The 72,089-nt window shown below is 42.7% G+C and overlaps 1 protein-coding gene and 1 long non-coding RNA gene across 3 annotated transcripts in view; both read right to left on the reverse strand.

Annotated features, from left to right (window-relative positions):
* Nucleotides 1-6,610: 6,610 nt before the first annotated feature.
* On the reverse strand, nt 6,611-46,732 carry DENND2C (DENN domain containing 2C). 2 transcript variants are annotated; one of them, XM_073587085.1, is made up of 19 exons: nt 46,477-46,732; nt 27,018-28,126; nt 26,368-26,516; nt 25,585-25,697; nt 25,212-25,382; nt 23,505-23,598; nt 23,275-23,319; nt 22,319-22,506; nt 21,374-21,483; nt 21,212-21,281; nt 19,069-19,146; nt 18,477-18,617; nt 17,311-17,459; nt 16,839-17,016; nt 16,589-16,630; nt 14,051-14,156; nt 12,800-13,036; nt 11,029-11,115; nt 6,611-9,030 (listed from the first exon to the last, which is right to left on the reverse strand). In XM_073587085.1, exons 2-19 carry the CDS (start codon nt 27,857-27,859, stop codon nt 8,999-9,001), a joined length of 2,832 nt encoding a protein of 943 aa, XP_073443186.1. In that variant the 5' UTR covers nt 27,860-28,126; nt 46,477-46,732; the 3' UTR covers nt 6,611-8,998. The 2 variants fall into 2 exon arrangements, with proteins under 2 accessions (XP_073443186.1, XP_073443185.1); XM_073587084.1 differs by having other exon boundaries at nt 12,800-13,039.
* A 24,611-nt stretch (nt 46,733-71,343) lies between these two features.
* LOC141099175 (uncharacterized) overlaps nt 71,344-72,089 on the reverse strand; it is a 1,126-nt gene continuing 380 nt past the window's right edge. The window contains exon 2 of the long non-coding RNA XR_012234426.1: nt 71,344-72,085. This is a non-coding gene — a long non-coding RNA (uncharacterized lncRNA). The remainder of the gene's footprint in view (nt 72,086-72,089) is intronic.

Here is a 72,089-nt window from a genome sequence, read left to right on the forward strand (position 1 = left end):
CTTTTTTTTAAACAAATTTTGGAATTTTTTTTCACCACTTAGATAAAAAAGAACCTAGACATGTTTGGTGTCTATGAACTCGTAATGACCTGGAGAATCATAACGGCAGGTCAGTTATAGCAGTTAATGAAAATGGTAAAAACTCAAAAAACAACTGTGGGATTGCACTTTTTTCACCACTCTTGGTTTTTTTTCCCATTTTCCAGTACACGATATGTTAAAACCAATGTTATCGTTCAGAAGTACAACTCGTCCTGCAAAAATCAAGCCTTCACATGGCCATATTTACCAAAAAATAAAAAAGATATGGCTCTGGGAAGAAGGGGAGGAAATACACCATACAATTTGTTGTGCAGTTTGTATTGAGTAAGCAGATACCCCATATGTGAGGAAAAACTACTTTTGAGGCACAGTACAAAGCTCAGAAGGGAAGATGCGCCATTTTAGAGCTCAGATTTTGCTGGAATTTTTTGCGGGTGCCATGTCACATTGGCAGAGCCCCTGAGGTGCCAAAACAGCAGAAACCCCTATAAGTGACGTCATTTTACAAACTTCTCTTTTCAATTAATTCATCTAGGGATACAGTGAGCAGGTTGACACCACATGTACCTCACAGAAATGTATACCATTGTGTGGTGAAGAAAGAATAATACATTTTTACTGCTAAAATGTTCTTTTAGCCTCAAATTTTTATAAGGGCTAATAGGAAAAAACGGATTATTTCTGTTTGTTGTGCAATTTCTCCTGATTGTGCCAATACCCTACATGTAATCGAGGACTACTTTTGAGGCACAGTGCAAAACTCAGAAGGGAATGTGGAAATACCCCTTATGTGGCTGCACAGTACTGCTTAGCTACATGGCGAGACTTGTGAGGGACAGAGCGCTATTTGCCTCCTAGAACACAGATTTTCCTAGACTAGTTTGCAAACTCCATATACAGAGCCCCTAAGTGCTAGAAAAGCAAAATCCCTTCTCAACTGACCCCATTTTGGAAATTATATCCCTTTGGGAATTTATCTGCAGTTGCAGTGACAATGTTAACGCCATAGGTGTTTTCCAGAAACAAACAGCAGTGGATGTTGCCGAGTAAAAACGGCAGATCTGTTGTTGTCATGCCCAGTACGTAGTAGTGCCTAGCTCATGCTTCTGGTGATACGCACCTGTAAATTAGGAGGGCTCTGATTGCTACAGAAATGCCAAACAAGGTTGCTAAATGTGGTTTAGGCACACTGGGGCTCAGAAGGAAGGGGGCATGTGGATTTGGGATTGCAGAATTTTCTGGATTTCTTTTGGCAGGTGAGGAATCATTGCTCTTTTCCAGAGCCTTTGTACTACCAGTGACGTGGAAGCCCCCTACTTTTCCATTAACAGATGACGGACATGAGCTGGGGGCTTTTTTTGTGGATTGAGTTGAAGCTTTTAGTGGGAACATTTTACATGACATCTTGGATCACATTTATCCAGTGCTCAACACTGTTCACTTACAGAAGAGTTTCCATCTAAGGCCGGGGTCACACTAGAGAGGAATACGGACGAGTGAGAGGCGTTAAAAGCACGCATTACACACGGACCAATAATTCTCTATGGGGCAGCTCCCAACAGCCGTATATTTCTCGTCTGTATTCTACGGTCCGTGCCAATCGCAGCATGCTGCTATTGTCAGCGTACTACGCCCGTAGTACGCCAATGCAAGTCTATGGGTGCGCTAAAAATACGCATTACACACGGACCAGCTGTGTGACTTGCGAGAAATACGCACCCAGTGTCCTTTACAAAAGCCGGCAATTCAGTGAGCGATACAGTAAAATCACACTGACAGGTTTTATAACACAAGCGAAAGAATAGATATAGACACACATATATATATGTATTCTATATATATATATATATATATATACACATACACACACACATGTCATTGACACACATTATATATATATATATATATATATATATATATATATATATATATATATATATTTCACAGAGTTCTTCATAGCAGAATAGCCGCTAATTCAATTGCCGGCTTTTGTCAAATCATTCCCCAACCTGACATGAAATAACACATGGTTTACATACAGTAAACCATTTAATTTCATGGGGTTTTTTTTATGTCTTTCATTAGTAATTAGATGAGGGTTGATGTTTACATTTTGGGAGGTGTAGGTGTTAATTTAAGGGGTTAATTCGTTGTAAAAAAATGTGTGTGCTCCCGCATTGACTAATTACCGCGGCTCTGGCTCTGTCCCCCGGCCCTCAGCCTCTTACTAGAAGAAAATGGAGGGCGCATGTACAGTGCTCCCGCCGAGATCTGCCGGCCGGTACCCGGCAACAATAGATTTTTCCTATAGGTTCATTTTTATCCACGTGATAGACCCTGTCACAGTGATCAAAATAAAAAAAAATTGGCAATCAAACCCCCCTTTGTAACCCCCTTCATTAGGTAAAAGTACTAAAATAAAAACATGTATTTTTTTCATTCTTTGCAGTTAGGATTAGGGTTGAGGCTAGGGTTAGGGTTGGTGTTAGAGCTAGAGTTAGGGTTGTGTTGGGGTTATGGTTGTGGTGTTGAGGATACAGTTGTGTTGAGATTATGGTTGGGGTTAGGGTTGGGATTAGGGTCAGGGGTAGAGCTGTGTTAGGGTTGGAATTAGAATTGAAGGGTTTCCACTGTTTAAGTGCATCAGGGGGTCTCCAAACACAACATGACACCCACCATTGATTCCAGCCAATTTTGCGTTCAAAAAAATCAAAGAGTGTTCCCTCCATTCTGATCCCTGCCATGCGTCCAAACAGTAGCTTTCTCCCACATACGCGGTATTAGCTTTCCTGGAGAAATTGCACAACAAATTTTTTGGTCCATTTTCTCCTGATACCCTTGTGAAAATAAAAAAGTTTGGGTCTAAAGTAAATTTTTGGTGAAAAAAGTAAAATGTGCATTTTTTCCTTCCATATTGCTTTAGTTCTCGTGAAGCACCTGAAGGGTTAATAAACTTAAGGTTTTGAGCACCTTGAGGGGTGTAGTTTTTAGAATGGTGTCACTTTTGGGTATTTTCTGTCATATTGACCCCCCAAACTCACTTCAACTGTGAGGTGGTCCCTAAAAAAGGTATTGTAAATTTTGTTGGAAAAATGAGAAATCACTGGTCAACTTTTAACCCTTATAACGTCATATTAAAAAAAATTATGTTTCCAAAATTGTGCTGATGTAAAGTAGACATGTGGGAAATGTTATTTATTAACTACCGCATTTTGTATGACACCACTCTCTGATTTAAGGGCACAAAAATTAAAAGTTTGAAAATTGCAAAATGTTCTAAATTTTTACCAAATTTTCCTTTTTTTTCATAAATAAACACAAGTGTTATCGAAGAAATTTTTGACACCATAATGAAGTACAATATGTGATGAAAAAAAACATTCTCTGAGTCAGTGGGATCCGTTGAAATGTTCCAAAGCTATAACCTTAAAGTGACAGTGATCAAAATTGTAAAAATTGGCTTGGTCATTACAGACAAAATTGGTTCAGTCACTAAGGGGTTAAGATCCTCATAATTTATTTATTTTTTACACATACACAAAATTGTCTAAAATGAAAAAAAGCTGAATCTTCATCTCATCACTCACCCACTACTAATGCTTTCCTGGTGTCTATTAACCCGGCAACGACGACATGTCAACACAACCCGTGCCTCCTGCAATCACTGACCACAACAGTTAGGCCGGGATCACACATGCGAGGAATACGGCCGAGTCTCGCATGGTAATACTCGGCACTGCCGCCGGCACTCAGGAGTGGAGCGTGCAGCTGCATAGAACTAAATGGAGCCGCACGCTCTGCTCCCGAGTGCTGACAGCAGTGCCGGGTATTACCATGCGAGACTCGGCCGTATTCCTCGCATGTGTGATCCCGGCCTAACAGTGTCCATACATCACCGTTACAGAGGTAGCTTGATGACATGCCCAATCATCACTGGAGTCCAGTAAACAGACGCCATATAGGATAGGTTAGGTAATTATCACTACTTTTGTTATATTAGACCAAGTTAACTGTGTGTTTAAATAACTAAAGCATTCTGCATGATAATTTGAGAAATACCAGATCCAGCTTTCCTTGCCCAGTTGTGTCTTAATTTGCAGTGAGGAGGGTAATCAGGAGTGATGAGATGGTAATAACCATCAGCAGGCACATAATTAGTTCTAGTGTTTTTATAGTAGTTAGGTTCCTTGTCATCTCACGTGTAGAATATGAGCTCACATGCTCCAGCTTTAGCCAATGCAGTCATTTCAAGTGCACAAAAACTATAGTGAAAACTAGATTCATATACCTGAAAGAACCACTCATCAAAATTTGTATTCTCTTAATATATTGCAATCATATTATATAGCACTGTGTACTTACAATTGCTCATGTTTCCCTTCTACCCAGTTAATTTGTCTCTTTTCTCTATATAAAAACAGGAAGTCTCTCGTCCCAGCATGTATCTTCAACTCCTGACGCAGCTGCTCCCTCCTCTCCTCTGCCAGGGACTTTTGCAGTGACTTGTGGATCATACAGGGAAAATTGACCTCCTGTTTCCACAGAGCTTAGAAGGATTCAGCTAGTCTGGTTTTAATCACGTGATGTCATAGACCTACTGGGAAAGGGAAGAATTATCTGGGTAGAAAGGCAAAATGAGCAATTGTAAGTACAGAGTGCTATATAATATCATGATTGCAATGTATTAAGAGGATACAAACTTTGATGGGAGGAGTGCTTCCTGAAACTCATTTTATGCAGGTTACTTTGTGCGTCACCAATAGTGGCACAGGTGTATAGCCTAAAAGAGGAGCGATTCTCCAACAATTAGACATATCTGAATAAAGATATCAAGAAGTGGAATACAGTGAATCGCTGTGAGATGTTAAAGTGCTGCTCCCTGGCCTTCAGATACCTCAAACATCCAGACAAGCAAGGTGGTAGCATAAACACGTATTGCTCAAACTCTTTTGATGTGTAAGAAATCTAACTTCCGTCAAACCCATTTGGTGAGGGGGTGGGTAAAGCAGTTACATTTTGGCCGGGCCAAAGCTTTGACTTTAAATTATGGAATAACTTCCACCCACACACCGAGCTTCCTTAAAGTAGGAGTTTGAGCTTTGAAGAGTCTTGTAGGTGTGTACTGTGAATGGGAGGTCACGCCTGCCAGCTGTCACTATGTAGTCAGGCAGCAGAATTTCCAGGATTCGTGCAACTGCACAAAACAAAAAAAGGTTTCCGTCAAGATCCATCTGTTCGATCCTGTTTGTTACGTCTATTGATGTGATTGCAGTCACTATTCACCACACAGCATTTAATGAGTGACTTATACAATGAAAGAAAAGGGTAGAAGCAATAACAAACCACTTAAAGGAATTGTCTAAGCAAAAGGAAAGGCTCCTCAGGGGCTTGCAGCTGTAAATAAGTAAAGTGATATTCACCTACCAGCACCCAACTGTTTCCAGCCCTGGCCGCTCTACAGTCTGCTCTGACACAGGAAGTGGAGACGTCAATATTCCACCAACAGTAAGACTGATTGGCTGCAGCGGTCAGAGTAGCACATCAGATGTTTTTCTGATAATGTGCTGTTCACCTAACCGCTGCAGCCAATTACAGGCTGAAGCCATCCTGCTGGTGGAATAGTGACTTCTCTTCTTTCTGTGTCAGTAGAGATCACTTAGCTAATTATTTATTTAAAGTTTCAGTCCCCTTTTTTTTTTGCTCAGACAACTCCAATAAATCTCCTCCTGCACTGAGCTGGGCACCCAGCCTGCTCATTTTATTAAATAATGGTTCAAAGCAAATAATAATGTGCTGTCATTTATTACATACAGCCTCTAACTGGTTAAAGAATGCTGAAATCTCAAAACATATCGCATGGGTTATTAACGGCTTTGTCACATATTGGGTTGATTAGAAATGACATAAAACTTTATTTAACAATACCTCCTCCTGCTATCAAAACCACAATGGTGAATCCAGCTGAGTTTGTAAATGGTTTGCAAATGTAAAATACATAGTATAAAATATATTAAGGTAAATCAGGATAAATTAAAGGGTATATGTCACCGAGTATTTTCTGCCCTATCTGAGAGCAGCATAATGCAGAGACTGTGATTCCAACAAAGTCTCACTTACTGAGCTTGTGCTGTAGTTTTAATAAAATCCCTGTTTTATCAGCAAATCACTAGAGAACTAGTCAGCCGGCTTCCAGGTAGTCCCCCATATTCATGAGCTCTGTATAATCCCACCTCATGCAGCTTTGTGTAGACAGTACATGGGCAGAAAGCGGCCAGTCACTAGTGTGGGCGGGGTTATACAGGGCTCAACATTCAGAGAACTGCTAAATCTATTGAAGGCACTGAGTGAAGATTGAATTGGCCATGTTGGACTTCTCCCTGCCGTAGGCCATTCTGTGCCGAAAAATCAGCTTTTACTTCTGGTTGAAGCTGCAGCGTTTGCCGCTTGCAAATTTATTATCACATGGCCCCTAGTAACTTGGTCGTATTCGACGTTCACATTCTGATTTTACAACCCCTTTAGCGGTACAAGTAACATGGCTGCATTAACAGAAGACAGACTCTAGACGTTCCATGTAACACTTTATTGATATTTCTGTACCAGTATAAACCCATAATACTGAATTCATACAAGTCTTAATAAAGTATCCACATTTACCTAGAAAAGCATGTAGTAACAATACTATGATATGTACATAAAAGCTCAATATGAGCCGCATTTTACAACATACATGACAACCTATTACTGTATCGGTGTGTGCCATTCACAACGTATAATCTTGTTCTAGCTCCTGCACTATGTTCCCCCACATTGATATAAAGTCTCAGGTATACAGATACGGAATGAGTATAGTGGATTGGTAGCAAGTCCTCAGTGTATAAACCGATCAGGATATAGCATGTGGAATATATCATGTATAGTAATACTCTGCAGGGGTATAGCATGGGGACGGAGTTACATATCATTTAGAGCGATAAAAATACATAGATCCCCGCATTTTATTAATGTCTCATTGGTGACTTTTTCAGCTCCTTGTGAGTTATAATAATAATTTACATGATAGAAATTTAGAAGCGCGGCTGCCAAATTCAACATTAAGAAGGGGTGCGCTTCAGATTTATCAAACAGAGATGAAAAAAAAAAAATTAAGGCCGGGAAAGATGAAAGATATAAAGAAACTGAAATACATAGCACAACTGTATCTATTAAAAATATGACACTACATTAGAAAAATGTTATTTTGCCTGGCCGAACCTTAATCATGTTTACTGGTATCACACAAGAGCTGGGAAAAAAGACAAGTGTTTGTATCTGGTGGAAAAACTGAATATCCTAAAAAAGAATAGGATGTGTTCTATGCAGAATGTGGGGGGAAAGGGATGAGGACATCCACTTCAACAAGCTGGTTTCCTCCAAGTGGAATATTTGTAGATATCGATCACATTCAGCAGCTGTAGGAATAGTGTCTGGAACTTTAAAAATAAAAAAATGCCTCTATAGCCCCAAATACTCGTCAGTGGTGTGGGTCTCGTCCTCAGTGTACTTGTATGAACTGTATAGAATTTATGAAGATCAATGAACAAATACAAAAATGGAATGTCATGGAAGTTTTTTTTTTTTTTAAATCAAAAATTGCTTGTCTGAACCTTCAGAATCTCTACAGCGATAAAGGAGCATAAAGCAATATTTCCCAATTAGCACTCAAAAAGGCCAGACCCTTGAAGTTTTACAACAAAAAATGTCTTTGGTAGGACCATCCGGTCAAAATGACACAGGGATAACACGGTGCGCCCTGGAGTACCCCCGCCACTGTCATTTTCTAACACTAAAACTCCAAATTAAAGTAGTCATTCAGGTTGTAGCAAATGTTTGCTCACACCAAAGAATCCTAAATGGGGCAAGTACTGGTGCAGAAGACACCCACAATGAACCATTAGTGGGCTATTCTAATCATAGGCCATCAATGTTTTAGTCCCGAAAAGAAAAAACCCTTAGCATATTATAAATTGCAATATGAGACTAAGTAAAGTGCATTGTTATATCTTAATCATATATATTACAAGTAAACCTAAAATGCAGACATGACCTTTGCATTGTAAATGCATGCAGTGTCCCACACGTTTTACAGTAATATTATTTACACAGCAGTGTCCATTATGGTACATTTCACAGTGATAAGCGGCAACCAGTTTTAGGAGTTTACATATCTGCCACATAGTATATTGCCATTTTGGAAGTCCAATGTAATACAGTATCAATATATACATAAGTGCAGAATGATTCATGTAGTTCGTTGGGAGACAAGTTCTCTTCTGATATTTACATATAAGTTATAGAAGTGCTTTTTAATTTTTTTTTTCTTTTTTTCTGCCTTCTGTGTTTATGATGAATTAATACAAATTCAAGTGAATCTCTAAAATCCCATGGTAATCCCTCTGGCTTGCTTGTCAGGATAACACAAATTACTATGCGATATAAAATGTGGAAATCGTCTCTCAATAGTATTTTTCCATTTTATTGGCTGACAATATTTACACTACTATCCAGTTGGACCCTAGAGTTTTGTCCAAAAATTAAAAAAAAAAAAATCTCTTTCAGTGAGGAATGTTTGGTCATCCCAAATGTAACACTCTCCCAAGAGTTAAAACTTCATGTACATCATGATTTAAGCAGCCAGGAGAGGTGATCCAGCAAATTCAACATTTTCATTCCTTCTCTTGCTTGTAATATATCTTCAAGCAATCTAACCTTTTCCAGTGGTTAAATAATTCAGAGATATATATAATGTAGGTCAAAGACTCATCTTTCTCTTCCTCATTTCAGTCTATTCCAAAGCATGACGTGAAGTTCTCTTCAATTCTTTGCTTCAGAAACTGATGGAAGCCGTCAGCATTTATATGGTAACGCCCAACAAGTGGCAAGTCTTTATGGAGGACGAGCAAGGTTTTCATATCCTTTATTTCTTGTGAAATAACTTCATTTTACTACCTTTACAAAATAAATATTACATATTATACATAAGACATTAGTTAGATTGCAGACAGTATTCATATTTACTTTATTGTTTTTATACAGTTTCAATGTCAATATCTATTGCAGACATATTAGCTCAAAGTTTAGGTTTTAATCTATGATAACCCTAAAAGGGACATTAGCAGAGATTTATCTCTAGAGAAGTGAACTTTTCCCCTGTAGATTGCTAACCAATCATAAGCAGCCCTGATCTCTGCAGCTACTGTGTATAGTACAGCAGAGCTGAGTGTGACTACACCCATCTCCAGCTTTCATCTCACAGCAGTCAGTATTGGAGAGGGTTAGAATAGTCAGCATTGAGTTGTGAGCTGCAGAGCTGTTTGTAATCACACTCAGCTCCTCTCCTTCTTTCCCCACACTAACTGCAGTGAGATAAAAGCTGGAAGTGTTTGTAATGACATCTATGTTATTTTCTATGCAGTAGTTGCAGAGAACAGGGCTGTCTATCATTACATCTCACTGGAGAATGTATGTTCTTCTGAGGGCATGTTCTTTTTTCTCCCTTCACGATGCCTCCTGTTGAATATTGGTAAAGGGGAGTGTAAAGGGGAGTGCAAAGGGAAAAGTAAACCCTCTCAAAGATAATTCTCCGGTAATGCCCTGGTACAGGGGATTGAACTTCATGGTCTCCGTAGAAACAGTTATCATCAAGAAATAATTTATTACCCAAATCTAGTGTATTTATGGAGTACTTATCTCTTCATCTAAACTGTGAAGGGAATCTATCACCAGGTTTTTATGATGTTAATTTGAGAACAACGTGATATAGGGACTGAGACCCTGATTCCAGAAATGTGTAATTTGCTGGTCTGCCTGCAGTTATTTAGATGCAATTACTGTTTTATCTATCTGTTGCAGATCTAGCAGTTCACTAAATGATGAACCCTGTATAACCACACACCCCCCCCACTTGACCCACACACCACTGATTGGCTGCTTTCTCTATACACTGTACATTGATCGAAAGTCGGTATTCGGTGGCTGTTGACTAGGAGGCACAAGACACCTAGTCCTGAAATGATAATCTGCTGATTTTATTGAACCTGCAACATAGAGCTTATTAAGTGACATCAGTGGAATAAGGCTCTACATCATGCTGCTCTGACATTACATAGCAAAAAACTACTGAAATAATCCCTTTAGGAGGTGTTCTCCTCACTAAAGAAGTTGTTTGGGCAGCAGGGACTATAGATTCTTCTGAAGTAATGAATTGAGCCATCTACTGCATGGTAGAATTTAGAAGCGGACATTTTGGAAGTGTTTCCAAATCCAGCGATACATTTGCATACCCAAACTGCTTAAGACGACCCCATTTGGTCTCTTACTTTTGGGACAATTAATAGACATTAAAAGGGGTTGCCCAATACTAGGACAACCCTTTTTAAACTAAATGTTTGGCCCCGATAAAATAATGAAACATATATTCGTCTGTCATGCCGGTTCTGTTCCAGCGGTGTTGGCACTCGCAGTCCCGGGGCTGTGATGCAGTGAAATGACACATGATGCCCACGCCCAATCAGCGCTGGAGTCACTGTCTCCGCCTTCGGACAAACTGAACATGAAGAAGTCCAAAATCATCTGCAGCACTGGCTTCCTCTTCATGTTCAGATCTACGAAGGCGGAGACAGTGACACCAGCGCTGATTGGGTGCCGGGCATCATGTATCACAACACCACATCACAGCCCTGGGGAGAGCTAGCGTCGACACCATGGGAACACTGCCGGCATGGGAGGGGAGTACATGCTTTATTATGTTATAGGGGCCGAACATTTAGTTTAAGAAGGGGTTGTCCTAGTAGTAGACAACTCCTTTAAAATACAAATAATGAATTACCGTAAAAATATGGTAACCCTAATTCTGTATACAGTAAAGTGGCAACAGTGTCTGCAGAGGACTTGTCCCTATTACTACTACTATGAAAATATGGCAAGCAAAAAATAAATTAGACATACTTAAGCCTTTCAAAAACTTGTTAACACCGCTAGGCTCCGTTTCAGGTAGGGTCTTCAGATATTCACATGCTCGCACCTCAAAAAGTCCTAAATGAGAAAGAGAGACCATTTTCCACTTAAGTATCGCAATCATCGTGCTAACGAGAAGCTTTCCCATCACATGCATTTAATAGATATTATTAATAAGGATGTACTGTATTCACATGGGGCTTTTTGGCTCGGATCTTTCAGTATAAGGCTGAGTTCACACGTGGCGTTTTTTTCGCGTTTCCGCGGCAGTTTTAACCGCGCGATTTTGCCGCAAAAAATAAGCATCCCATGCATTCCGCAATGCTGTGCTAATGCTGCGGTTTGTACCGCGGCGGAATCGCTTCGCGGTAAAAAACGCAGCATGCTCATTAATTTGCGGAATCGCGGCGATCCCGCACCCATAGGAATGCATTGTTCCGCTTACTTCCCGCATGTGGCTGTGCACACCATGCGAAAAGTAAGCAGAACAATTGCGGATGGTACCCACGGTCAGGAGGAGAGGAGACTGTCCTCCGGGCTTTGGGTACCATATCCCTGTAAAAAATAGAATTATAAAATAAAAAATATTGTTATTCTCACCTTCCGGCGTCCCCCGCAGCCTTCCCGCCTCTCTCCACACTTCCGTTCCCAGTAATCCTTTGCGAAAATGCCCGCGATGGCGTCCGATCTCGCGGGATCACGAAGTCTCGTGGTCATCGCGAATGACCGCGAGACGTCGCGATCCCGCGAGAACGGACGTCATCGCGGGCATTTTCGCAAAGGATTACTGGGAACGCCTGCGCGGGACGTCGGAAGGTGAGAATAACACCATTTTTTTTACATTATATCTTTTACTACTGATGCCGCATAGGCAGCCTCAGTAGTAAAGAAGTTGGTCACACTTGTCAAACACTGTTTGACGAGTGTGACCAACCTGTCAATCAGTTCTCCAAGCGATGCTACAGATCGCTTGGAGAACGCTAGCATTTTGCAAGCTAAATACGCTTGCAAAATGCTAGTTTTTCCGCGGGAAAATCGCGGGAATTTAAAGTGCGATTTTCCAGCGGACTGGAATTCCGGAATTCTCGCGGTAATTTCCGCGAGAGTTCCGGTACGTGTGCACTTAGCCTTAAAGTCATGTAAAAAAAATGTTTTCTTTTGTTATGTAGTTTTTATTTTTCTGTGCATGGGACATTTATCTGCGTCTGTTAATTAGGTAGTCAAATTTGGACCTTTATATCTGACACAAATATCTCAGGAACTGAGATTTCTGGTTTTTATCAAGCTTGCAAAATAAAATAAAAAAATATAAAAAACAAACACAAGCAACACCACGTGCACTATATGCATGTCTTCCCGTTGGAATTAAGAGGAGGCCCACTTGAAGAGAACTTGGAAGCGTTTTTTACGATACTACAGCAGAATTTGCTCAATGTGAATACACCCTTAAACAGGTACATTTTTAGCTACATCCTCATGCATAAAACCAACAAAAAGAATATAAAAGTGTTTTCAACTAACCAGTCTAATACAAATTTGCTACATAAAGTAGGAGAAAAGAACAAGCATCAAACGAGACTTTTGTTTTTGCTTGATATCCAAGTTCCTTCTTGTAGTCTAATCTTTTCTTTCCTTATGACACACTCCAAGGTTAAAAACACTGACACTGATACAGGGAACCTTAAGTGGGCCATACATGTTAGACAAATTTTAGCTGGACCAACCAGTAACAATAGTTACAAACTATTTGGCCTTGTCTTACCTTTTACCACACTTTTTCTCAGTTCTCTGTCCTGTGTAAAACCTGCAAACATCTGAGTCTCCATGAAGAGGTCAAGGAACTGGCGCACGCTCCTGGAAGTGTGGGACTTGCGGAACAGTTCTCTTTGGAATACTCGCTCTCCCTTCTCATTCACATAAATGTGCACAGAGTAATGCCCAACTATTTCCACAAAGAACCAAACAAAGGCTTCCGATACCAACGAATTCAGGTTAACTTCTTCTGAAAACAAGGGAATTGCGGGTTAAATATGAAAACCGGAGTAGACAAATAGATTTTATCACATGCATGTACTGCAGATATAACTGCATTATTGAGTAATGTCTAGTCATATAACAGATGATTAAAATAAAAAAAAAACCTACTAAAAAGAACTGGAAGGTGGCTCAGTGGTTACTAAGCTGGGGTCTTTGGTTGATTGCACCAAGGATAACATCTGCAAGAAGTTTGCATGTTCTTCCCATGTTTGCATGGGTTTCCTCCAGGTACTCTAGTTTTCCCCACCCCCCAAAAACATACGGATAAGTAACTTATATTATGGCCCCAATGGGTAAAGTGCTATGGAATATGATGGCGCTATACAAGTAAAATGAATGAGAGTAGAAGTATATTAGTTTAAAGTATGACTGATATCTCAGGTTGGGGCAGCTAAATTTGCTTCTGTGCAAGAAGGCGCCTTCATGTGTCATTAATGTATACGAAGGGGGCTGGCTGTCAGGCTTATTCAGTAACTAAGTCACCCCCCTTCTGTTTCTCTGCATCAGCTGTGATGGAAAAGGAGGGTAGACAGATCTACTGAACAAATAAACCAACCCAACTCTTTTCTTATATGTCAAAGACACAGTAAGTAGAATGAGGTCCTCTTATTTCAGGCCTGGAACTGACTTAGGGACAAAGGTGGGTCTTTGATAATGAAGTGCATTAATTTCAAGTTTATCTAACTCAAACTTCTTTAATAGTTACAATAAACACATGCAATGAAGGAATATTGCCAGACATGTATGTATGTATATATTAGTTATATAGCCTTTAGAGGGGTTTTGTCTTTACAAGAGTCAACTACATATAGATGGTCAATTACTGAAATTGGTAATATGTGTTCATTAATACATATCAGGAAGTGTCTAAAATATTTTTCTATTATGTAGCAAACATTGTATCAAACAACAACTGCAACTATAGTGATCAATACAATGTAACACCAACATCACTTATCCGGTATCTCTTGCCTACCTTCTGTGAAATGTTGTTCGTGATACATAATGTCATTTCTTTGCTCCAAGATCTGGACCAGAGCAGCCTGGAGCTTGTTAGGTAAAATGTCATCTTCATCCGATACCTATGGAGAACGAAGATCAATAACTTAAGTCTTATGTTTTGCAAAATGATGCAAGTACAGTGTTGATCATTAAAGATTGTTGACGCTTCCTTTTAATTTAGATCCTCTAAAGTAAGTGTCACCAACCCTAGTATTCTCGTTCAGTAGTCTTTCATTCCCAGGTGACTCATTTGTATGTATACAGTGGTATATGATAGGAAGGTGGCAACCGCTAACTGGGTGTCCAAATGATAATTCATCATCATATGGGCAGGATGAAGCCAGACAAGAAAAACACGCATTGTGCACTCGGCTCTGTGCTAAAGGGAGGATGAGTTGGAAATAGGCCAGATGGTACATCTAGTAAACGCCCTCATTTTGGCGGATTGCCCCAGGGATCAGATTGGAGCTGTCATTTTGCAACCACTTTACAAAAGACCTTGTATGCAATCACAGGGCAGGGAGTTTACATCCTCCTGAGACCAGGTATAAGAAGATGACCTAAATGCACATAATGGCTTGGTGTACAGGAGGATACACCGAGGCTGAAAATCACCACCCATTGCCAACAACAGACTGAATTATCACAGTTGTAATCAATTATCTTGTCTACACACAAATAGCACATCTTTGTTAAATACATTTGTATTTTAGATCCACTGTGATAAATGATTATATGTAAATTGCATCTCAAACAACAATTTATCTTGTTATCCCCCATCCAACAGTACTATAAATATAAATGAGAAAAGCGTGAGCGCACATTTTCATTAGCTGACCTTGGCTACATGCAAGCCCATAAGGGTTTTCTTTTAAGCTATGTCCCCACGATGAGCTTTTGGTGAGTTTTTGATGTTGCAGATATTCTGCAGCCATTAGTTAAAGTAGGTTACTTGTGGGGGTTTTTTTTTCTAATTTTGACATGTCAGGTTTTTAAATCAAACCGCTTTGTTTTTGATACCTCCTGGAATTTGGCTTTGACAAAACATCACATGCTTCCACCACAGAAATGTGCTAAAAACGCATGTATGGTTCTTACCATGCAAATTTTCCGCATCTAATTCAACTCTATGGGGAAAATCTGCAGATAAAACTGAGTGTACTCATAAGAGAAAAATTGACATGTTGTGGATTTGAAACACACACCAAAGGTCAGTTTATGCAGAGTAAAAAAATAAAAAAAGTACATTGGGCATGGGATCTCTATAAAATCCATCCACTTTGCCGGAACTGTAAAACATTGTATTTTTGACACAGTGAAAATACTCATCTTTGATACATAGCCTTAAAGGGAGTCTGTCACCCCCATTTTAGCCCCATCAGCTGCTGGCACCGCCATCAGGGGCTTATCTACAGCATTCTGTAATGCTGTAGATAAGCCCCCGATGTAACCTGAAAGATAAGAAAAACGAGTTATATTATACTCACCCCAGCGCTTGGTCCGGTTCGATGGGAGGCGCCGGATGGGACGGCGACACCTATCTTCATATGATGATGTCCTCCTCCTTGCTTCTCCCTCGGCTTCTGCGCAGGCGTAGTTTATCTGCCCTGTTGAGGGCAGAGTAATGTACTCCAGTGCACAGACGCCGGACCTCTCTGACCTTTCCTGGCGCCTACGCACTCCAGTACATTACTCTGCCCTCAACAGGGCAGATAAAATACGCCTGCGCAGGTGCCGAGGGAGAAGCAAGGAGGAAGACATCATCATATGAAGATGGGAGGCGCCGGATGGGACGGCGACACCCATCGAACCGGACCAAACGCTGGGGTGAGTATAATATAACTCGTTTTTCTTATCTTTCAGATTACATCGGGGGCTTATCTACAGCATTACAGAATGCTGTAGATAAGCCCCTGATGGCGGTGCCAGCAGCTGATAGGGCTAAGATGGGGGTGACAGACTCCCTTTAAGGCTGTGTATCAAAGATGAGTATTTTCACTGTGTCAAAAATACAATGAAGATGGGAGGCGCCTGACCGGACCGTGACACCCACCGATGAGTATAATCTAACATGTTTTTTTATATTTCAGGTTTCATCGGGGGCTTATCTACAGCATTGTTGGGACAGAGGGGGTATCCAATTTATGCGGTTATGATTCGCACAGCATAAATCAGCTGGCAGGTTCACTTTAGTAGTCTGTTTAGACAAGCCGAGCACACTTCAATGCATGCAGAATAATGGTTAATTTGATTGTACTACAGTTCAGAATTGTATCAGCAGCATATTTCACATTTACAAAGGAAGATGTGCTGCCGAGAACGAGTTATAAGCCTTTTAAAAAAAATCATTGCACCCTACAAATTAATGACTCGCTCATGTGTTGGGCGATTGTTGGCCTGTGTAGACAATTTGATAATTGGAAGGTTTTCAGATTCGCTCGTCCCCAATTATCAGCCAATCTCTATGGGCCTTACAACTCTGTGATTGGCATGCAGAGTAAAGAGTTCTCACCTGCTGAAGAAACTTGTTTCCACATAAATCAACAATTAATACCTAGAAAAGCAAAGAAAAAATAAAGCATATAAATATCCAGATATACTGTATGGTAGTCCTTAGTTAAGGTAAAGATGTCCCCATCTCTAGTGATAGTTTGGCACCAAGTTGGCATGCCACTACCCACATCTTCTGTATTCTACAAGGATGTAAAAAGGAAGCCATTTGTGGATGTAACTACTTACTAACACACAACCTTAAGACTTACCTCTTCAATAGGAAGATCACTGAGCAGAGGTAAAGAACAAGACAGGATCCCAGTAAGGAATGGAGTAGGAGAGCAGACAATGTCAATCATGGAAGCGGGAAGGACGGGGATGTAGGTGTGCTGCCACGTGAAGGGATAAAGAAGGGCAACCACTGCATGAGCACACTTAGACAATGTGCTAAAAGGGGAAAAAAAAGATAGATTGTGATATTTCATCCTAAACTCAATATTACTGTTGTTAATGACTGTAATGTAAAGAACATCTAAACCTTTTTTTCAATTTTAAAATTTCTGAATTCTACTGAAGGCCAGAGGCCACAGTAGCTTGCCCCCAAAAAATTGTAAAAATAACTGATCTGAAATTTCGCTATGTGACCATTAAAATAAAACAAAAATTAAAACAGAAAGCTGCTCAAAACCTTGATGTAAGATTGATTCTAAACCATTAATCCCGATACCCAGCAGGATTTACCTCAATTTGTCAGCTACAAAGATGACTCGTCGCTCAAGCAGAAGTGAAGCAAAGACCTTGACGAGATGGTGAACACTGAGGCAGCTGAATAGGCAGTCAAAGTCAACATGCTCCAATCTAGAATCCATGGGCCTGCAGAGCTCAATCACCTAGAAAACAGAAGACACTATAATAGTGAGGACTTATAGTTTAGGCCCTGTTCGCACAAGGGAACAACGATGGACAGGGATCATTGGAGCGGTGGTGTCAAAATAGTAGGTGATAACAGGTGAATATAGGTTTTCTTATTATATTTCCTCTCACTTTATCCAAATTTTGTAGTATCTCAGAAAACCCCTTTAAGTGTATAGCCACCATATCAGAACGTATCACTGTTCTGCCCAAAACATTACCGTATTTTTCGTACTATAAGATGCACCGGACCATAAGACACACCCCAAATTTTCAGAAGGAAAATGGGAGAAAAAAAATAATGAGTCAAATGGGGGTCCATCTTACAGTCCTCAATTCATCTTACACGGGGGGGGGGGAAATCAGCAGTGCTGGCAGCAGCGGGAGTTAGGCGATTCTTCTGGTGGTCTGACACTACAGGGCGATGATCTCACTCTGATCCCAGCCTGGTGCTGCAGGTTCAGCGGTGCGAGGGGCTCCGGTGACATTTTGTAAAAGCCAGGAGCCAGGAGCCCCTGCACTTCTATTGCCTTGATGCTGTGGCCTCCGGGAAAAGATTGAGATCTCGATCTCGTCCCGAGATCTCGGAAGACGAGATCTCAGAGACGAGATCTTAATTTGCGTATGCGCGGTCTCCGGTGGCCATTTTCCCAGAGGCCACAGCATCAAGAACTGCGGGGACTTCGGGATTTGACATAATGTTGCCGGAGTCCCCCGCAGCACCGAGCACTGCCGAAACTGCTGCACCAGGCTGGAATGGGAGCAAGATCATCGCCCTTTAGCACAGGACCACCGGAAGAATCGCCCGACTCCTGCTGTCACCATGCTAACTGTAAAGGCACTCCGATTATAAGACGCACCCCCATTTTCCCCCAAAATATTTTGGGAAAAAAGTGCATCTTATAGTCCAAAAAAATATGATAATTTACTACAAAGCCTGCCTAGGTGAAATAATATCTGATCTTTTACTATTCCATATAAATGGATAAATATACCTCATTTCCTGATCCTGGCAGGAAACTCTTCACAGTTATGGTTCTTCCCGGAGCTGGGAACGGAGCGTCCATGACACTTCGCATAAATGGAGACACCAAAGCAGGGGACATCTCCCTCCTTTTCTCTACTTCATCTAGAATCTGAAAAGAGAAAAAAAAATAATTTTTACTAGTAGTCCAAGTCTGATGTAAGCTGCCCATATACATGGGGCTCTGTTTAGATCACACCTGAGCCTTTTTTCAGGTGAGAAGTTATAAGTGTTTCTCAAACCATACTTAAAATGGTGAACTAAAACATATGCCGCTGTATAGATATATAGTGATATCACTTAAAGCTGACAGGGTTAAAAAAAAAAATAATTTTAATAATATATGTATCTATAGAGCATGGTATGTTTTTTTGTAGTGGTCCCCTGCATTGGCAAGTGCATTTGCGCAGGTGGCTTTACCAAGATATGCACTAAATGTAGACCAAAAAAAAAAACCTTTATAAAACTAAAAAGTCCACAATCACTACCAACTCCCACATGTTCATACTTCCAAGTGTGCACATCAGGTCTGTGGACTGAGAATTTATAAAAAAAAGTATTACCTTGGAAAAGAGGTTAAAACAGCCCAGCCGGCTGACCATACAGTAGACTTCAGGTAAACGTTTTCCTTTGCCTTGAGGCTAAAATGGAAAAATAAAAATTGTTGGGTTTTGTGCCAAGGTCACAAGACAGATTTTTTCACATCCCAGAAAATCAGTCCTGATGGCACTCTGATCAGAGTTTGATCTGATTTCTCAGAGGAGAATAAAAAAAAAAAATCTGTCTTCTCTAGACCTAATCCATCAGTCTGTCTTTGAAAATCATCCGAATGAGATCCAATTTTTTCCTTGGACCCATAGACATGAATGGCCGAGTGAAATTCGATATACCTTAATCGGAGGCAACTTGTGTATGCCGCGATTTTTTTCCCATGTGCATGGCCCCATAGAATAACAAGGGGAAAAGGTCTATCCGTCAAAACAATGGAGTGCACTCATCCAATTTTCATGGTCGTCTGCATGAGCCCTTATTGTGACGAGCCTACTAAATTTATCAGTGCTTTTCATAAATTAGGTGAATAAATGGTGAATTAGGTGCAGGGACACAGATTGTGGTACTTTTAATGCTGTGGCTGTCCGTAAGCCCCAGTTATAGAAATACTTACAATAGAATCTTTAGCAACATGGTCATAATGTGAAGTGAGGGGACTATACAGTTACATTAAATTATTATCATTAAATTATTGGTCCAGCTAGTAAACTAGAAGCATAATCCAACCCATAGAGAGCTCAACTCATATACCTGCAAGCTATGAAGATGGGCCAGGACTCAATGCCCTTGTCTCCACACTAAGCCACCTGTGAGATTATACCCTCAGAGGCAGAAGGTGTAGGTCATGGCGAATCAAACACAAGCCTATGTCAAAAGACAGTCAACGAAATATAAAGAAAAACTTGTGAGCATGGAAAACTTGCATATGGCAAGTGTGAGGTAGCGCTGTCATGCAAGTAGGGGATCACTCGCTTGGCAGCGAATAAAACACATCTGGCATCGGGTTTTCATAAAATCATAACATAGTCCATGCGGTTTATTCCTCCATCATAAACCCACAGCAGCAATATACAACAGCTTAGCGTCCATTACAGAGCTTCACTCTGGTTATCCTGCACTCACACAGGTTATGCACATGTCCATAGCGCAGGCTCTTCAGCCTCAGCGTTATCTCACCCGTCAGGGTTCCTCATGCGGCTTCACCATCCCGCACACGTTCTTTCCCTCCAGGGAACTCTCAGGCACACATCGCCATTGCTCACAGCCACCTCACATGCGGTGAGCCAGGAGACACCTCTCCTAGCGGGACCTTCCGCTCTGGACCAACCAGGTCCCTGCATTCAGTTGGCCATCATATATGGTCCGTAGCCACGCCCACCGGGTCACATGGCTATGACCTCATCACAGGTCCTTCACACACTCACAGTCTTACTATAATGTACTAAACACACCCCCTGGGTGGGTTTGTAGGTAACTAGGTCCGCCCGTCTCCCTAGTTACCTGGAGACTTCTCCCTGACACATTAGACACCGCACCTCAGCAGTATCACTGCTGCTCAACACATGCATCAGTCTCCATCTCAAGGCCACCCACCTTGAGATACATAACGGTCCTTCCATATTCTGCCACTCATCCTCTCTCTTGGGACATCCACACAGCGCCCCTTAGCGGACACAGTGGTCATTACACCACACAAGGTAAGGGGCGAATTTCTTCTGAATTTACTATTTCCAACTTGATTTAAAGGATCTGTTTCAGAAGTAATTTTTCTTCCCACAAAATGCTCAGATTGGATTACGAGTCATACTCACTATATTCATAATCCACCGCTACTGTTCTGCTGCAACCAATCAAGTTTCTACTTTCTGCTTCAGTAATCACATCCCATCACAGACACATGTGACCACTACAGCCAACCAGTGTTGATCAGTGGCAGCCAGTGGTTTGTACTGCAGGACAGTATGTCATTGTTACAGCAGGAAGTAGACACTGGGAAGGAAATGAGCAGCACGAGAACGGGAGCAGTGGGGGGGGTCGATATGGTGAGTATGATTCAAATCTAATCTGAGTATTTGGTGGAAGAAAGATCTTACTTTCTAGATGACTCTTACTGTATTGCCAGTACAACAGGTGTATATGAAACACTCAACTTACCAGAAGTTTTTTACAGTAACCAAACCATCTACTTCCATCTTCTCCAGTCAGCACAAATGAAAAGGTTTCACTAGAGAAAAAAATTATCCCGTTAACAGGTTTAAACATAAGTGACATGTTGTGTTGATAAGTTTATTTGACAACCATAAGATTTACTATTACCTTTTAAGACCTGAAGTGGGAGCCCAGTCATTCGAGTCAGGGAAGCAAAATTGTGGGATGACTTTGAGCCTCTCTTCGGTATCTTTGGATTGTTTCTGGGGCTGTTCATTCTAACAAAAATATACCAGTAGACAAAATTAATATATTCAATTTGTGACATAGACTGTTCATTATACGAGTGTTAATGGTTTAGGTAGACTTGCACAGCAGCCATTTGTTCACTATGGCCAACACACATTACAAAAATTGGAATTAACGAATTTTGGGAATTTATGTTTTTTTTTTTCAGAATACAAGAGTAAATATTGAAGATAAAGTAAATGTCATTGAGAAAAGTTTATCAGTCATTTCCTCTTTAGGCAATTACCAATATTTGATAAGCTACACAAATGACATGATCAACCTCTAGAAGAGTTTTCTGGATAAAATATACAATCTTTTCAAAGATCTCCATCTTCTCAAAGATACTTTCTTAAGCATGCAAGTTACAGTACTCTTAAAAAGGGATGTCCAGTACTTAAATGTTGATGACCTATCTTTTGGATAGGTCATCAATACTAGAGTGGGATTACGACACCCGTCACCCCTGCCCATCATTTATTCCTGTTGCAGCCAGATGTGATGAGTAGCGGTTCTGCACAGCACAGTTCTGCCAGCTGCATATTGGCTGTGACCAGGTACTGCAGATCTGCCTCCATTCAGTTGAACAGGTGTACACCTTCATTACCTCCCTGCACCACTATGCAGTTGACAGAGTTGTTCTGTTCTGCTCCACAACTAAGCATCTTCAACCACTGCTGGCACCAGGATCAACGAAGGTGTTGGGTGTCGCACCCTAATCGATCATATATTGATGACCTAGCCTAAGGATAGGTCGTCAGTGCAAAGGTATCGGACAACCCCTTCATGTAGCAGTGAAAAGAGAACGGTTGCAAAAAGTTTTACCTTATTGGGATACTGTTGCGTGATATAGGGAATATAGCCATCTCCAGACGGCTTCTTCTTCAAAGAGACTACTACAAACAACTCAAAAAGTTGCTGCTCCTGGAGTTCAATGAGGTCTCTCTCCAAAGTCTGGTAATGAGGGTTCCGCTTTAATGAGCTCTGGAACTGAGCTAGACGCTTATTGTGCTCTATTAGGAGGAATAATAGTTTTTACTTAAAACAGGTTTTTCTTTTTCTGTAATACTTATATAGTAAAAGATCTGAAGATGCTTCTAGTACAGACAATATGGGGATTTATTTTTAATACTCTAGTCATGTGTCTCAGAACCTGAGGGAGCTAAAAATGTATTCTGCTGCTCTTGGTTTCCTTTAAATTATGTATTGAGAAATATCATTATGGGCGTCATGAGATTAAGGAAGACAGCCTAAGAGTCCTGCCCAAATTTCAAGTAAACACATGCTTCTACTCATCCATGATAAATCAGGTTGTCTATCCAGAATGACCAGGTATTCTGGATTTACAAAACCATTGTCTTCCTTACTGTTTGAACTTTTATTGGAAGAAAAGAAGATGGGCAATTTCATCTATTATTACTAGTATTAAAAAGTAACTGGTGGGAAATTTGGTCAAAAGTCGGCTTGTCTGGCTTTAATGGGACAGGGAGTGGTGGAAATTTTATACAATATGAGATGAAGAAAGCCAGTTCCCAAACATGGTCCATACAACTACTGTATTCAGATAATTTACTATACATCACTAAAACCAAAATATGTATGAGAGCTGTAGTTTTACAATTTTATTGTTTTTTACCACATATGTCCAAAAAAATTCAACATAACAGTTCAACATAGCAACAGCTAAAATAGAGGCACATCCTTGCTCCTCCATAACTTATCAAATAGGGGCAATCGACAAGCAGAAAGTTACATTTGGAAGAATTTATTTATTTTCTTACTTTTCTGACGATCCTCTGCTTCACTTTCAGATTCACTTACTTCTCCTAAAGAATAAAGATAAGGGAATACCATAAGTAAACCTTATAAGCAATGCAGCTTCTTAGGATGTGATTTACAAATATTAAAATGGCTAGGAAATTTAAAGAAAAAAAAATAAAAAACATTGAATAATTCATATGTACTTGACCCCTCCCACACATCCCCTCCCCCTCAAAAAAAAAAAATATACCTTTAGATGTAGTATCATGGCCAGTGAAGGTCTGAACTTTAACCCTCTTCTTTCCACGTTTCGCATCAAAAATATCCTGAATCTTCATCACAAGCTGGAAGAGTAAAATAAAAGTTGACCTTACCAGGGTGCAAGTATCGTAATAAATATTGCACAATGACAATCCATAAAACAAATAGCAAAAAATGAAAATCATATACATTGGTAGAAGCGAGAAGAGACATGGGACTTGCTCCTCTTCAAAGTCTGAATAGAAAGCACAAACGTTCTGGAACAAAGAGATTAAGCGGCTGCAGAATTAGGACAGGAAGGATTTTGTGCGTGTGCTTCCTTTTTAGGCCAATCACATCCTGCATGGAGACTTTTTATTTTGCTTGTGTTAGAAACACAGGATATACAATGCGACTATAGTTGAAGACAAAGTAATGTGAATGTGTAGACTATGCTTGATAGTATATGTAGCAATAAACGACAGTCATACTTTAAATTCGAGCCAGTGAGAACACAGGATACACCAAAGTTTAAAATATACAACTTTGAAATTCTAGGCTAGTAAAAACTTCAAAAAGACTATCCAACACATCTAAAATTCCCTTGTCACATATTGCACTGGGTGAAGATGGACAGATCGATTTCAGTGAAACTGTATTATACTCAAAACGTACAACAATGTGCATTTTGGAGACTACAGGGTTTTATTATGATTCATTCAGTACATATTCTGCAAAATGGCAGTCAGCATCTTGATGAACAATACTGGGCCAACAAAAAGTTAAAAAACAAACATACTCATCCCACCAACCACCTATCCGGCTGCCCCCAATGCTCCCCGTCTGGTTCTCCATGCCTCAGTTGCGCCACATTTACAGTTTAGGACTGCTCATCACTGGAATTCCTGGCCTAGGCTTAACACCAGGCCGGAAATGTGGTGTGACAGAAAACTGCACAGGGAGCAGCGCAGTGGCTGGAGAAGTGACTAGGAGGGTCTTTTTTTCTTACACCTTATGTATATTACTCTTTGAGGTCTGGAGAGAACCATTAATAGGGAAACATTTAAATCGCAAAGAACAACTGGGCTGGGAATCAAATTTAAAAAATTCTTGCAATATGGCAAATTTGAATTTTGTGAAATCCTCTCATCTCTTGTATTGGGTCATTGTATCAATGAATTTCAAGTATTTGGTGGCATCATATTTCTAGGAACATCTCTATTACTAGATCGAACAATTTTAAAACTTTTCTTTTTAAATAGTCAACATCACAAAACCACCATACTTCTTTATAGTCACAATGATTTTACTGTAAAGCAACTTTCAGATCACATTTTACTGCCTATACAGCACTCACTTGGGGTCTTCCTTCTGAGTACCTGGACTCAGTTTGGCCTTATTTCTGATGGGTCCATCTTTTTAGCTGAACACGATACGGTATTCTATGACACTACTGTGTCTGAACAAAATTGCGTACAACTGTCGAAAAGTTGGTCAAACAGAGTCCACATGCTGAACTCCATTCATCTCACTAAAGTCAACAGATTTGTCTAAGGAGTATCTGAATACCATTTTTCAGGTATCCAATGGAACACCCCAACAGAGTGCTTAATAGTTAGCAAACACTATGTATACACACACGGCAGATTTGTTGCAAAAATTTCTGCACTTGTCACATTCATCTGACTAGGGTTTGCAGAAAACAAGGGAAACATACCCGAGGAAACTTTTTCCTCTTTTTTGCGGTTTCTCCACCATTCCGGAATACTTTCCATTCCATTAGTGTGACTGGTAGGGTGGAATCCTTGGGGGCCTTCTTGTGAATGTACAGCTTGGTGCTTTTCAGCTCCAGCGTTTGTCTTTTCAGGAAGTTTGGTTTTGAAGGGATCTGAAGAAACAGGTTGACCATTACTAAACAATAAAAATAATTTTTCTCAGGTAGGCATTAAAAGCAAACCTATAAAACTGTTGCACTGTTTAGGTCTGCACTTACAGACATGTCGTAATTTTTAACATAACTTTCAAGGAGGAAAATGTAATACTATTGCTTAGCCGACTTGTATGATCTGCGAATTGTAAGAATAACTAACCTTAGGGGCTTTGATTGTACATCTTGGAGGTGGGATCTTCCATGATGTTGGCATTTTCCAGACAGGTAAAGGAGATATTTTAATATCTTCATATGGATTTTCTTTCTGTGGAACTAAAAAAACAAAATGAATAATTACTAAACTTAAAGGGGGTTGTCTGATATAGGGAAAAAAATAAAACATAGCTGAGTTTAAGGAGAAAACAAAGGCACCATTTTTTTACTCTTACTTTATTCCTGCTGCTTCCATGAGTTTTGTTTTTTTAAATATGTCATATGGAAATATGAGTTTATAGATAGTGCCAATTTTTATTTTTTTCACACAGGGGCGTTGCTCACAGGAATCACTGGGTTGGGGGGGTTGTCTTTAGGCTGTTTTGCAAAATTACCCTTTTAGCAACACCGTCTTGATGAAGATAAAAATGTATCATTACTATTTCTATAGACCTATATGCGAGATTTAAACAAAAAAAAAGTAGAATAATCTTGAGAGCAGTAAAAATAAAATGAGAGCACAAGCCGTATCAGGACCAAATCTCATGTTGTTACTTGATGCAATTTTCAAATGTGACAGATATCGCTTCCAGATATGGTGCAGACCACCGGAGTGGCCTATACTTGATTCGTGGGGGCGTTGGGACATGAGTAAACCACAGTTTTGTTTTTTAAGTAAATCTATGTCTTAATTTTTTTTTCTTCTTTTAACGGACCACCTCATTAATACAAAAACTGCATAAGTAGTAAAAACACAATGTAATAGATGCAAAAGTAGCTGAAAACCTACATGCAACTTCCTCATAGAGGTTGTCCTCTGACAGTGTGTGATAGAGAGCTGATGGTGAGGGCTCACTTGGTTCTTCAGAGATCTGAGGGTGGTTTGTTTGTTGTATGAAGCGTCTGAATGTTTGAACATCTTCAAATTCAAAGGATTTCCTAAAAACAAAACAGATACCAAGACATCAGTCGCAACATTTCAAAAGTGCCATGATAGAAGGACAATAGCGTCAAAGATAAAAAGCAAGCTTATATAAAGGTCCTAATGTTTTGTTATTGAGTTGTATGTTTTTTCCATTTCAAGGGTGAAATGATAGGCCTATAGCCCCTTTACTGCTAAACAGCAACTGAAAGCTTCACTGTATATTAAATAGACAGCTTTTTGCTGATGTACATTCTTAATTTTAAAATAGTCAATAATGTATTGAAATATAAATATTAAAAATTTACTTATGCCATTTACTTTACACTTTTTGTAGTCAATTACAATATCTTTACCATTAGATTTTCTTGTAGTCATTAGTAGTGCATTTTTTTCAACAGTTATGTTACTAGATCATAAACCCAATTGCTGCCAAATTCTTTACATACTTCATATTGTCAGAGCTATGCTTCATAAAAAAAAAGTTGTATATCTGATTAGAAGGCTAAACGTTTTACCTTTTAGATCTGGGTCTTAGTTTTCGATTTCCAGCTTTCTTTGGCTCAGGTGGTGGCACAGAAGGATCCGAAGACTCGGCATCACTATCATCCACAGACTTTCTTCTTCTATGATTGTGATAATTGTCCATACGTTCCTCATGATGGTTACAGTTAGCGTATCGAAATGTCCTTCTTGGCTTAGGGAGAGGATTTATTGATGGACTTTGATCAAATGGTTCAGTATCGTAATAAATGTTTTCCATACTGTTCATTGCAATTGTATGATCCACCATGCCACCTAAGTCTAGCTCCTTCTCTGTTGAAATGCTTTTACCTCTTCTTCTTTTAAAATCCAAAACCATCTCTGTCAAATCTTCCTGTGAAATCATACTTGTTTTCTTAAACATTCCAGCTGAGGTGTAAAAGTTTCCAGGAGGAAGCTCTATTTCTTGGTCTAAAAATGTCTTTGCTTTATTGTTAAAGTCTGTTGGACTTTCTAGTGGGTCCTCATAAATATGTGGTTGGCCAGGAAGGACCCGGTTATTTTCACCATCTAGTAAGTTGCCACTACTACCTTCCCTGAAATCCAAACCCAAATTCTTACCACGACTTACACCTAATTTTCTATTGTCCAACCCATCCTCAATTGATTTTGAAAGTTCATTTTGGTCATGGAAAGTTCTTTTGGGTTTTATGTCAAGCAAATCTCCACATGAGCCACTATTGGCCCTAACTTCCCACTGGGAGATTTTCTGCCTGATGTTTTTGCAATGACTTCTTGAAAGAGTTTGTTGGGCAGATCGGGTCAAGCCACATTCTGGGCTACCCATAGTATGCATCACAGGCATCTCTATAGTCATAACAGACTCATAGTTGCCTCTATTGGATCCGCTTAGAGGAATTTTTGTATCCAATGGTGTAAAGACAGTTTTTGTAAATATAGTTTAGTGCTTTTTTAATAGTAAAAACAAAGCATTAAATCTAATTTCCCTAGAAGATAAAATACTAAAAGAAGTATCTTAGCAGTATATTTATCTTAGATAGAACTTGAACTACTTCTCAAAGTTATGAAGGCTCTACTCCGCGGCAGCTTGTAACCATGAGCTTCTTTCTTTCAGGGCCCCCAACTGAAAATCAAATACATATTGTTACAATGCGTCCCATAGATAAGAGATAGAGCAGAAGCAACAATAACTGTAGTGTTTCAGAGCAAGAGGAATACGTCATGTTTAAAAGATTGTGAAGGACAAAAGTTCTAAAGAAAAAAAAAAAAAATCTTACAGAAGCAGAAATACAGATTGTAGCAAAACTGACAATTAGATCTTAGGATATTATTCCCTCATTTCATGAGTAATAAATGGAGATATGATCTAAAATACAAAGTGGATGACAATATACATAAACATAGCTTAATGCAACCCAACAAACTGTAAAGTTTATTTCAGGAAACAAAGAAGTGGGTTGTGAAAGATCAGAATGAATCAGTACTGACCAGGAATAGACAGAAGGACTGGTAAACCCCAGGCTAGCTACAGTAGTTACACGTGTGGGAGATGGAAGAACAGGATAAATAATAAAGGAAGAAATTATAGGAGGAAAATCAAAGGGGGCATTATGTAATGAGGAGAATGAAAAAGACCTCAGAAGAATAACACCCAGGCATTTGTTAAGAATTAGAAATAATAAGGATTAAAGGTCGAGCAGTGCACATTAAATGGTTTGCTTCATATGGTCAACCCTTGGAAGCTGACTAAAGCTGGAGTCACACATAGCGACTTACCAGCGATATCAACGTGTCAGGATCGCTGGTAAGTCGCTATGTGATCGCTGGTGAGCTTCACCAGCGATTAGCGCACGCGGCGTCGCTGTGTTCCTTAGCGCTGATGCCATGGATCCATGTAAAAAATAGAATTAAAATAAAAAATATTGTTATTCTCACCTTCCGACGTCCCGCGCAGCATTCCCGCCTCTCTCCACGCTCCGGTCCCAGTAATCCTATGCGAGAATTACCGCTATGACGTCCGTTCTCGCGGTCATTCTTGCAAAGGATTACTGGGACCGGAGCGTGGAGAGAGGCGGGAATGCTGCGCGGGACGCCGGAAGGTGAACAATATTTTTTATTTTTTTTTATTATTTTACAGCTGATCGCTGGTCTCCCGCCTGTCACACACAGCGATGCATGCTGGCCAACGGGAGATCAGCGACGAAAAAAATGTCCAGAGGTTTCTTGCAGCGATCAGCGTGACCGGCAGGGGGGCCAGTCGCTGATCGCTGTCACACACAGCGATCTCGCTGGTGAGATCGCTGTTGTGTCACAAAACTTGTGACTCAGCAGCGATCTCGCTAGCGAGATCGCTATGTGTAACTGGGCCTTAATTCAGTCAACAGATTTAACTTGAGGAAAGTCTGTGTTAACTGTATGCCAATTCAAGTAATACTACACTTCCCAATCAGGTCATGTCCATGTTCATGTTGATTACACGAGCTGTACATTATTATTTCTGGGGTTTCTCAGGCAAAGGTCATTGGTTAAATAATGTAATAATGGGAATAGATGTTCTTCTTGACCTCCTTGAGGCCCTCACACACAAGACAAAATCAGCTAAACCCACCGATAACGACGGTGTTAAGTGTATAGGGGTGCCAGCCAACTGATGGTTGGGAGAGATAGTTCTCCCTGAGATAAGCTGCTAGCCGATGTGTCAGTTTGCAGCTTTCTCATAGAGCACATAGTAGTACTCGGCTGAGCGAGTGCAAGTGGATCGCTTTGCGCAACCTCTGATCCACGATCCATGTCGATGCTCTCTGGTTATGGACAGGACCTATGAGAAGTTCCTGAACTTTTAGATTCCCCAGAGCTGCTTTTAATTTGCTGAACTGGCGTGATGTCATTTGGGTGGCGCACAAGTCATGTCTTGCCAGCCCGGAAGCACAGGAAATTTGTCCACCACCAGAGACTAGCAATCTGAACCGAGGACTGGGGTTGCACAAAGTTATCCGCCCATCCCTAACACTAAATGAAGATAGGACAAACCTTTTGTGAGTTGTCATCGCATTCTTGATCTTTGGGGGTCTCAGCTATTTTGTGCACAACCCTACATCAATATACCACCAATTCATTTTCTATGCAGTAAACTGACTAAATTATACATCCACAGTAGGCTGTTGCAGTGGCCTACCAGTAGACACCAACAGATCTGTTGAATTACATGGACTAAGCATCTTGGAATTAATGAGTAGATGCCTGGATTATTATTTATTCTATCATATTCCATAGCGCTTTACAGAACTTATCATCGCTGTCCCAATTAAGGATCACAATCTAAATTCTTTACGAGTAGGTCTTTGGAGTGTGGGAGAAAACCATAGCACGCAGAGGAAGCCAACGTAAACACAGGGAGAACATAAAACCACCATGCATGTTGTCCTTAGTAGGATTTGAACCCAGGACCCCAGCGTTGCTAACCACGGAGCCACAGTGCTGCCATGCTGGGCAAAAACAGGGTTTCAGCTTTGCAGAGTAATAATATATATTGAACACACACATTTAAACTAAAAAAAATTAACGTATCCAAAATTTTTATGTTGCATTAAAGATGGTAACATTTAAGATGAGAAAGTGGTGGGGGGCTAACAAACTGTCATTATCAGACCAGTGGTTGACTGGTACCAGTGATGGGACAGTTCTGTACAGTGGGGCTGCACAGGTCGGCACTATAAATAATATCTGACTATATAAGATGTAACTTTTCCTGCACAGAAACACAAAATACATGATATCTATCTATATCTATCTTTTCCGTTTTTCCATAAAAGGCATTTCCTATTACTCAGCCAGACAAGAAGTGACCTGTTAACAAAAATAATGATTATGTTTGATGTAATAAGTTCATTTTATGGAAGTCCGACTGCCAGAACCTGACAGATGATAGCAATTATCATTTTTGACTACACAGCCACACAGACTTTTAACCAATGTCTACGCGTAATAACAGGGTTTGTTCCCACTGGGGATGCGGGAGGCAGGAAGAAAGGATTGAATGTGAGGAGAAGATATGTTTTTCCAGCTTCCTGCACTGTTAGCTGTGCCCACACCCTAAAATAGTTTCATAAACTGCTTTCCTGGCATTACGAGACAAAAAGGCCTGAACATGTCAGCTCAGCTTTTCTTTCCTGAAAAGCTTCTGAAAGCAGGAGAATTTCTCTATGGCATTACAATGTGTCAGTCAGTGGTGAATCCAAAGGAGACAGATTAAAGTGTGGTCGTGAAAACCAGACTCGAAACTATGGTCGGGTTGTCACAGATATCAACTACAAACTTTAAAAAGTTTCACCGGTTATAAAATAGTTGTTTGTTCATTTCACCCAGTTTTTTGGAATAATACCATTGACATTTTTAATACAGCTTTTTTTAGCCAAAGCCAAAAAATACCAAATTTACACTTTACATTTTTTTTTAGTACTTTGGATCAAAAACCAAAAAAGTGGTGCCCCCCCAGTATTTGAAACTTCTTTTAAAGGGAATTTGTCATATTGAAAATGGTACCTAATCTACAGGTGAGATGTTCTAGAGCAGTGTTTCCCAACTCTGGTCATCAAGAGCCACCAACTGGTCATGTTTTCAGGATTTCCTTCATGTTGCAGTCGGAGTTGGGGAACACTGTACTAGAGCAAAAGTAGCTGATCGGATTGATATACGCGTTTGTGGGAAAAGCTTCAGTATAACTTGTATTTTATTAATTGAAATCCCTAGACTAGCAATGGTCCTATTCAGCTATTCCCCGTATGATTACGCATGCAGAGGTAGCGGTCAGTCACAGAGTAGGACCACCCAATGGACTCCTATACATGCAAACACCAGGGATTTCAAAGAATTTGCTGAATCTTTCCCAACAAACCGATATCATTCGGCTCAGCTTTTCCATCTCTATACTGCGCTGTCCACAGATCACACTGCATGTACGATGTGACTAGGATAATTACTAATGCAGCCCTCCCTACTCACAACACATTCAAATTTGTTATGTTCTGTGGTCTGCATAGTACACAATTACAAATGTGGAATAATACCTGAATCATTTCCTCAAATAATGTATGCTATTTGCGTCATCTGACACAAGAGGCATTATTGGATTGCATCCTACATGTTCCTTTCCTCTGCCCTTTTACATAATTCAATCTGTGTAAATTTTGTCTTTGTTCTGTTGCTTGTGTCACAAAGAGCACTTACTGGGCATTTGATTTTTCTGCCCCTATTCTGTACATCTTTGTGCTTGTGTGTAAAGCAACTGGAATACTATGTCAGGTAAAGATGAGCAAATTGATTTGTTGCAAACAAACCTGGCAAATTCAAACTATTTTGTTTTGCGTGAATCGATATAAATTAATTACACTAACTAATTTACACAATGCAAAAGATTGCATCAGTCAGAAAAGGCTATCATAACTTTGGGAGCAACCGGATGAGTTTCTCAATAATGTCTTGCAGCTATCATATCATTGTATAGCACCCCCTATCATAGCCTGTTTAAAAGCCGAGACAGGGAATGCAGCGCTACTATCACTCACTATCAAGGTGAATCTTTAGTGACAGGATGTCACAATTCCCAATTTGCAATATTAAAAGACATAGAACTGTGAATATATTGTACAGATGATGTGTATGAAAAAACATTAGTGAAGAATGGTTCTCATCTGTTTACCCATAACCATATAAGTGGAGATCACTTTGACATTACTAAGTGTTTTTACATAGAAGAGCTTGAGGCAGAATGAATACAGTCCTAGAAAGCCTCAGTGTTAGGCTAGGGTCACATGACTGATTTTCTTTCTTCCAAGAAAAACAGTCATGTGATCAGAACATAGTGTGATCAGATTTTCTCAGATGCGGAGAAAAAAAAAATCTCCATTCCTTCTGTCTGTAAAAATCGGACTGGCTCGGATGTCCTCAGAGTGCAGTCTGATGTTTTCCATGGGCCCATGGATAGACAGAGAGCAACATGACCTTATAAGATTCCAGGAGTGCAATCCTACCTGCTGAGTTTTTCAAGAGGGAGACTTCAGGAAACGTTGGCCTTTTTATTCCAGAACCATTATTTTTTATTTTTTCTTCACTCAAAAGCAGGTTTTTTTTGAGTGTCTTTTGTACTGACATTTTTCAGATTTATTTTTTAACTCCATTCTACAATGAAAAATCCGCTAAGTTTTTCCAGCATCTTTTGAACCTTCCCAGTGACATATTGTAAAGTACAGATTGAGTGTATGATGCCTGAAGTAATGGTCTACACCCATACACACACATATCCCTCCATTTTGAAACCTGAAGTGGTTAAAAGTTGCAAATGAACAGCAAGTTGTTTTTACATAAAAATGCATATATTTATTCTTGTGAGTGTTTAATGCTTTTTCAGCCCGTTTTCTAAATCGACCCACCTTAAAAAAAAAACAAATAAAAAACAAATACCCTAACACATTAATAAAAAAAAAAACCTCACTGTAAAAACCCAGCCATAAAGGCTTGTCCACTTTCATAAACAATTTTTGTACACCATAAATGCATTAAAAATGTGGATTAAATTCCTACATTTTTCTTTCTACAACTCTTTAAATTCTTAGGCTGGAGTCACGCTAGCGTACGGCATCCGATGCGAGAGCGATCCTAGGCTTTATCGGATTGCACTCGTCTGATTTCATCGCAAGTGTGAGCGAGCCCTTACAGTCATATAGTTTTATTGGTCCTCCACCTCTCTCCAGCCTATGAAATGTATGTTAAAGCATGACTTCATATTTGACAGCTCTCACTATCGATCACTTACTACACTGCCTACTGGAGTGGCCTAAAATGTGTGTGTGGGGGGGGGGGGTTGTTTTTTTAATTTGGGAAATTTTAGTAATCCATCCCCACTAAATAAAATTTCCTACAAAATTATTTTAACTGTTATATAAGCAATACTGTTGATGTGAGGTGACAACCAACAGGCCGTCTCCTATTATGTGATGTGCACTGCATGAATTGCTTCCAAAGAGATTTTCAACAGAAAGTAATAAATCTATGACAAGTAAAAACACGATATATACCTCCAGTAAATTCCAGAGTATAATAGACAGGTGTGGCTGCAGCTGTCTATGGATGACATGAGTCAGGATAAGGACAGTTTTAATCATTTTTTTTCTGCAGGAAAAACATAAAATGATGACGTCCTTGTATTTTAAAGATTTGCATGCATTGCGCATAAAACTGATCTACATTGCTTTGGACTTCAAGCAAGACAATTGTAGTTCAGTCACTTATCTCCTGTTATATAAAAATCTTTGTAATAATCAATAAAGGACAGAAAGTCTGTAAATATTTTTAGCACATACAACATTTCTGCAAGTGATTTTATTGCAAATTTGTATGTTTTCTTCAGCAGCCTGCAGTATTTACAATACACTGCAAGCTGCTTACTTTATTTCATCTCAGTCTCTATAGTTGCTCCCTGTAGGCTCAGTTGCTATCTCTTCTTGTATCCAATATGTGCATCTAGGCTCAAATTAAAATTTGATATGATTTGATTAGATGTACATTTATGGTAGGAAAGGGACTGTCAGAGCGATCTGCCGGATTTGGAAAGAAATTAAATCAGGCAGCTTGCAGTGTTTTGGAATACATGCAAGCTGCAAAAGAAAGCAATCAAAAAACGTTTAAAGGGAACCGGTTACCAGGTTTGGCCGATACGAGTTACGGACACCGTATATCAGGACTTATCTGCAGCATTCTATAATGCTGTAGATAAGCCCCCCGATCCGACCTGCAAGAGAAGAAAAATAAGTTTTATTATACTCACCCGGGGCGGTCCGATGGGTGTCGCCAATCCTGGTCCAGCGCCTCCCATCTTCTTATGATCTCCGCCCTCCCGTTTGCATCATGGCTCCCCGGCATCGTGCTCCTGTGCAGACGTACTTCTGCCCTACAGATTAAGTACACCTGCGCAAGAGTCCGATGCCGGGGAGCCATGACTCAAGCAGGAGGGCAGCATCGCAAGAAGTTGGGAGGCGCCGGACCAGGACCACCCTCCGGGTGAGTATGATAAAACTTACGGTATTTATCTTCTCTTGCAGGTCGGATCGGGGGCTTATCTACAACATTATAGAATGCTATGTATAAGCCCTGAAAGGCAGTGGCCGTATTATATCGGCCAAACCTGGTGACAGGTTCGCTTTAACCAATTGCAGTAATTTTTTATTCCCCATAAAACATTCATTGCCCTAAAAATATATGCAAAAGGTATAAATAGCTTTTATAAAAAAAAAGTACATCTGCATCATTGTAACCATTTTCTGTTCCATTATACGTACATTCACTCAAGGCCTAAATTGTGCAAAAATAATTGGCCAAGATTCTGGGGCTTTATCTGCAACACACCAATAGTGTGTGGCAGATCCTACTGATTATAAAGAAGTTTGTAGGATTTCTGTCATAGTGGTCATGATAAGAAAGGGTAAAACAGCGCAACCAACAGATTTCTTTGCTATAATCTTTTTTTAATCAATTTATATGAGTGGGGGCATATCCTGATAAGATATGGGTTCGATTTTTATTTTGACAGTGACCCACATTCTGTTCTTAATGAAAAAATACATATTCATTAAGAAAATCCAAGTCAGCCAAATACTATTTTCTCCCTTAGAATTTTCAGCAGCTGTATATAGTTTGATTCTAGAAAAATCAGCTACACTGGGCATTATCAATGTATATTAATGCTATTAGACTAGTAGTAAATTTGAAGTGGTGCCAAAATTTGGCTGCTGATTGAAGTGAACTTGGCCAAGCTGCTATACTACATACAACGTAGAGGCTCCTGTGGCACTTTTTTGGATTTATAAAGTCATGTTTCATTATCCTTAAACCATTTTAAAAAAAGTGCTAAAAACTAAAATATTGAAAAAAGTTAAGCAGATCAGTTGTTTAACCAAAAAGACAATTTTTTTGCCTAGTATTGATAAGCGAACGTGCTCTTTTAAGGTGTTATCTGAGTATGCTCCTGGGCTAACCCAGTGTCTTCAGAGTGCTCGAAAAATATGTTTGAGTCCCCACGCAAACAGTCAATCCATGCATGTGTTGCGGCAGTCGAACACCTGCCACGGGGACATGAACATATTATTCGAGCACATCGACGACACTCGTTTAGCAAACGAGCATACTCTGTTAACACCGTATCCGAGCATGTTCGCTCATCACTACTAGTAGAGCAAACTTTTTTAATAACTAAAATAAAAGTTGTAGCATCATGCTATGAAGACATATGTGACTTGCTTAAATCCTACAATTGTCATCTTCTAGCACCCCTGCGAAACACTTTAATGTAACAACAATGGTTGTAGTGAAACAAATAAGCAATGGCCTACAGGGCATTAGGTGAGCTTTGAAGCTGATGAAAAGAAGCAGTCAGTCAGTGTCTAGTTAATTTTCTGGTCTCACCATTATGTGAAGACATCATAAGCTTTGAATACTATGTATAACGGTTGGTTAGTTAGGGTAATTTAAGTCTCTATGCAAAAATAGCACACATGACTTCCATCTCGTAAATTCTTTGAGTTGCACAGGTCCATCATATTCAGCCATGCCTTCACGTGAAGAAAACATTAAAAATATTATGCATCAAAAGGGAAAAAAAATCTGACTATGTGGATTATAAAAGGCATCTATTGAGGTTGTGAATACTACAACTAGTTACTATAACCAGAAAACTGAAGATTAGACTCTATACAACTCCATCAGGATATGGAGTCTGTCCGCGAATCGGTAACCACAACAAAGCCCACATATCACAAATTGAAGACAGTACACACCCTTGGCCAGATTACTTTTTTTGCACTGAAATGATCAGATAAACTGTGGTGCCAACAAGCTGATGACCTGGACAACCAATTTTGACAAAATGTTATCTTGTCCCAGGGTTTGCACTAGCAATACCAAAATAAACAGCCAGAAAAAAGAAAGCACACAAGGTTCCCAGTGATTCATAACCTAAAATAGACCTGCCACAACCTCAACTGAGACAGTATCTGAACTGCAAAAACAGACTATGCCCTCTAGCATACCTAAAAAAAGCAAGATCTCAAGTATGAAAATTCAAACATCTTTCTGGATTTAAGGGACTCCAAAGAAAAATTGACCTGTACTGATGTAATGAAGAGATTATGACAATAAGAATCTTAACCTCTTGTCAGAGGCCTCTACCTAGCCAAATCAGATCTCCTGCTTTGCACTGATGAGAAGCAAACATCCTGTAACATGTGTCTGCAAATGGAGTGTCTGGTTTTGTTTTCAGTCCTTAGTCACGCTGCGGCTCTTGGTTACCCGCTGATTACCTTGGAAACCAGCGTGCATGCTGGTTTCCAGGGTAAACAGCGGGTTTCTAAGAGCCGCGCGGCTCTTATATACCCGCTGTTTACATTGGAAACCAGCTTGCTCGCTGGTCCTGATTGCTGGAGGGGCTGTCTATGTGACAGCTCACCAGCGATCAGCCTAACTATGTCCCAGCGATCCCATCCATGTCGGATCATTGGTGGGATCGCTGGGACATCGTTATGTGTAACGGGGCCTTTAGACCTCTTGCCTCGAGTACTTGATATCAAGAATTCGAAGAAAATTGTAGGTATATTTTAGCTATGTGAACAAAGTTATCTGAATTCCATTCTGTTCTAAAATATGGCGATACAGCAAGAAATACAGAAAATAATGCCATAGCGAGGCATAAAATACAGTGCACAAAAATAAAAAGAAGTTGGGGGAGGGGGGGGCCGTACTTCTGCAGATTTATATTCTAGCCTATATCTGTATAAAATCTAGAGAATAATTTTAATAAAAAATGTATGGGCAGCCATGAGTGGTCTTCACCTAGAATAGGTTTATCGGTAAGGTCCATATAATTTCTGGTAATTTTTTATGCTGTAGAATAATGTTTAATAATGACATTGCAGAAGACAGAACATCTTCTCTCAGTTCCTGATACGATTTCCTATTTTTACAAATCAAGTTCCTTATCTAAAAGCATCTAATATGCAAACTTTTTTCCTTTTAAGAAATGGGTCTTATATTTAAAACCTGGATAGACAATAAGTTAAGCATGCAGCCCAATAATGGTGGAACACGATACGAAGTGTTCAAAAAACGTGAGGACTTTCTGGAATGACTCACTCGCAGTAGTTAGCACTCACTAGTATATCTGGTCTGCTTGATATGGGAGAATCCAGAGTACAACGTGTTTCACACCCAGTTATAATTATAGTCCGGGCACATCAAAATTACTCCCATGAATGAAAAGTTTAAAAAGGTGCAACCAGCATGTTCTAGAGTCAAAATCTTTTTTTTTCTCCTTTTGTGTTTGAATCAAATGTGTATTTTGAAATTAATTGAAGGTGATCTAAGGGGTAACAAATCTCCTTGTGGAGAGTGACAAGCCAAGCTGGCATGTCAACAGTGAGGAGACTTATAAGCCATGCATATTCTTCTGGGAAAGTAAATATGCAAATTGTCTGTTCAGAGAGGAAGAGGACTAGAACTCTAGCGCCACCTATAGGAATCAGCATTCTCAAAGTCAATATCGGCCCTTCAACGATGCAATATGACTTAGGATAAAAGCCAAACCAGAATCTCAATTTGCAGAAATGGTGTTTCGGGGTGTTGCCCCTCATCAGAGCAAAGTATGAGATCTGATTTGGCTAGATTACAAATTAATAGAACAAATGAACAGCCCCCAGGAAGCATTACGCTGGCCATACACAGGAGATAGCTGTTGACCGAATGAACACACAGCCAACGGCTACTTTGTCACCCAGCTCCACCATAAATATGCATTATGTGCTCAGACGATTGTGAATTTCAGTAGAGAAAGAGGGGGGGGGGGGATTTGCCATGTTGAATTGCCCACACTTCCCCCAACGTGTCTTCAAGATAGAGGACACCATAAATATAACTTATGGGGCCAATCCAATCAAAATTATCCAGTTTGTGTGGTTGTACATTTCCATGAAATTATCAGATACTAGTTTAATAAACTATTACCTGGTCACCAAGGTTTTGTCAATTAGTTTTGAAGAGCGTGGACACCGATGTCAGCTATAAGGGGAGGATTCAGGACTTATATATACACAGAAACATAAGCTTTTCTATTCATAAACCGTATTATATTACAATTTATACTATTGAGTCAGGATTTTATTGCAGGTGGTTTTCAGCCTCAAGCTTTTCCCATGGCCATTCAACATAGTGGAGTTCTGTAGCCTATAATTTTAGTTATGCTATAGAAAAATAAACTCCACCCTCACATGTGTCATTGAGCTTGGATCAATGAAATGAAGTTTGATTCGATTGTTAGTTCCTATGGACTGTCATGAAATGGATGCTGGTAAAACCGGGTGTTTGTGTCCAAATCTGTGCTGCTGATAAAGATGGAGGGCAGATGATATTCTTCAAAGCTTTATTTCAAAACAGGTTAACAGTCAACACGTTTCGAGGTCATGCAAGCCTCTTCCTCAGGACAAAACCTTACAAAAGAACATACACACTTGTCTTTGAACCCAGGACCCCAATTCAGCAAAGTTACAGTGCTAACCTCTGAGCCACTGTGTTTGTGGTGTTTTGGAAAGTGGAAAGACCACTGGTAGGAATTCTTTGAGCAAGTACTCATTTTACAAGGTCTAATATGTATGACTGTGGTTCCCAGGGGGACTCATTCTGTTTCTCCAGGCCAGTGAAATTTAGGCTATCTAAAATAAATAAGCCTGGGATCAGATTGATGATGAAACAATAAATATTTTCAGTTTATTTTACACAACAAAAGACTTCCAAGTTATGGACCATAGTCATTACTTGGTTCTCTACGTCAGTACAAAACCCCATTGTGAGTAAAAAAAAAAGTGCCTGGGGCCTGCTGATCACAATCATTAGTGTACAGCTGTGCACTAAATGGTGAACACACACCTACTATAATAGGTGCACGGTGGATGTATTTAGTGATGATTAAAGAAAACGTGTATGCCTAATAACACATAATAGTCAAAGGAAACTGTTGAAAGGCATAATGATTATGTTCTTACAGCGTAGAATCACCTTTGATGAACCCGCACTTGTGTATCAGTACATAACATATACAACAATTTGCAAATATCCTTATGTAGCTGAAAGTGGTTGCTTTATGGCTGAAGATTGGATTGGGCCTTATGGTTCCTCTGTGATGCCTCAGATATATAGTGACTCAATTTATCAATGCCATTAATCAATACCAGAGGCGCATCATTCACAGGTGAAGGGAACAATGTCCACACCGATGGTGGCCTTGAGTTTTCAGTAAGAGGGTCTGAAAAGCTCACATGTAAAGGCCCCCATACATCCTTAGATAGCCATCTGAATTCTTGGCCAAGCATTTCTGTGTTCTCTTTGAGAGGGTCTGACAGCATCTTATCTCAGCACAGAACAAAATAATCAGCCTTTACAATTCAGCAGGCCAGAACCTTCTTTCCCAGATATCATCTGTTGGGGGAACAGTCAGGCTCCCCATACACATTAAATGGTGGGCAGTTCCTGTCAAAATCTGAAGGTTTTGACAACTTTTACACAATGTGTATGGGGGGGGGGCTTTAAATTTTCTGACTAGTACCCGAATAAGAGTCTGGCACAGTGGACAATTTATTTGTATAGGACTGGTCTAGTATCTAGTACACGAAAAGTGGTTTATTCTACCATCTGGGATCACTTGTTATGGCAATACAGCAAAAACTAATCGGCCTAGTCAGTGGGACCATTGAAAATCCGTCCTCCCGCGTCTAATAAAACCCAAAAGCATACACTTATATGGATTAGATCTTTTATAGGTGGCCATAAAGCAGGCCCACGATATTCAGTAGGAAGATTTTCATATGTAGAAGCATGTGTAGAATTTGCACAATTAGGATTTGTTCACATTTTTTTCATGAGGTAAAAAAATGCAGCATTTTACATTAGCATAATAAATGAGATTTCTAAATTCTCATTCACACAGTACGTTTTTTCTCCTTCTCGTTTTTTTGAGTTGCAAGTCAATCATCCAGCATTTTTCACTCATTTAATTAAATGGGAGGGAGGGGTAGCATCAAAACATGAGTATTATAAGCAGTGGTTTCCTGGGTTTTGAGGATGATGAAAAAATAAAAAAAAAATCTGCTGCAAAATACTCAACGTGTGAACAAACCTTAAATAAATGTGGCCAGCATGTTGATGTTATCCATCCCCCAATGAAGATTACGCTCCAAGGTTCTTTCACAGATTACCAGCAGCCAGTTGCTGTTTACATGGCCAAAGGCAACAATTTGAACGCTACCTTCTCAAATAACAAGGTGATTTTCAGAGTTTCGGAGTACCTTCAGCGACCACAGAAAGCTACACTGAGCACAAAGGACACCTCTGTAACTAAAGTAGCCACCCATGGCGTGAAATTAGGATCTGATCCCACAGACATAGCACTGAGCCTCTGCTACAGTTTGTTACTGGTAGTTGGAAAGGAATCCAGCAGAAGAGTGTTGGTACATTCAGAAAGATCAGAAATGAGATTTTAGGTTAACGCCATAGTAAGGAAGCACAAGGTCTATTTGCCTGTCAAAGAAAGCTTTCTTAAATATACAATATATCATAAATACGGCAAAAATAAGGCGCAAGATGAATAATCAAAAAAGATGTCCAACATACAAAGGGACACTGACTCGGTTCTTTTTACACCACAGCGATAAATCCGGCCAAAAATACCATACTAAATGGGGTCTGATGCTCGTCATGCGGGGGGCCCCATGTTTCTATAACGGGACAGAAATACATAAAAAACAATGCTGATGTACACATAGCCCACTCGATCAAAACGTGAGTGGTATAAAATGAGAACATGAACATTGCAATGATCCTCCGCCATTCCAAAAAAAGAGCCATCCCACAGACGTCCGCAGAGACCATTATAGGTGCAATCAATTTACATGGGAAAAAGGAAGGGGAAAAACAAGAAGGTTGTCAGATGACAGTCGAGTGACACCCTACAACTGACACATGCAAGCTAAGGGGCATAGATACACCCCGAATCTTTGGCTGGAAGACTAATGCACCTGAATACTTAGTAGGAATATGTACCACTAATTTGTCTAGTTATTATTCTCTTATTGTCATCATTCCTTGCCCAAAACAATCAAACTTCATCTTAAACACACAATAGTCCATTTCCTAGTGGTCTTGTGAACAATATATCAAGGTCCAGAAAATTCAAAGGCAACAAAATCAAAGGCGAACGCATGGCCAATATAAAATAAGATTTGTCCGAACAACATGCCTGAATTTGGACCCTTTCATTGATACATCAGCTATTACTATGGGATTGAAGAACATAATAGTCCCCGGGAGCAGTCCCTCATTACTTCCACTTGTCAGCACTTTTTTGTCAAGAAGTGCCGGCACGATAAACACCCGTGTATCACCACCCTGAATACTAAAAAGCACAAGCTGACAACTGAAGCTCATTAAATGTGTTGTCCTGCTCGATTTTCTCAGTGCTATCCTGCTACTGGCCTACTTTCAACAATTAGCGACCATGACTTGCTACATTGTATGCTGATCCTGTTTAATATGGAAGCTCATGTGGAAAAGCCGGCAAAAAAATGACAACAGGTGTTAATGCAATTTTGTGAATGATCCAAAAAAGATATAAAAGATTTTCTGCAGTCGGGTGAGAGGGGAGCACTAATCTTTCAGATAACCGTTCCTTACAGTCCACATACACATTGTATATACAGTAGTTATAATAAGTCTACTGCTTCTATAGAAAGGAAGTCAGTGATCTCTCTGCCAGCACTCACATTTGGAGGGGAATCAGATCTCTGATGACCATTCCTTACAGCGCCACAAGTAGGTATGAGAAAGTATGTGGAAGTTCGGGTTATTGAACCTGACCTTTATTCCAAAGTTCGGGTACCCGAACTTGAGCCAGAACTCGAATCCCATTTAAAACAATGGGGACCCAAACTTTTTTTTTTTTTAATAAATTTTTATTGAAAGTTTACATTTTAGGCCGGTTTCACATTAGCGCATTTTCAGCGCGCGCACGGCCGGGGGTAGCTCCGCCCCCGAGCCGGCTCTCTGCCCGGCGTGCCCGCCCCTTCCTTGTAGCGCCGCCTCCTAGCGGACGGCGGCGCCTGCGATCGGCGCACCCTATCTTTAGCATAGGGTGCGCCGATCGTGCGCAGGCCGTGCGCTAGTTGCGCTTTGACCTGCGCTGCGCACTTTTGACGGTGCGCCGTGCGCGCCAAAATCGAACTTTTCGGATTTTGGCGCGCACGGCGCACCGTCATAAGTGCGCAGCGCAGGTCAAAGCGCAACTAGCGCACGGCCTGCGCACGATCGGCGCACCCTATGCTAAAGATAGGGTGCGCCGATCGCAGGCGCCGCTGTCCGCTAGGAGGCGGCGCTACAAGGAAGGGGCGGGCACGCCGGGCAGAGAGCCGGCTCGGGGGCGGAGCTACCCCCGGCCGTGCGTGCGCATAAAATGCGCTAATGTGAAACCGGCCTTACAAATAAGGTGATAGCAAATCTCAATACAGGGCTGTATTTGCAATATGCATAAGAGAGCATGTAAACGGTTGACAAACAAACAGACAAACTAACAACAGGGTAGGAGGCAAGGGAGGGGAGGGGGAAGCCCGAGGAGGGGAGTACGTTGTAGGGGACCCAAAGTTTTGATCTGGAAAATATTTTCTCTCTCTCTCCTCCCATACTTCCCTCGGAAATGGACTTCCGGGAGAAGTCCGTGTTCTGCGATCAGCACCAGACACTAACTGTCCGGTACGAACCCCAAACTTTTAAGTCTGGGTTCGCTCATCTCTACCCACAAGGCTCCGTATGATATCCAGCTATAGGATTGCAACTGAAGATCATGTTCTAGTCAAGAAGGATCAGTTATCCCCATGTCAAAAAGTTACAGTTAGTTTAGAAGCCTATGGATAAACTTTCTAATCTTGTAACTGAGTAAGAACATACCAGCAATTCCATTATTATTTTTTATCCTTTTACTACCTGATGACTCAAACTATACAGGAACTTGGCTTCATCACCATGTAACATGAACAGCCGTTCTCCTAGTCATCCGAGTCCCTTTCATTTTCCAAACCAGTACACTGGCCCAAAGCCGGAATGGCCAAATACATTTTGCATGGACTGAATAGCACGTTGTCAGCTTTGACGCTGGCTCTGTAGTCGCCATATAGAACCTTATACTGTATGCGAATGAAAAATATTAATTTCTAACAATTAAGTATTGCAGCTGCTATAATCCAGTGGCTACATGCAACTTTATATGCTGCGTCTACATTGTAGCATAGTTCAGGGGTTAATTTACAATACACAAGGTACCACATGAATAAAGTTGCAAAAAGTCAAAGGCAATTGGCTTTATGGCAGCTTGCTGTGGTTGCAGGGTTACAATGTGACCCCAGTCACTTGCTCTGTGCCGCAATGTAGCGCCAGCACACAGCAATCTTTGGATGCACGACTAAAATCGCCGGCATGCGACAGTTCTGAAAAGGCACGCTACAACTTGCGGCTGCTCAACTATTTTATAGCTCTGATTTTGTCGTATGTATCAATGCAACATCTCACTGTGTTTCAGTGTCATGAGACACTTGTCACCATGTAGCCCTAGCCTAAGGAGACACAGCACTCCATAATATAGAACAATAGGGAATGTGGTTGCCACCATATATGCCCTATAGTAAAGAACAGCAAAGACTCCACGATTCTATGTCTCTTATGGCATGTAAATCACTTCAAATTATCTTTAGCCAATATGTTCTTATTGTGTCTGGAAAATAACCGTACAAATTCTTTAGCTAACAATCCTCTAAATAAGCATTCTACAAGATATAAATGTTGTTCAGATAGCAGCCTAAATAAGCGCAATAATATGTATGTATGCAGTACCAAACTAAGCAAATCATTCCCACTGTATCAAAAAATTCCATGTATCAGTGCTCTGAGTAATCTTTCCCATGAGAGAAATTACTGTATCGTGGGCAATTTAACCCCTAGACCACCAATTCATGTTTTGCACATAATGCCAGCAAGTATTGAAACACAGGGCTCACAGATGGGAGTTGTAATTTCTCATCAGATGGAGAGACATCAGTTGTACACAGCTAAACTACAGCAAAACGCGATAATATTCCTTATTTCTATAGCAGTAACGCAGAATATGGGCAGATACCACAAAACAAATAGCGATCTAGAAACAATCCTGACCCTCCGGCTGCTTGATCTGTATTTCTTTTATTTTTGAACCAAAGACATTTTGCAGCAGGTTCCAGTTTAGGCTATGTGCACACGTTGTGTTTTTTGGGTGTGCGGATTTTGGAGAGAAAACCGCAGGTAAATCCGCAGGACAAAAGTCCTGCGGTTTATCTGCAGTTTTGCCCTGCGGTTTTACACCTCATAATGGATGAGGTGTAAAACTGCAGCGTTTCTGCACCAAACAATTGACATGCTGCGGATTGTAAACCGTGGAAAAATCCACAGCATGTGCACAGCGTTTTTTTTTTCCATTGAAAATAAAGGTACTGTACAACACAGCAGAATCTGTTGCGTTTCTACAGAGCCAAAACCGCTGCGGAAAAGCAGCAGATTTCACTACGTGTGCACATACCCTAAGGGTTTCAAATCCTGATCCCGAAACCAAACTACTACTGCGGCGTCCTCACCCTACCGGCTGAGTTATGCATTGGATTGCTGAAGGGCTAGAAGATAATGATGATATATACAATGCTGGTGTATACAAGGTTAATAGAGCAAAGACCGTCTGATTTTCGAACAATTGGTCCGATTATTACTAATCTATATGCACCAAACAATCGTAACACTATGGGGCTCACCTGATGCTCACAGTCCGTGCCTCGGAAAATAATGGCGCTGTATGACGAGTGCAGTCATGTCAGGAGCCCAAAAATGGTCTTAACATCACACATACCAGTTACATATGTTTTTCTTATCCAAAATCCTACATTTGGAAATTGAAGTAACCCAATACCCCTCAGGGTTACAGAGACATTCATATCCCCCTATTCATAAGATATAGGACAGCAGAAAGTATATGCAATGTTATATTTGTGCCATTCCCAAATATAATCAGAAAAGTGGAACTACAGATCTTCAGATAGCAGAGCGGTCAGCCATAGACCCAGCAGGGCAGATTGCAGAGCATTACTTACAGGGCAGATTGCAGAGCATTACTTACAGGGCAGAATGCAGGGGCAGCAGAGCATTACTTATAGGGCAGATTGCAGAGCATTACTTACAGGGCAGAATGCAGGGGCAGCAGAGCATTACTTATAGGGCAGATTGCAGAGCATTACTTACAGGGCAGATTGCAGAGCATTACTTACAGGGCAGAATGCAGAGCATTACTTATAGGGCAGAGTGTAGAGCATTACTTACAGGGCAGTGTCCAGCAGGGAGGCAGCTTCAGTATAAAATCCACATTACTGGAGGATGGAGTAATCCAGACTGTGATGAGCGCAGTGTGAATGTCCTGTGGATGACACTACAGCCAGCACTGACTGCAGTCCCTGGAGTGGCTCATTAGTCACACTGTGGATGTGCAGAGGCATGTAGTGAAATGTGCAGGGTGGAGACTACTGACATAGCAGTGTGGATGTGGGGAGGAAGCTTGTACACGCCAAGTGTTGTCATCCACTCCTCCCCCCACGTGGAAATCTAATATGTGGTCACAAACCATGTGCTCTTGTAGAAACTTACTCAGAATTCCCAATTTATGACAAACTTTTGAATTGGTTTTTCTGCTATTCATTTTATATCAGCGTTTGATCAGTTTTTACCATCAGTGATCCTCTGGTATGAAAAGAAAAATAATAATTGCAAAGTTTCTCTTATCAGGGCTCATGCAGATGTCTGTGGATCTTGGTCCAACCACACACCGTAATGCTGGGACTGGTCACTGGTATCCCAGCCCAGCATGACAGCTTCATACATTTCTTTGTAGACCCGTGAACAGTTCTAGATCTCCGAGAGGAAAGTATTTTCAGTCTGAGTGATGTCCTTGTAAAAATCTGACATCACACGGACCAATTTAATTGGGCTGTTCAGATGACAGTTGTTTTTAGGGTGCTTTTGGGTCGCCCTCGCACGCCTAGGGCAGCGGGGTACTCGGTACCGGGCCGGTGTCAAGGTGGGAATGTGTCACAGCAGCGGAGACCCGGTCCATGGCCTTGGGCACCCAATATCAATGGCGGTGATATTAATGGTGTTAAAGTTTATTAGAATAGTTCGTGACGCCACCCGTGGTGTTTGGCAAGTAAGATGTTGAGCCAACGCTGCATGCAGATCCGCTGGGACTGATGGTGTGGTGCAGCAGAGATGGTATAGCTCCCCACAGGTGGAGCTGTAGTCCCAGGGCAGTGTAGGTGCAATGGAAGAGGAGAGGTGCAGAATGGTATGGATGCTGGTACTCAGGTGTAGTGGTGCGGGAATAACTGGAGGACACCCGAGTATGCGGTTCCAAAGCTTTACTCACTGTTTGCAGTTCACTCAACTGCATGCCTCCGTACCGTGTTCTCCAGGTCAGGGCTCCAGCCAACCTCCAGGCACGATAGGATTCTCCCTTCCACACTCCGCCAACATGTACCTTACTGAGCGACTCCTCTAATGCGAATTGAGGTGCGATGCACTCCAGCACTTAGTTACCCTGGAATGCCTCTCTCTAGGTGTTCCTAGTCTTTACTTGCATGACAGACAGCTGTAGCCTGCTTCGGGGACTCCTCACTGCGTCCCGGCTCTCTATTCAGTTGCTGTTGTGTCCCAAGTCTATGATGGGAGCAAGGTATTAGCGGCTCACTACTCCTCTGGTGTCTGTTGCCGGACATAAAGATCCAATCAACCTCGGGGACCGGGCCCCGGCCTTTGCGCTCTCTGGACTGGAAGGGTTCTCTATCTTTCTTCAACCAGCTTCCCACCGTCCTTCTATTCTCCTTCGTTCTGATCTGTTCTGTCTCTCTTATGGAATCTGTAGTCTCCAGTCTACGTTTCTTTCTCCTTCTCTTCCTTCCCTAGGGAGCTTGTTCCACTAAGACCAGTCCTCAGCCTCTCCTGACTGACTGCCTTCCTCCGCCTTGAGCTCCTCTCAGGCTGACCTGCTGTCAGCCTGCTCTCTCTCTCTCAGACCCTCGTCTGACTGACCTCCTTCTCTGGGACTCACCCCAGACTGACCTGAAATCCTACACCTTCCCTCTCTTTTATATCAAACTCCACCTGCCTCCCCAGCACCTCTTGTGTTACGAAGCCAGGGACCACAAAAGGCACCCTATGACCTTTCCAGCATAAAGCATGGATGGGTCCCTGCTGAACTATCCTGTGTGTGGGGTGCAGGTGTTGGAATGCGGAAAGGAGTTCCCAGCCTACCTGGATGGTGGGGCACTACACCTTAGGAGAAGGTGCAGTACCTCAGTGGCGACTGAAGCCTCAGGGGCGCCACATACCCCCCTATTAAACACAGCACATCCGCGGGCTGCAAGACAACAAAAGTACAATACAGGAACACACAAAATTTTTAAATGCTATTCAACAATACTTATCTAATCTTCCTAATGTAGGAGGCACATTTCTTAAACGTTACAAACAGGTTAACTTCCTATCTTAGTATCAAAAATTTACTTAAGTGCAATTCCTAGTTCAAAGTGCAATTATTCTTTCTACTGGACGCAAGACACTGACCATCTGTACTTAGCCTGTCACCTGTCACTTTCAATTCTTCAGTCTTTATTCAATTCTCACATTCTATCTCAAAATTTTTCTAATTCCTTGTATCAAATATTCTATAAAAGACATTTACTTTTCATAAGACACAACATTATCAAATACGTTATCATAAAACATTCAAAGATTCTTGCAAAGTGCTGAACACTGCTCCCAGCCGGGATTTCTTGCAGTGTCCCTTGAGGTAGACATCATTCTTCAAAAAGTGTCCATTTGAAAACATCATCTTCGCAAAGAGTCTTTATATGTAAAACCAAGAAAGGGCACCTAAAGAGGTGCAACTATTTACAATAAAAGTTTTTGGATCAATCAGCGTCTATGATCTCTACAGTTCCATCTCAAAAACAACGCTGCCAATCAAAAACTGGGCAACATGATGAACAAAAAGGCAAAGGCACAACCGGTGCAACAAACCCTCCTGTGTTGTGAGTTCATTTTCCCCTTCACCATTGAGGTCTGATGAACTCCCTCTTCTGGTGAAGGAAGGTAGTGAGGCTGATTACCAAGCACCTGTGCAGGATGATGATGACTGGGTGACTGGAATTGCTGACTGGATATAAGGCAGCCGATGCCCTTCTGCCTTGCTGGTGATCTCTCTGAGGGATTCTAGGAGACCAGTCTGATTCCTGCTCCTCAAAAGCTAAGTTTTCTGCTCTGCTTTTTGCATTTGTGTTTTGGTTTGGTTTTGCCTTGTTTTTCTGGATTTCTGCCATTCCCTGCTGGGGTGAGCTGAATTCCTTTTTGCTCTGTCTTCAGAAAATACCTGAGTACTGATATAGTCTTTTTGAAGCCTAGCTTCTTCAGGGTTTTTTTCCCGATCAGTCTGTTGGCTCTTGTTTTGATAGGGTTTTGGCGGATTGCAGACAGCAGCTTTTCTATCCTTTCCAATTTAGTTAGCTTGGGCCCCATCATTTGCTCCGCCTATCTTTCTATCTGTGTGAGTGTTTTTTCATCTTGCTTCACCGTCATTATATGTTGGGGGCTGCCTATTGCTTTGGGGTCTGCTCTGGGACAGTTTAGATTTCCCTTTCTGTCTTTAGGCTATTTAGTTCTCCGGCTGTGATCGAGGGGTCTATGGCACCGTAGGAACCCCCCACGGCTACTGCTAGTTGCTGTTGATAGGTTCAGGGGTCTGCAATCCGATAGCTGCCAACTTCTCCGGTTTTCTGGACTTAGCTAGTATTTCTGTTTTTGCCTCCTACGGTGACTCATTCATAACAGAGTCACCAGCCATACCGCAGATCCTAGGGTACTCAATAGCAGGAAAGAATTGTGAAAAAAAAAAAAAGTGTGTATATTCTTTCCTCTATATCTCTGAGGCCATAGTGTGAATTTTTTTTTCTCTCAATGGAGATAAAGCAATTGTCTGATCGTGTGGAGCAGCTCGCTGTGGAAGTGTGGGGAATTTCCGCCTACCTTGCTCATTCACATGCTGCTGAACCAAAGATCCCTACTCTTGATGTGTTTTTTGGGGATTGGTCTAAATTTTTGAATTTCAAAAATAATTGTAAATTATTTTTTGCCTTGAAGCCTAACTCGTCAGGGAGCTCCGCGCAGCAGGGTAAAATTGTCATCTCTTTGCTGCGTGGTGATCCCTAGGATTGGGCGTTTTCTTTGAAACAAGATGATCCTATTCTGACTAATGTGAACGCATTTTTTCAAGCCTTGGGGTTGTTGTATGACAAGCCTAATGCTATTGATCAGGCTGAAAAGACCCTGTTGGCATTGAGCCAGGGTCGAGATTCTGCAGAATTGTACTGTCAAAAATTCCGAAAGTGGGCGGTCCTTACTACCTGAAATGATAATGCCTTGGCAGCTCTCTTTCGGAAGGGTTTGTCAGAAGCCGTAAAAGATACTATGGTGGGATTTCCTGTTCCCTCTGGTCTTGACGATTCTATGTCATTAGCCATTCAGGTTGATCGGCGTTTACGTGAACGCAGGACTGCACGAGAGGTGTTGCCACCTGTTGAACAAGCGTCTGAACCTATGCAATGTGATAGAGTTTTGTCCAGGGAGCAACATCAGGTGTTCAGAAGGCGTAATAAGCTGTGTTTTTTTTTGTGGAGATGCCTCGCATATTATTTCTGTCTGTCCTAAACGAGAGAAACGTTTTGCACACACGTTTTCTGCGGATGGTGTTCAACCTAAGTTTCTTCTGGCAATTACTCTGATCTGCTCCCTGTCCACATTTTCCCTCAAGGCTTTTGTGGATTTGGGAGCAGCCCTGAACCTAATGGACTTGGATTTTGCTAAACGTTGTGGATTTCCGATGACACCTCTGCAGACGCCTATCCCGTTGAGGGGGATTGATGCTACTCCTTTGGCAAAAAATAAACCTCAGTTTTGGACCCAGGTGGTAATGTGGGTCGCCCCAGACCATCAAGAAAATTGTAGATTTTTGGTGTTGCATAATTTGCATGATACCATTGTTCTGGGGTTTCCCTGGTTGCAAATTCATAATCCAGTTTTGGATTGGAAATCTGTGCCTGTGGTGAGTTTGGGTTGTCGGTGTGCCCTTAGTGAGGCTCCGTTTTTTTCCACCTCTCCTCAGTCGCATGATGTTCCTGACTATTTGGCGGACTTTTATGATGTATTTAGTGAGAATGAGTCTGCATCCTTGCCTCCTCATAGGAGTTATGACTGTGCAATTGAACTGAGCCCGGGGTGTAAATTTCCCAAGGGTTGACTCTTCAATTTATCTGTACCCGAGCACGAGGCTATGCGATCCTATATTAAGGAGGCGTTGGAGAAGGGTCATATTAGACCATCCTCTTCACCCTTAGGTGCCGTTTTTTTTCATGGCCAAAAAGGATGGTTCATTAAGGCCTTGTATTGATTATCGTGCCCTCAACAAAATTACTATTAAATATCAGTATCCGTTACCCCTGATTTCGGATCTATTCTCCAGAGTTAAAGGTGCTTGCTGGTTTACCAAGCTTGACCTCAGGGGGGCGTATAATCTTATCCGCATTAAGCATGGGGATGAATGGAAGACGGCATTTAATACTCCGGAGGGACATTTTGAGTACCTGGTGATGCCTTTTGGGCTCACTAATGCCCCTTCTGTCTTCCACTGCTTCATGAACGACATTTTCCGAGACTTTGTGGATAAATTTTTGATCATCTATCTGGATGATATTTTGATCTTCTCCAAGGATTGGGATTCTCATGTGGAACATGTTCGGACTGTGTTCCGGATCTTGAGGGAGAATTCCCTGTATGTCAAAGGATGGAAATGCCTTTTTGGGGTACAGAGGATTTCATTTTTGGGATTTATTTTGTCTCCTTCAACTATTGAAATTGACCCGGCCAAGGTACAGGACATTTATGATTGGGTTCAGCCCACTTCTTTGAAGGCCCTCCAGAAGTTTTTGGGTTTTGCTAATTTTTATCGGAAATTTATAGCAAAATTTTCTAGTATTGCCAAGCCATTGACTGATCTGACTAAAAAGGGTGCTGATGTGTTGAATTGGTCTCCGGAGGCTGTTTCTTCCTTTGAGGAGCTGAAGCGAAGATTCACTTCTGCCCCGGTTTTGCGGCAACCTGATGTCTCACTCCCGTTCCAGGTAGAGGTGGACGCTTCTGAGATTGGTGCAGGAGCTGTTTTGTCCCAAAAGGATCCTGTAACATCTAAAATGAATCCCTGTGCTTTCTTTTCCCGAAAGTTCTCTCCATCTGAACGTAACTATGATGTGGGGAATCGGGAACTGTTAGCCATGAAATGGGCATTTGAGGAGTGGAGACATTGGTTGGAGGGAGCTAAACATCAAGTCGTGGTCCTCACTGACCACAAGAATTTGATTTACCTGGAGTCGGCCAAACACTTGAACCCTAGACAGGCTAGGTGGGCCTTGTTTTTTACACATTTTGATTTTGTGGTCTCTTTTCTTCCTGGCACTAAGAATGTCAAGGCTGACGCTCTCCAGGAGCTTCTTTGCTGATTCTCATGTGGTGACCAAGCCTGCTACCATCTTAGGCGAAGGGGTAGTTCTTTCTGCCATCTCGCCCGATTTGAGACGTGCTCGTGATTTTGGAGGACTTTCTGTTCCAAGCTGGGAATTCAGTTGTCCTTCTCCTCTGCTTTTCCCCCTCAGACCAATGGGCAGACGGAGAGAACAAACCAGACCGTGGAGTCGTATTTGAGATGTTTTATTTCCGCTGATCAGGATGATTGGGTTTCATTTTTGCCCTTGGCCGAATTTGCTTTAAATAATAGAGCTAGTTCTGCCACTTTGATGTCACCTTTTTTGTAACTTTGGGTTTCATCCTCGATTTTCTTCAGGGCAGGTGGAGCCTTTGGCCTGCCCAGGTGTTGACACTGTGGTGGAGAGAATGCACCAGATCTGGGACCAAGTGGTGGATAAGTTATCTCTCTCCCAGGAAAGGGCCCAGCAGTTTTCCAACCGACATAGGACCATTGGTCCCCAGTTTAAGGTTGGTGATATGGTTTGGTTATCATCAAAAAATATCGCTATGAAGGTGGCTTCTCCTAAGTTTAAGCCTAGATTTATTGGACCTTACAAGATTTTGGAGATTATTAATCGGGTCTCTTTTCGTTTGGCTCTTCCTGTCACATTTAAAATCCATAATGTGTTTCATAAGTCCTTGTTGAAGAGGTTTGTTGAACCAGTTGTTCCTGGGGTGGCACCTCCGGACCCTGTATTGGTTGAAGGTAACATGGAATATAAGGTAGAGAAGATACTGGATTCCCGTCTGGCTAGACGGAAACTCCAGTATTTGGTTAAGTGGAAGGGTTATGGTCAGGAGGATAATTCCTGGGTCTCTGCCTCTGATATTCATGCCACAAGATTGGTGCGTGCCTTTCATCGGGCTCACCCTGATCGCCCTGGTGGCGTGGGTGAGGGTTCGGTGACCCCTCCTCAAGGGGGAGGAACTGTTGTGAGTTCATTTTCCCCTTCACCATTGAGGTCTGATGAACTCCCTCTTCTGGTGAAGGAAGGTAGTGAGGCTGATTACCAAGCACCTGTGCAGGATGATGATGACTGGGTGACTGGAATTGCTGACTGGATATAAGGCAGCCGACGCCCTTCTGCCTTGCTGGTGATCTCTCTGAGGGATTCTAGGAGACCAGTCTGATTCCTGCTCCTCAAAAGCTAAGTTTTCTGCTCTGCTTTTTGCATTTGTGTTTTGGTTTGGTTTTGCCTTGTTTTTCTGGATTTCTGCCATTCCCTGCTGGGGTGAGCTGAATTCCTTTTTGCTCTGTCTTCAGAAAATACCTGAGTACTGATATAGTCTTTTTGAAGCCTAGCTTCTTCAGGGTTTTTTTCCCGATCAGTCTGTTGGCTCTTGTTTTGATAGGGTTTTGGCGGATTGCAGACAGCAGCTTTTCTATCCTTTCCAATTTAGTTAGCTTGGGCCCCATCATTTGCTCCGCCTATCTTTCTATCTGTGTGAGTGTTTTTTCATCTTGCTTCACCGTCATTATATGTTGGGGGCTGCCTATTGCTTTGGGGTCTGCTCTGGGGCAGTTTAGATTTCCCTTTCTGTCTTTAGGCTATTTAGTTCTCCGGCTGTGATCGAGGGGTCTAGGGCACCGTAGGAACCCCCCACGGCTACTGCTAGTTGCTGTTGATAGGTTCAGGGGTCTGCAATCCGATAGCTGCCAACTTCTCTGGTTTTCTGGACTTAGCTAGTATTTCTGTTTTTGCCTCCTACGGTGACTCATTCATAACACTCCTGGGTAGCGAGATTTGGAAAATTATAATTCTTCTACTGGTGATCCCCTCCTGGGGCTCTGGAAGCTGAACCATCACCATATTCGAGATAATCATTGATTATTTTTAGGTAGTCCTCTTCCCACGGTGTCAAGCCAGAGATCTTTTTAGGCTGCCTGGTTGGAATTGACGAGGTAATCGTTGGATTCCTAGGCACCTGAACTGCTTGGGTGGTAACTGTAGGTGGAGGAGCATTAACAGGTCTCTTTGGCAGGTACAGCTCAATAAATTCTGCAGGGATATGTCGTACGTTCAGGGCGTACCATCCCCTGAGCCCCTCATGGCGGGTGAAGGTGACATACTCCCCACGCTGCAGGTTTCTTTTAGGGTGTCCTTTGGGCAAGTGGGATTCAACGTCCCTCCGGTTAAAGAATAAGTCACTTATCCTCTTGGAGTCTGCAATAAATCCGAACCCCTGTTCTTGATTGACGTTAAGGATCTGCCCCCATCCTGCGGCATCCTGGGAACTGTAATGCCCAGCACAGGTCCTCTCTTTCCTGCTCAAATCCGGGCCCAGTACAGCCAATCTCCTCTGCTCCCTCTCCCGGTACTCAGCTGCCAGCTTTTTAATGGTGGCTCGGCAATAGGCCTCATTCTGCTCCTCCTCCTCCCGGGACCTGCTTTTGCCTACTGGGGCCTGCGGCACCACCGTTGGGGGTTCCGGTGCCTCCCCTCGGGGACTGGCTTCCCGATCCCAGACCAGGTCTACTACTACCTGGCCAGCCGCTTCAACAGTGGGGCAACCCCGGGTCCTCTCGGGTGAAGGGGCGCCGGACATACCTGAGGTCTCCCGGCGGCGCGGCCTCTGCTCTGGTGCAGGTGATGAAGGAGCAGGTGCGGACTCTGAATCCGCAGGAGTCTCGGTGGGGACCGGTGCAGCCGCGTCAGGTCCAGGCGGGAGCTCCACTTCCACTCCCGGGTCCTCCGATAACTTCTCCGGGCAGGTGGTGCTCAACCGCACGGTCAGGGTAGATGTGTAGGTCAGTGCTGCCCGGGGACAGTCCGGTGTGGTAGTGGCAGGTACCGATGGAGGGGGTACCGCAGGTGTAGGCCCCGCCGGGGCGCGCTGCCGTCTCAGCTTCTCCAAAGCTTCCTTCCTCTGCTGCAGGCGGGTGGTCAGTTCGGTGATTTCGTCTTCCAATTGCTGGCGGTTCATTTCGGAGCTTGGGTTGGAGCCGTCAGCCATGGCGCCGGGGAGATTCAGTTCCCCGCGCACCGCAGGCCTCCTTCCCTTGCTCTTGAAGATGGCATTCTGGCATTCTTCCTCTTGCTCCGCCCCTCTGCTCGCCACTGGCTTTCTGTGCCCCTCCTTCCGGGGGCGGTGTCTTCTTCCAGCCCCTCTATACCAAGCCAGTATACGAACCCCTCGGGGGGTGGGCCATGCATCGGTCACATAGTAATTCGCGGTCTTTTCTTTGGACCTCCCATCTCTTCACGCCCTTCTTCTCCGTGCCAGCGGCCATTTCTAATGTCCATTTTACAGTCTATTAAATTTGGTCTTCTGCACATTTTCAAAAGTTGTAAATCCAAGGCACACAGAGCCCGATGGCATCGGGTCTCGTCATCCTGTTCGTGACGCCAAAATTGGGTCACCCTCGCACGCCCAGGGAAACGGGATACTCGGTACCGGGCCGGTGTCAAGGTGGGAATGTGTCACAGCAGCGGGGACCCGGTCCGTGGCCCTGGGCGCCCAATATCAATGGCGGTGATGTTAATGATGTTAAAGTTTATTAGAATAGTTCGTGACGCCACCCGAGGTGTTTGGCAAGTAAGATGTTGAGCCAATGCTGCATCCAGATCCGCTGGGACTGATGGTGTGGTGCAGCAAAGATGGTGTAGCTCCCCACAGGTGGAGCTGTAGTCCCAGGGCAGTGTAGGTGCAATGGATGAAGAGAGGCGCAGAATGGTATGGAGGCTGGTACTCAGGTGTAGTGGTGCGGGAATAACTGGAGGACACCCGAGTATGCGGTTCCAAAGCTTTACTCACTGTTTGCAGTTCACTCAACTGCCTGCCTCCGTACCGTGTTCTCCAGGTCAAGGCTCCAGCCAACCTCCAGGCAGGATAGGATTCTCCCTTCCACACTCCGCCAACATGTACCTTACTGAACGACTCCTCCAATGCGCCTTTAGGTGCGAAGCACTCCAGTACTTAGTTACCCTGGAATGCCTCTCTCTAGGTGTTCCTAGTCTTTACTTGTATGACAGACAGCTGTAGCCTGCTTCGGGGACTCCTCACTGCGTCCCAGCTCTCTATTCAGTTGCTGTTGTGGATGTTGTTGATGGGAGCAAGGCGTTAGCGGCTCACTACTCCTCCGGTGTCTGTTGCCGGACATAAAGATCCAATCAACCTCGGGGACCGGGCCCCGGCCTTTGCGCTCTCTGGACTGGAAGGGTTCTCTATCTTTCTTCAACCAGCTTCCCACCGTCCTTCTATTCTCCTTCGTTCCGATCTGTTCTGTCTCTCTTATGGAATCTGTAGTCTCTAGTCTACGTCTCTTTCTCCTTCTCTTCCTTCCCTAGGGAGCTCATTCCACTAAGACCAGTCCTCAGCCTCTCCTGACTGACTGCCTTCCTCCGCCTTGAGCTCCTCTCAGGCTGACCTGCTGTCAGCCTGCTCTCTCTCTCTCAGACCCTCGTCTGACTGACCTCCTTCTCTGGGACTCACCCCAGACTGACCTGAAATCCTACGCCTTCCCTCTCTTTTATATCTAACTCCACCCGCCTCCCCAGCACCTCTCGTGTTACGAAGCCAGGGACCACAAAAGGCACCCTATGACCTTTCCAGCATAAAGCATTGATGGGTCCCTGCTGAATTATCCTGCATGTGGGGTGCAGGTGTTGGAATGCAGAAAGGAGTTCCCAGCCTACCTGGATGGTGGGGCACTACACCTTAGGAGATGGTGCAGTACCTCAGAGGCGACTGAATCCTCAGGGGCGCCACACTTTCACATTGTGTTTAGGCACCCGTTCAGTGTCCCCGTCAAGAATTGCGTCTGAACCCCCCACAAAACGGGATTCGATTGTTGGTGCCGACTTTAATGGTGTCAGCAGCAGGGCCGGTTTTAGGCAAAGTGGGGCCCTAGGCAAAGTTTAAAATGGGGCCCCTAATGCTGACATATTGCACATCACAGAAGCATTTCAATTGTATTTACATGTGCTGAGTTCAGGCCTCTAAAAGAGTGTGATCAACAAAATTGAAGAAGTCGTTCAACACTTGTTTCCCGGCCTCTTTCCACCGTCTGATACAAACCAGACAGGCCTAAATGCATCTGCACTAATACAGGGTGCAGCGGGCCCAAGTAAAATGGCAGCTGCACAGGTGCATAATACCAAATGAAACAGCCAGCCTACAATCAGGGATCGGCCGTGTGGTACACCAGTGCAGAAGAAATAATCCGCATATGGCAGTGTTCACACAGGGAATGCAGGGCTTCTGGTTCACAACCTCTTAGTAACACCATATAGGGGGGCTGCCCAGTGCCAACAAGAATGCATTTCGTTTGAACAGAGGCCACAAGTTTGCAGAACCATTTGGGCCCAACTGCACCCTGAAAGAAATATAAAAAGTGCACAAAAAACATATCAATATATGTAAGGTATTGGTTGATATTAAGGCCTTAATACGGAAGCTGGCAAACTGCGTCAAAGTTCCTTACACTTGCCAGTCCTACTCTAACACTGTCTGAGAAAGAATGATGGGAACAGAACGATCACTAATGGATCACTAAGGGTGTGTACACACGTTGCGGTTTTTGCTGCGGATCCGCAGCGGATTTGGTCCTGCGGATCCGCAGCAGTTTCCTTGCGGCTTACAGTACCATGTAAACCTATGGAAAACCAAATCCGCCGTGCACATGCTGCGGAAAATTCCGCTCAGATTTGTTGCGGTTTATTTTCCGCAGCATGTAACTTCATTTTTGTGGAACCGCAGCTGCAGTGTACGTTCCGGGATACAATGGCGGATCTTAATAGGGGCGATGGGGCGGTCGCCCCGGGCCCAAGGTTTTTTGGGGACCCAGGGGCAGGGGCAGGGGCGGGCTGGGCCGGGTGTCAGAGAGGCAAATGCCCCCCGGGCCGCTCCCCCAGCACCTGTACAGTGCCGGCCGTGCCCTGTGCTGTGACGCCGCCGGCAGCAGACAGCCGCCCGCGTCACATTCTATGAGGCCGGGGCCGGGAGCTGTGCACGGCCGTCACCTTGACGGCTGCTCAGCTCCGGCTCCCTCCGGCTGTACTTCCGGGTCACATGTCGGCCGTGCGCGATGACGTCATCGTGCACGCGCCGACATGTCCCGGAGGATGCTGAAAGCAGAGGCGCTGCTGGGGAGCGAGCCGGCTGTGAGGTAAGTATGGGGAACTTTTTTTATTTTTTTTTATTTATAAAATGAATTAAATGGGGGAGGGGGTGAGTGGGGGCTGTACACAATGAAGGGGGGGTGACTGGGGCCTGTATATGATGACAGGGGGGTGACTGGGGGCTGTATATGATGAAGGGGGTGAGTGGGGCTTCACAGGATGAAGGGGGTTGAGTGGGGTTGTACAGGATGAAAGGGGGTGACTGGGGTTGTACAGGATGAAGGGGGGATGAGTGGGGGCTTCACAGGATGAAGGGGGATGAGTGGGGGCTTCACATGATGAAGGAGGGTGAGTGGGGCTACACAGGATGAAGGGGGTTGAGTGGGGTTGTACAGGATGAAGGGAGGTGACTGGGGTTGTACAGGATGAAGGGGGGATGAGTGGGGGCTTCACAGGATGAAGGGGGGATGAGTGGGGGCTTCACAGGATGAAGGGGGATGAGTGGGGGCTTCACAGGATGAAGGGGGGATGAGTGGGGGCTTCACATGATGAAGGGCGGTGAGTGGGGCTGCACATGATGAAGGGGGGTGAGTGGGGCTGCATATGATGAAGGGGGGGTGAGTGGGGCTGAACATGATTAAGTGGGGGATAAGGGGGACTGCACATGATGAATTAAGGGGTAAGTGGGACTGCACATGATGAATTGGGGGTAAGGGGGACTGCACATGATGAATTGGGGGTAAGGGGGACTGCACATGATGAATTGGGGGTAAGGGGCACTGCACATGAAGTGGGGGTAAGGGGGACTGCACATGATGTGGGGGTAAAATTAACTGCACATGATGATGGGGGAGTGGGGCTGCACATGAAGTTGGGGGGGAAGGGGACTGCACATGATGAAATGGAAGGGGGGATAAGGGGCTGCAAATGATGAAGCGGCACTGCAGATGAAGTGAGTGGGTGATAGGGGACTGCAATGGATGAAGTAAGGGGACTTCAAATTAAAGTGGGGACATTAAAGTAGATCCCGTATGGCCAGGATCACGTTGGGCGATTTTGTGCGTATTGGCCGTAGGCCTACAGCTTATGTGCAACGTCTTTTTAGGCCATGTCCACACGTGGTGGAATGGTGGCAGGTTTTCCGTATGGACCCGCAGCAAACCAAGTGCTGCGGTCCGTACGGCTGTCAATTCCCGCACGGGGACCGCAGCGCTCAGATTGGAAGGGGGGTCAAGGGGCCCAGGTTTTATGAACAGCCCGGGCCCATAGTCCACTTAATCCGCCACTGCTGGGATATACAAATCAATCAATCTCTCTCATCCGCACTGCCAAACTGCACTAGAAACTGCATCAAATCCGCTGTATGTCACGCCGCCTCCACATACTCACCCTGCCTCCGCTCCCACGCTGCAGCCCCCCGCCGCCCGACAGCTCCTTCTGACAGGCTCGCGGCCGACGGGGTCTCTGCATGCAATGCGCATGCACCATGGACCGCGGCCGCGCCTCCCTCCTGTTACTTGTGCTCCGGCAATGCCCTGTCCCGGAAGCACCTACGAACCAATGACAGACCTGACAGGGCCATATCAGGCCGTTCCCCCCTGAGGGAGGCGCCTGATCGTTCTGTTTGCTAGCACACTGGGCCCTGCTTCCTCGTGTGCTCTCTGCAGTCTCGCAGTCCTGTCTTCAGTGATTCCTGCAATAGCCTCGCAGTCCTGCCTTCCGTGGTCCCTGCAGTAGCCCCGCAGTCAGGTGCTCCGTGGGTCCAGCTATCTATACTCCAGTCCTGTCTCCGGTGTTCCTGCTCCATCCTGCTATCCACACTCCAGTCCTACTCCAGTCCTACCTCCGGTGTTCCTGCTCCAACCTGCTATCCACACTCCTGTCCTACTCCAGTCCTGCCTTCGGTGTTCCTGCTCCATCCTGCTATCCAAACTCCAGTCCTTCAGTCCTACTCCAGTCCTACCTCCGGCGTTCCTGCTCCATCCTGCTATCCACACTCCAGTCCTACAGTCCTACTCCAGTCCTGCCTCCCGTGTTCCTGCTCCGTCCTGTTGTCTATGCTCCAGTCCTGCAGTTCTACTCCGGTCCAGTCTCCAGTGATCCCGCTCTGTTGTCTACGCTTCAGTCCCGCACTCCTACTCCAGTCCGTCCTGAGCCGCCCCTCTCGGTACCGGCTTTCGTGGTACCCGAACCCCTGGGCCTGCTCCTAACGATCCCTGTATAGGGGTCGGCTCCACCTGGCAGCTCGCACCGGGGCCCTTCGGTGCCACGGTCCAGAGGGTCCACTCCTGGAGATTTGTCTCCTGACAAGCCATGGTAACAGTGTACACATGCTAGGAATCCGCAGGAAAAATGCATGTGTTTTACCCTGCGGTTTCTGCTAAAAGATATGGATTCTCTGCAGAAAAAGCCGCAGACTAATCCGCAACGTGTGCACACACCCTAACAGATCACCATACATTATCATGTTATCAGCAGCACATCTACAGTTTACACCCATAGTCCTCCATATAATATAATCTGCCCCATAGTCCTCCATATAGTATAATACACTCGTCAGTCCTCCATATAGTATAATACACTCCTCATAGCCCTTCATATATTAAATTACACTGCTCAGTCCTCCATATAGTATAATACACTCCTCATAGTTCTCCATATCGTATAATGCACTGCCATAGTCACCCATGTAGTACAATTCACTTCCCATAGCATAATGCACCCCATAGTTCTGCATATAATGTATTCCCCATAGTCATCGATACAGTATAATGCAGCCCACATATACTATAATGCAGCCACCTCATAGAGCATAATGCAGCCACCCCACAGAGTATATTGCAGCCCCGCCATACAATATAATGTAACCCCCATAGAATATAATGCAGCCCCCCTCTTAGGCTGTGTTCACACACAGCGTTTTTTTAGTGGTATTTTTAGCGGTTTTTCCAATAAAACTGCTATAATACTGCTAAAAATAAGCTTCCCATTCATTTCTATGCATTTTGCACTTTTTGTGCGTATTGATGCGTTTTCACCGCGAAAAAACCGCATCGCGGTAAAAACCGCAGCATGCTCATTAATTTCGCGGATTTTTCCGTATTTCTGGCTATTTCTATGCGTTTTGAAAACGTGCGGAAAAAAACACATAAAAACCACGCGTTTTCTGTGCAAAAACCGTGCGGTTTCTGGGAAGGGAGTCAGGATTTTCTGCAGAAATTTTCTGCTACGTGTGCACTTAGCCTTATAGTATAATGCAGCCACCCCTTAGAGAATAATGCAGCTACCCCAGAGTATAATGCAGTCACTCCACAGAATATAATGTAACCCCCCCATAGAATATAATGCAGCCCCACCCCCATATGGCAACCCCCTCATAGGATATAATGCAGCCCCTTATATAGTATAATGTAGCCCCTCCATAGAATACAATGTAGCCCTCCTCATATAGTATAATGCAGCCCCTATCGAATATAATAAATATAATACAGCCCCCCATAGAATATAATGTAGCCCCATATAGAATATAATACAGCCCACCTCCCAATAGAATATAATGTAGCCCCCCATATTATATAACACAGCCTCTCCCTATAGAATATGATGTAAAATGTACCCCCCATGGTATATAACACAGCTGCATAGTATATAGCCCAGCACCACATGGTATATAGCCCAGCACCACATGGTATATCCCCCAGCACCACATGGTATACAGCCCAGCCCAACATGGTATACAGCACAGCATGGTATATAGCCCACCATGGTATAATACAGCCCAGCATGGTATACAGGCTGTATACCATGCTGGGCTGTATACCATGCTGGGCTGTATAATACAGCCCAGCATGGTATAATACAGCCCAGCATGGCATATAGCCCCCCCAGAATGGTATAATACAGCCCAGCATGGTCTAATGCAACCCAGCATTGTATATAGCCCCCCAGAATGGTGTAATACAGCCCAGCATGTTATATAGCCCCCCCAGCATGGTATAATACAGCCCAGCATGGTATATAGCACCCCAGAAAGGAATAATACAGCCCAGTATGGTATAATACAGCCCAGCATGGTATAATACAGCCCAGCATGGTTTATAGCCCCCCCAGAATGGTATAATACAGCCCAGTATGGTATAATACAGCCCAGCATGGTATATAGCCCCCGAGCATGGTATAATACAGCCCATCCTGGTATAATACAGCCCAGCATGGTATATAGCCCCCCCAGAATGGTATAATACAGCCCAGCACGGTATAATACAGCTCCCCCAGAATGGTGTAATACAGCCCAGCATAGTATAATACGGCCCAGCATGGCATATAGCCCCCCAGCATGGTATGATACAGCCGAGCATGGTATAATACAGCCCAGCATGATATATAGCCACCCCAGAATGGTATAATACAGCCCAGCATGGTATAATACAGCCCAGCATGGTATATAGCCCCCCAGCATGGTATGATACAGCCGAGCAAGGTATAATACAGCCCAGCATGGTATATAGCCCCCCCAGAATGGCGTAATACAGCCCAGCATGGTATATAGCCCTTCCCAGCATGGTATATAGCCCCCCCAGAATGGTGTAATACAGCCCAGCATGGTATATATTATTATTATTATTTATTTATATAGCGCCATTAATTCCATGGTGCTGTACATGGGAAGGGGGGGGGTTACATACAAAGTTATAGATATCGTTAACAGTAAACAAATTTACAATGACAGACTAGTACAGAGGGGAGAGGACCCTGTCCTTGCGGACATACATTCTACAGGATAGTGGGGAAGAGACAGAAGGTCAGGGGTGCAGCTCTGGTGGTGATGAGGCGGCAGCTCAGGCGGTGGTGAGGCGGCAGAATGGTCATTGCAGGCTGTAAGCTTTCCTGAAAAGATGGGTCTTCAGGTTCCGTTTGAAGGATCCGAGGGTGATGGATAATTGGACGTGTTGAGGCATGGTATTCCAGAGGATAGGGGATATTCAGGAGAAATCTTGGAGGCGGATGTGTGAGGAACGAATAAGTGTGGAGGAGAGTAGTTGGGAGGATCGAAGATTACGTGAGGGAAGTTATTGGGAGATTAGTACAGAGATATAGGGAGGGGAAAGGTTGTGGATGGCTTTGTAGGTCAGGGTTAGTAGTTTGAATTGGATTCGTTGGGGAATTGGGAGCCAATGGAGGGATTTGCAGAGGGGAGAGACAGGGGAGTAGCGAGAAGAGAGGTGGATTAGTCGGGCAGCAGAATTGAGGACAGACTGGAGTGGTGCAAGAGAGTTGGCAGGGAGGCCACAGAGGAGAGTGTTGCAGTAGTCAAGGCGGGAGATGATGAGGGCATGTACAAGAGTTTAAGTAGATTACGGACTAAGGAAGGGACGGATTCTGGAAATATTTTTGAGTTGGAAGCGACAGGAGGTGGCAAGAGTTTGGTTGTGTGGTTTGAAGGACAGGGCAGAGTCGAGAGTTACTCCGAGGCAGCGGATTTCAGGTGCGGGAGAGAGCGTGATGCAGTTTACCATAATAGATAGATCGGATAGGGAAGATACGCGAGATGGAGGAAAGATAATGAGTTCAATTTTGTCTACGTTGAGTTTTAGGAAGCGAGAGGTGAAAAAGGAGGATATGGCTGATAGACACTCCGGGATTCTCGACAGCAGAGAGGTGACATCTGGGCCAGAGAGGTAGATCTGAGTGTCATCTTCATACAGGTGGTACTGGAAGCCATGGGACTTTATGAGTTGTCCTAGGCCAAGAGTATAGATGGAAAAAAGGAGGGGCCCCACGACAGAGCCTTGGGGGACTCCAACAGAGAGGGGGTGGGATGAGGAGGTAGTGTGGTAGAGGAGATAGTCAGGTAGTATAGCCCCCCAGCATGGTATATAGCCCCCCAGAATGGTGTAATACAGCACAGCATGGTATATAGCCCCCCCAGCATGGCATGATACAGCAGAGCATGGTATAATACAGCCCAGCATGGTATATAGCCCCCCCACTCAGCAGAGCCAACGCGCGCTCTGCCGTGCATCATTTTTGGGCATGTACATCTACTGGAGGCGGACACGCAGACGAAGTAGACCGTGTCTAAGGCCGGGGTCACACTTGCGTGTGCAATGTGAGAAACTCACATCAATACCCAGCACTGCCGCCGACACTCAGACCGGAATGTGTGACTGCATAGAAATACATGCAGCCGCACACTCCGGTCCGAGGGTCGGGTATTCATGCGAGAGACTCGTGCGAGTTTCTTGCATTGCAAACGCAAGGGTGACCCTGACCTAAATGTCCACCTCCAGTAGGCGTATACACCCAAAAATGATGCGCGGTAGAGCACACGTTTACCCTATCAGCACCATTATAGTCTATAGCACCGTCGGACCATACGTCCAAATCTCGTTTTGCGGGGTTTGGACTTAAGCCCCGACAGGGCCCCTGAACGGGTGCCTAAATGCAGTGTTGAGGCAGCCTTACACAGACCGAATGTCCACATGAAAAAAAAATCACAGCATGCACTATTGTCTTTTGTATTTCAGATAAGACTCGCCTTTTCAGGTCAGTGGGTGTGCAAAACAAAATTGGATCCCAAGCACTTCATTCACTTTGCAATCGATTTTACCTGCTACAGTTGTGGCCAAAAGTATTGACACCCCTGCAATTTTGTCAGATAATACTCAGTTTCTTCCTGAAAATGATTGCAAACACAAATTCTTTGGTATTATTATCTTCATTTAATTTGTCTTAAATGAAAAAACACAAAAGAGAATGAAGCAAAAAGCAAAACATTGATCATTTCACACAAAACTCCAAAAATGGGCCAGACAAAAGTATTGGCACCCTCAGCCTAATACTTGGTTGCACAACCTTTAGCCAAAATAACTGCGACCAACTGCTTCCGGTAACCATCAATGAGTTTCTTACAATGCTCTGCTGGAATTTTAGACCATTCTTCTTTGGCAAACTGCTCCAGGTCCCTGATATTGTAAGGGTGCCTTCTCCAAACTGCCATTTTTAGATCTCTCCACAGGTGTTCTATGGGATTCAGGTCTGGACTCATTGCTGGCCACCTTAGAAGTCTCCAGTGCTTTATCTCAAACCATTTTCTAGTGCTTTTTGAAGTGTGTTTTGGGTCATTGTCCTGCTGGAAGACCCATGACCTCTGAGGGAGACCCAGCTTTCTCACACTGGGCCCTACATTATGCTGCAAAATTTGTTGGTAGTCATCAGACTTCATAATGCCATACACAAGGTCAAGCAGTCCAGTCCAGAGGTAGCAAAGCAACCCCAAAACATCAGGGAACCTCCGCCATGTTTGACTGTAGGGACCGTGTTTTTTTCTTTGAATGCCTCTTTTTTTCTCCTGTAAACTCTATGTTGATGCCTTTGTCCAAAAAGCTCTACTTTTGTCTCATCTGACCAGAGAACATTCTTCCAAAACGTTATAGGCTTTTTCAGGTAAGTTTTGGCAAACTCCAGCCTGGCTTTTTTATGTCTCGGGGTAAGAAGAGGGGTCTTCCTGGGTCTCCTACCATACAGTCCCTTTTCATTCTGATGCCGACGGATAGTGCGGGCTGACACTGTTGTACCCTCGGACTGCAGGGCAGCTTGAACTTGTTTGGATGTTAGTCGAGGTTCTTTATCCAACGTCCGCACAATCTTGCATTGAAATCTCTTGTCAATTTTTCTTTTCCATCTACATCTAGGGAGGTTAGCCACAGTGCCATGGGCTTTAAATTTCTTGATGACACTGCGCACGGTAGACACAGGAACATTCAGGTCTTTGGAGATGGACTTGTAGCCTTGAGATTGCTCATGCTTCCTCACAATTTGGTTTCTCAAGTCCTCAGACAGTTCTTTGGTCTTCTTTCTTTTCTCCATGCTCAATGTGGTACACACAAGGACACAGGACAAAGGTTGAGTCAACTTTAATCCATGTCAACTGGCTGCAAGTGTGATTTAGTTATTGCCAACACCTGTTAGGTGCCACAGGTAAGTTACAGGTGCTGTTAATTACACAAATTAGAGAAGCATCACATGATTTTTGGAACAGTGCCAATACTTTTGTCCACCCTCTTTTTTATGTTTGGTGTGGAATTCTATCCAATTTGGCTTTAGGACAATTCTTTTTGTATTTTTAAATGAAGATAATAATACCAAAGAATTTGTGTTTGCAATCATTTTCAGGAAGAAACTGAGTATTATCTGACAAAATTGCAGGGGTGTCAATACTTTTGGCCACAACGGTATATTACAATTCTTAGGCTATGTGCACACGGTGCAGATAATCCTGCGGATTTTTCCGCACAGATTTTACTAAATCCGCAGGTCAAATGACCTGCATTTTTCCTGCGGATTTCATACTTTTTTTGTGCTGTTTTACTGCTGTTTTTGTGTGGTTTTCCACTGCGGTTTTCCACCTGCAGATTTGTAGAATGGAGCAGGTGGAAAACTGCAGCAAAACCGCACAAAAGAAGTGACATGCTGCTTTTTTTTTCCGCACAAAAAACGCGCAAAAAAAACCACAGCATGTGCACAGTGTTTTTTTTTTTTACATAGGCTATAATGGTACTGTACATCACCTGCAGTTCTGCTGCAGCTCCGCAGCGGCAAATCCGCTGCGGATCCGCAGTAGAAACCGCACCGTGTGCACATAGCCTTAATACCGATACCTGTACATTTTTTATCTGCTGCTGATGTTTAAATGCAGATGCCATACTGATGTAATATGGATTTACAGAATGAACATACAGATGGCATATGGATGTAATAACTCATCACAATAAGGAAGAAAATCTTCTGTTTTTCTGCATTATAATTGGACAATTTTCACACGCTGCTCTGATCCTGGCCTAAGCTGTTCAAGTCTATGTATGCCTTCAGTGGAAAAAAATACTATAAGCAAAAATGGATGCAATTAGGATGACACCTGAGGAAAAAGTCAGTTTCTCACAGATGGTAAAATTCACTTGGATGTGTGAATGTAGCAACATGAATGGTCTTTGTCACTCACAGAAACCACACATCATTTTCCTCCAAACTGGCATATTGATTTTTCTGAATGTACTCCAAAGCTATTTGCTAAGGCTGCGTTCACACGTTGTGACCGTGGCGTGCTTTTTTTTCCGTAGCCGCAGATTTTGCTACTTTTGCCTACTGGCAGGTACTACTGGCTGTGACTTTCACAGTCCCAGACAGATCTACAAACATGGGCAAGACAAGGAAAGGTGAAGCTGTCCTGACAAATTCTTCAAAAGTTACGCCACTTGAGTAGCATAACTTGGGCCAGAAGGGTTCTCCAATCCCTGGATAACATGCCACTAATTCATGAAGTGGTATGTGCCACTTAAAGAATTAAGCCTATCTTACTCCTGCACACCCATTATTAAGACTGGCGCCAGCCTTAATGAATCTGGCCCATTGTGGTTTACAGTGATCATGGCAAAAGGCACAAAAGCCACATGTGAACGAAGCATAAAAATGGTCTAAGAACCAGATCAATTGTTCACATGGCTGTCCTTATTTTAAGATGGTTATTTGTGATGAGAAAACCCTTGTTACCAATATATATGCTTTTGTCCACTTTAAAAAACTAGGGTTCTTAAGGAGTCTGTCCCTCAGATATAAAGGTTTCTGTATGTACAAAAATATAGAACCAAATGTCAGTTCACCGGTATAGGAAATCCATGAGTTACTGGTCGAGAGCAAGGAGACTTCAGGCCAGTTCCTGAGCAATGAAAGCCACGGAGAGAGGTGGCAAAAAGTCCCGCAACCTTAGAAAAATAGGAAAAATTATGTATCAAAAATCACATTTATTTAGTGAGTTAAAACCAGAAAAAATATAACCACATGAGGGGAGGGAAAAGACACTGGGTCTATGTGTTTCGAACTACTCGTTCTTAAACCTGGCAAGATATGTCTAAGAGAATAGGAGATTATTCAGCTCAAAAACAATTCACTCAATCTTCAAAAAACTATCAAGACATCAAGCTTGAAAGAAACACAAGAAAAAATAATTCATATGTCATCTGAAGGAAAAAGTAGGAAAAAAATAGTGTCATCTGTTTCTCCAAACTATGAATCATTTGGAATTCTTGGGCCGGAGACACAGAAAAGTCGGACGAGTTTCATGCAAGTGGCATACGATTTTCATCTGAGTACAATTCGATTTTTATCACCTAGCATCCGAATGATATCTGTATGCAGTGCAATTTTAACATGAGCTTTTACATAGAGTAATTCTCGATGTCATTTTTAGAGTTTTCTAAGGAAATATTCTTTGATAAAAAGAGCTAGAAAAATGTGCGTGAGAAATAGAATCAGTGTTTTCCGTATGCAGCTTACTGTACATGTGTTTTAGTAATAAATATATTTCTGAAAAAAAATGTCACTGTGCTAATTATATATGTCATGGACACCTTTATATCTAAGCATTCTATGTGTTTATATCTATTCTATCTATTCTATTCTGTCGGGTCAAGCTGTGATTTTACTGTATGCGACTGATGAAATGTTGGGTTTTCAATGAGATGGGTGCGTAAAAATCGGACGGCACACACATGGCCCAAGTGCCGAGCAATTTTTTTTCTCGTACCCATTGACTTCTATTGGTGATTGCGATCCGAAATTTTCATCCACTCGCAGCATGCTGCGATTTTTTATCAGTCCGATCCAAATCCGCTCTCAGCTGACAAAAAAATTACCGATGAGCACTGAATCACTGAATAACATTGGTCCGAATGAAATCCGATTTTTTTTATCTGATTGCCTTCGTCCGATTTCATCACATTTTGGAGAGAGCCCTGACAGTGGTGAATTTATCATCTACTATTATTTTGTGTGAACAAACAGAAATCCTTTCTTAGGAACTTACGGTAATATCCTTATGGATGTCAACAAGTTTGTGAGACTCCTGACTGTAAAACAGCATTTTTATGAGGAAATTTCAACCGATAATGATCTACGGTATGTTTGGAACACACAATGACAACTGACTTTAACCTTATTTTTGTCCTCATTTTTAAGGCTCATTCACACATCAGTATTTGGTCAGTATTTTGCATCAGTGCTTGTATGGAACTTACCAAGAAAAAATATAATTGAAAGACTGATGTCTGTTCTTTGTTTTGGAGACACTCCTGGTTTTGGCATACAAATACTGATCAAAAATACTGATGTGTTAAAGAGGCCTTAGGAACAGTCATCTCACACACTTCATGATAAACCCTGATTCTCTAATTACCAAGAATGTGCCCAATCCTTCCTTTTACCCTATTCAATCCAGATGCCTGCCATGGACAACTCCCAACATGCTATAGAGAAAGACCGGAGACATTTTTTTACCACACAGGATGAAGTTCTGTCTAATTTTTTTCAAATTGAGACAGGCATGAAAATCCTAAAATAATTCGACCCTCAGACAAGGGGGGTTCGATAGTTATCCTGGACAAAATGCTGTATCATAAACAAGTGAAGAAAATGTTATCTGAAACTTCTACATACTGGAAATTGACGTGAGATCCAACTAATCACATTACTTTTTCCTTCCTCTCTCCAGTGTCTGTATGGGCAGTGAAAATCACATAAAAAACGGCATCATTGTAGAATGTGGTTTTCAATCATGTAGTTTTCTGGCTAAAATGCTTAATTTTTTGCCTGTAAAAAAAAATGTGTAGACAAAAACTGTGTTGTGAAACTTTGGACAAAAGGGCAATTTATGGCAAAGTCTGTGAAACTTCTTTTTGTCATTAGATCTCTAATGTTAGGTGTGTAGTTAGGCATGGGGCATTAGCCACGGGTGAAGCACTCGTCTGTGGTGCCCAATACGTTACATGAAAGTGGAGGTCCTGACTGGGTGTGTGAACTTGTGTTGTGGGGTGGGGGCATTATGCCACATGTCACTGATGTTGGTTTGCCAGGGCCAGATGGTTCACAGTTCAATGAAGGAGACTACAATTCATAAATAAACTATGCTATGGTGAATTAATGCATCATCATCCATCCTGATTGTGCACACTGTCAGGCGCATACCTACAGAGTTTATTTGTCCGACAGTGTGCACAGACGCAGTGTGAACTTATGTGTTTAGTTTGTCTGAATATGTCATCTCAGCCCTTTGTGTGACTCTAACAAGTTAGGAGAGCTCACTGAGGGTTGTGACTTTTACTTATGGGCGGGTTTACACAGCCATATGAAAAATCATCCAATATTCATCCAGAATTTGTATTGTTATCAGTATGTAATTGGGAACTCAGATATAGCCTCATTCTTTTTTATGGACCATTGGTTTGCAAAAAAAATGCCGGACGTATCAAAAGAGCCTTAGAATGAAAATTGCCCATGTGCACTCAGTTTTAACCCTCCGTCAGGCGCAATATAGATTCTCCTCAGTTCATGCGCAATGTGCCTGACAAGCACAGGTCAGAAAACCACCTATAGTAGCTACATATTTCAATTTCAGGACTATAGAAGTAGTCAGTGACCTTCATAGGAATGTATTAAAAGAGATTACACCAAATCAGATGCAAAAAAAAACATTTATTAACCATAAACTTATTAAAACTAAAAGTACCACTTTTCGGTAGTACCGCCAAATAGGCTCCAGTTATCTTTACTTAACTATTGCTTAAATATAAAATTATGGAAAAAAACTTAAAGGATATTGCACTTAGATGTTACTTAATTATTTTCTACTCATCTTCAGTGGTTTCAATTGCAGCAGAAGCAGCACAGGTACACTTAGAAAAGCAAGGCTGGCAGACGAAAGTTGCATGGGAAAGGCAGATTGATTCTTTACATATTTTGCAGTCATATTTAGAAAGCCTTCTGAAACCAGATACAAATGAGCAGGTAGTACAACTGCGTCTTTTAGAAGGTGGTAGAGTCGGTGTTTGTTCTGGAACGTCCTTGGGACGATATCTCTTCAACCGGTGTTGCAGGGCAAGGGGCAATCCAACCGTCTTTGTACTTCTTAGGCTTAGCTCTCCACTCACCAGTTCATTAGCCAATTGTTTTAGGTACATTCTTCTGCGCATTTGTTTAAGTTCATTACCGAGGTAAATTACTTGTGAGTTGATGCCACCCACATTCAGCATTGTAAAGAAGATTACCATCGGCCAGCGTTTGGTAAATCTAAATCCTCTAAATCCTCAGTTACTGCTGGTTCTTCCTCATCATCTTCTAACAAAAAAATCTTCATTTCTTCTAAATGAAGGGGTTTAGATGAATCATACTGTTTTCTGGCCATTGCAGCAGAAAATCTGA

Source organism: Dendrobates tinctorius, unplaced genomic scaffold (assembly GCF_039654945.1).
Source record: "Dendrobates tinctorius isolate UK_male_01 unplaced genomic scaffold, ASM3965494v1 ptg000098l, whole genome shotgun sequence".
NCBI classification, from domain to species: domain Eukaryota; kingdom Metazoa; phylum Chordata; class Amphibia; order Anura; family Dendrobatidae; genus Dendrobates; species Dendrobates tinctorius.

Coding starts and splice junctions, on each gene's coding strand:
- DENND2C (XM_073587084.1), bottom strand. CDS start 27,859: ATGACTATAGAGATGCCTGTGATGCATACTATGGGTAGCCCAGAATGT. Junction 19,147..21,211: donor GTTACTGTAAAAAACTTCTG/GTAAGTTGAGTG, acceptor TTTCCATTTTAG/CCTCAAGGCAAAGGAAAACG. Junction 13,040..14,050: donor CGAACAACATTTCACAGAAG/GTAGGCAAGAGA, acceptor CCTTGTTTTCAG/AAGAAGTTAACCTGAATTCG.